At 45.2% G+C, this 53,196-nt stretch overlaps 1 protein-coding gene across 1 annotated transcript; it reads left to right on the forward strand.

Moving 5' to 3' along the window:
* Positions 1-6,735: 6,735 nt before the first annotated feature.
* PPP1R21 (protein phosphatase 1 regulatory subunit 21) lies at positions 6,736-51,740 on the forward strand. Its single transcript, XM_072140320.1, has 22 exons — positions 6,736-7,137; positions 8,917-8,985; positions 9,752-9,898; positions 11,805-11,903; positions 13,434-13,598; positions 15,312-15,370; positions 17,486-17,580; positions 25,745-25,797; positions 27,872-28,021; positions 29,938-30,039; positions 30,117-30,205; positions 32,130-32,266; positions 34,051-34,143; positions 35,229-35,356; positions 36,751-36,903; positions 41,063-41,155; positions 43,222-43,434; positions 44,236-44,271; positions 45,921-46,037; positions 46,972-47,070; positions 50,219-50,347; positions 51,098-51,740. The coding sequence occupies exons 1-22, from the start codon at positions 7,081-7,083 to the stop codon at positions 51,125-51,127; spliced, it is 2,313 nt and encodes a 770-aa protein (XP_071996421.1). The 5' UTR covers positions 6,736-7,080; the 3' UTR covers positions 51,128-51,740.
* The last annotated feature ends 1,456 nt before the right edge of the window (positions 51,741-53,196 follow it).

A 53,196-nucleotide genomic window follows, 5' to 3' on the forward strand; every position in this document is an offset into this window, starting at 1 on the left:
CATTTTCAACGTCTACTCCATGTTTGTATCTGATCCCATGAAATCACAGCGTGTCTCTGTTGAGGATGAGGGAGGCGTGCTGTGATCATGCCATTATAATGCCATGTGATCAGATACATACATGGGGTAGACATAGCAAATGTAACAGGACCTTAGATGACATCACCCTGGTCACATGACCTAAAACACTGACTAGTAGGAGGTGTATAGAATAGATGGCAGGGACCAGTCGAGCAGTACATGTTTCCTCTGATTTTCCTCTTTAGAATGACACCGGAACTCTGTTTTTTGGTTGCCATGTTTCAGAAGATCTAGCGATTTGTAACTAGATGTGATTGAAGTTACTGTAGCGCACTCCATTCACAGGAAAAGCTCAGGGGTCGGACATTGAGTAATCAAAAACCTGGTTTCTGTTCTGGGAGGACAAATATCTTTTATACAACAGGGCAGATTTACTTCTATTGTGAACTTTCTATAACGTCACCGTGCTGAATCGTGGCTCCTCTTCCAGCAGCTCCATTCTGTGTGCAGTGGCCGCCCAATGTAACTGCAGCTTAGCTATGAATCAGGTCTACTAAAGATATATGGATTACCCCTCTATCAGGGGACAGGTCATCAATATAAAAACTCTGAAAATGCCTCTTATTGTCTTATTTTCACCCATTCTCTCACTTACATATTTAACTTCTTCACTGCCGGAGCGCCTTTTTCTGTTGGTCTTCCTCTTGGTGATCTTGATTAAATATTACATCATCTTCCCCTCTGATCAGGAAAAGTCTTCATCCCCTGGACCGGAACCAAGTGATTGGCAGCCGCTTCGCCCTCTGTGCTGCGGTCGCTAAGCAACAAACAGGAGTCATCTCTTTGCAAGTGAATTTAACCCTCCGGATGAACAAATGTTATTTTTATTCATTCTCTCCAAATCGGCGGCTAAAATTAGACATTTTGGTAGCGGATGACACTTGGTTACAAGAAACCCATTATACAGGATGTGACTTCCATCTAAGGAAATCATTGATCTACTGTGTCTTCATGTAAAAAGAAAATCAACTTTGAAGTGGGATGTCAATTTGTTGTTTAAAGTCATGGAGTCTGAGAGCTCAGCACTGAAGTCAAGCTCTCTATTCCCAAAAATGCCCCCTTCACTGTGATTGGTGGTCCTTTATCCAGGAACATCATATTGGCTCTCAATAAGTCTAGTGAATGATGGCGGCCTAATGATATGGAGCTGTCTGATGTAAGGAGAGCTTGACTTCAGCTCTGAACTCTGCGCCTTCATGACTTTATGCAACCAAAATACGTTGCACTTCAAAGTCCATTTTCTGGACGAACCAACCACACTGGGTCAGAAAGAAATAGCATCTGAAAGGTATTCTCTGCTAGACATATTGGAAGTGATTTATTAGGTAATTTTCTGCTGATAGTTTCCTCTTAAAGGAAATCCACCATTAAAACCAAGCATGATAAACCAGGGACACTTACTCATAGATCCAGGCGCCGTGACTGCGGTAATCTTCTTATATGTGTTATCCCTGGCATCCTGCCTTCTAAAATCAACTTTAAAACTGATGGTAAAGTGGGGAAGTGTTACCAGCACCCCACCATGTTGTAGCTGCACAGGCTGTTACACTGTCTCCCCTCCCTCTGTGTGCAGCTATCGTAAGATTACAGCAAAGGGATGGGAAGTGCAGAGGGAGGACAGTTTAATGGTCTGTGAAGACAGAGCACAAAGGGGCTCATTAGCATAATTATAAAAGTTGATTTCTAGAAGGAAGGAGACCATGGATAACAAATAAGAAGACACCGCAGTCACGATTCCTGGATCTATGAGTAATGTCCCTGGTTTATCATGATGGATTTTGGTGGTTAAGTGGATTTGAAGTGGCCAGGTTTTCACCATTCATGGCATTGCAAGCAACAAAACAAATCAAAATGAATAACCAGATGCACCCGGAAGGAAGAATATAATGCAATAAAACTTTATCCCTAAAGAAATTCTTTTGTATATTACAGTTCTAAGCATCGGTCACCTAAATGTAGACATGTAATTCATAACATAAAGAGAAGGACAAAGACATAGGGGGAGATGCATCAGAAGTGTCTGAGAGGCAATTTGTTCATTGCAACCAATCAGAGCTGAGCTTTCAGTTTATAAACGGCTGAGGGAAAATGAAAGCTGAGTTCTGATTGGTTGTCATGGGCAACTAAAACAGTTCTGCTCTCAAACACTTCTCCCCCTATATAAGATTCATCATATTCACATTCCATAACCACTTTTACATATGGTGACGCACATTGATGGGGATAATGTAGTGTGTATCACATCCCTGCACTGTGGACATTTGCTGCTTCCCTAAGCCGCCTACTGAATTACATTTTATATGCGCTCACACCCTTTAGATGATTTATATGGTGCTGTACTCTGTATAGACATTTGAGACTTGTTTCCCACCATAAATATCCCAACCGGAGTCAGATGTGTCATAATGTAATCAGCTCTTTAGCATTTGCATAGTGAAAACAATCTGAGAATATAAAGACGTGATAAACCGGAATTAATATGCGCTGGAGATTTCCATAAAACAAACACACCTGCTACAACAGGTTCATCCAAGCATCTAATTTGATGTAAAACACATAGGGGGTCATTTATTAAGGGCCCGATTCGCGTTTTCCCGACGTGTTACCCGAATATTTCCGTTTTGCGCCGCTTGTACTTAAATTGCCCCGGGATTTTGGCGCACGCGATCGGATTGTGGCGCATCGGCGCTGGCATGCGCGCGACGGAAATCGGGGGGCGTGGCCGAACGAAAACCCGACGTATTCGGAAAAACCGCCGCATTTAAAAACCGAAAATGTGTCGCATAAGGACCGCTTACCTTCACCTGGTCCAGCTCGGTGCATTCCGGCGCGATGAGTTTACTTTCAGCGCAGCAGCGCCACCTGGTGGACGGCGGAAGAACTACCTTATTAAATCCCGGCCGGACCCGAATCCAGAGCGGAGAAGCCGCCGCTGGAACGCGAATGGACCGGGTAAGTAAATTTGCCCCATAGTGAAGGAAATCATGATAACCAGGGACACTTAGGGTGATGCCACACATGGCGTTTTGAACCCGTTTTTGGTCCGTTTTTAAGCAGTCCGTCCGTTTTTTGAAAATGCATCCCTTTTTGACCAGATAATAGGTAAAACCTGTCAAAAACGGATGCGTTTTTTAACAGACTGCTTAAAAAACGGACCAAAAATGGGTTCAAAACGCCACATGTGGCATCACCCTCACACATAGACCCAGGCGCCGTGACTGTGGTAATCCGCTTATACTTGTTATCCATGACCTCTTTCCTTATGCTAATGAGCCAGAAGAGTTAGGGGGGCCTTACCAGAGTCCCTCCGTGCTGTAGCTTTACATGCTGTTACACTGTACATGATAACTCCCCCCTCCCCATCCTATGAAGCTGCAGTATGAAGGGGCTCTTGTCACCCCCCCCCCCCCCCCGAGCCCTTCAGGCTCATTTGCATAATTGTAAAAGTTGATTTTAGAAAGAAGGAGGAAGGAAGGTCCTGAAACTGCAGATTGAAAGCAGCAGGAGGGACACATCCTCCATTCCCCATGAAGCTTTTTCTAGTACCAGATGTAGAATGCATTGGGTGACCATGACTATGTCATACTATGTCCTTACTGGCTAGTCCATAACCATTACATACCGGATGCAATAGATTTGCATCGGTGTCTCATATGTTGTCTATAAGGATTCTCTACACCAATCAGATCTTTATATCTAGTTCATACGTCATAAAGGGAATTCCCTTGAGAAGGAAACAATGTAATCGACGCCTGCGGTTATGGTGGTCTTCTCCCCCCTCTAGTGGCACATCATGATAATAGTGTGGTACAATCCTCCCTCTAGTGGACAGTTTACACTGCAACACATTGGGGAACATTTACTTACAAAGTCACTCGAGTTCACTAAAAGTGCACTGTCCTTCTATAATGCTGTGTGGGGCGATTCACTAAGATTGTGCGCCAGAAATCATGAATGTGTCGCTTCTCTGCACTGGTCCGACAGAGTTCAGCATCTTTTTTGTGGCGCTTGAACGTTAAATACGGCGCGCCCCCTAATTTGTGTCGGAAGCTGGAAGCCAACGCAGTTGCGCCACAAAAGGGTTGCGTGCGCCTCAATACTAGTACACACACTTCTTAAATACATGTGCAAGCCGTTTTAGCCGAAAAGAACGTGAACAATCCCACTAAAGCGGAAAAGTGGCGCAAAGCCCTTAGTAAATGTGCCCCATTATGTGCTCCAAAAAACTTTATGTGGCCTTTTCAGTTTTTTTGCACAATTCCTTTATAAATGCATAAATTTTTGTCTGTGTGAGGCTTATTTTCTACTTCGCAAATTCTACTTCCTATTGTCAGTATTTTATATCCAATGTTCTGGGAATCTGGAAAAAAATTGTACATGTGGTGAAATGAACAAACAGACACAATTGCATTTTTTTATGCCGGGAATATTTATTTTTATATTTTGATAGATCGGGCATTTTGGGCTGTGGAGAACCTAACACGTTTATGTTTTGGTTATCTATGATTCTGTTTTAAAGGAAACCTACCACTTAAAAGTGGTAGGTTTAGACACATATACATGGCACCAGCTCAGGGTGAGCTGGTGCCAGAGCATATTTTTGCTAGGGGAACAAAGCCCCTATCGCCGTTTTATAAGTTATATTAACTTATAACTCGGCGCACCGCACTTGGGCACGGCGCACCATGCGCGTGCCCGTGTGTGCGCCGGATTCTAAAGTGCTGGAGAGCCGGTGATGTCACCGAGCTCTCCGGCACACGCGCGCCTGCGCAACTTAGCACAGCCTGTTTCCCTGTGCTAAGTTGCGCAGGCGCGCGTGTGCCGGGGAGATCGGTGACGTCACCGCCTCTCCAGCACGTTAGAATCCGGCGCACGCACGGGCACGCGCATGGTGCGCCGTGCCCAAGTGCGGTGCGCCGAGTTATAAGTTAATATAACTTATAAAACGGCGATAGGGGCTTTGTTCCCCTAGCAAAAATATGATCTGGCACCAGCTCACCCTGAGCTGGTGCCATGTATATGTGTCTAAACCTACCACTTGTAAGTGGTAGGTTTCCTTTAAGGAAAGGCTGGGGGCAATTGGATTTTTATGGTTCTTTTTAAAGTTTTGTAACTAATAACGTTTTCTTTTTAACTGTATTAAATAGAGAATGTTATTGCGCAACCACTGACTTTAGAGAAATGTTTTTAATTATATTACCATAAAATTTTCCAGAACCATAACAATTTGTCACTGTTCCGCTAGTTCTGCTGTATGTAGTAGAGATGGTAGGTGATGACATCAAGTGGTGTTATCTCTGCCTGCTGGTTTCTATGCTGCATACAGCAGAGGCAGTGGAGAGAGGAGCTGCTGCAGGGGAACGGGGAAAGGTGAGTATCTGTGTTTTTTAATGTGGGGGCGCAAAAGGAGAAGTGGCTCCTATTGGGGACACAATAACAGGGGGAGCTGCTACTGGGGGGCACAATAACAGGGAGAGCTGCTGCTGGGGGAGCACAATAATAGGGAGAGCTGCTGGTGGGTGGGGGGTACAATAACAGTGAGAGCTGCTGCTGGTGGAACAATCACAGGAAGCGCTGTTGTTGGGGGGGGGGCAATAACAGGGAAAGCTGCTGCTGGGGGCACAATAACTGGGAGAGCTGCTGCTGGAGTGGGGGGGGGTGGCAATAACAAGGAGAGCTGCTGCTGGAGGGGGGGGGCAATAACAAGGAGAGCTGCTGCTGGAGGGGGGGGGCAATAACAAGGAGAGCTGCTGCTGGAGGGGGGGGGGGCAATAACAAGGAGAGCTGCTGCTGGGGGGGGGGGGGTCACAATAATATGGAGCTGCTGCTGATGCAGTTGGATACTAGGAAGAGAGTGGCAGGCTTGGTTGCGGCCTAGCACAGTAGCACAGGCCTCTGCCACACCTATCAGAGCCAGCAGGTTGAAACAAAAAGAATGGGTAGCCGTGTTACACTAAGGTTCCCTCTGGGACACTCGCTGTGTAGGGGACAGGTCAAATTAATTTTTGAAGATTTTCCCTGCCCCTTTTCAGGAAGAGGTGAGGACAGGCCATAGACTCCATTTGCGCAAAATGTTTTGCAGAAATGTAGCAAAAAAAGATATAAATAAGTGCCCCCCATGAAGTCAGTCTTTTTAAAAAAGAAGAAAGCCATGCTATATGAATCCTGGACAGCCACTTCAGGACAAGTCAACATTTTAAGGAAAATGACTTGAATGGGGAGACTTTTTTGTGGGATGAGATGCAGTTTTCATTTTGGGGGTACACAGGGCTTATTGCTTTATTATATTTATTTTTACAGCATGATTTATACGACACATGTATCTATTTTTGCTTCGTACCAAGGTAGTAACACAATAAGATTTATTTGGTAATACTTTGAAATATTCAATTTAAAAAAATCATTGTCATGTGTCAGTAATAGACAGGCATCTCTGCGGACATGCCCCTGGCACTCCTGGGGTCCTAGGTTAGGCCCCATGTTGCCGTGACAACCATCGGTAAATTCCGATGGAAAAAAGTTACCGTTTTCCCTGGACGTATAATTACGTCGAGGGGCGCTAATATAAACGTAACGAAAGGCGAGTGAATGAGGCTGCAGGGTAATGCAGAGCGCAGCACCACTATGACAGCAGCCTGTCACTGCCTTCAGCCAATCACGTCCCGTCTTACATACGGCACCGGTTAAGTTAGCCTTGTCAGCTGAGCTGTGATTGGTGATTTTGCATCTGGCTTATCCATTGGTTGCAAGTGACGGCTGTGGGCGTTGCCCGCCGGGCATCAGGGAAGTGTTGTGCTGTGTGACTTCCGGTCCCCTCTGTATGCATCAATCGCACAGCGACCCCCAGCGACGGAGCAGAGCGGGGAGCTATGGTAGAGGCAGGACCCCGGCCCTTTACCGTACGAGGATCCGCCGAGCTGAGCGCTGAGCCCGGGGCCGCATCCCAGTGACACCCGCCCTCCTCTTCCTCCATCATCCATTCACTGCACAGAGCGGAGGATGGCCACAGGGGAGCTCCAGGGCAAGTACCAGAAGCTGGCACAGGAGTACTCCAAGGTGAGGAGGGCACAGTGCCAGGGCATGCAGGGGTTAATGTGGTGTGTGACTGTACAGAGGGGGGATTGCCACCCTCCTGGGCACCTGCCACCCATAACACCCTAATATGCCACCTGCCTGGGCACCTGCCACCTATAACATCCTAATATGTCACCCGCCTGGGCACCTGCCACCTATAACACCCTAATATGCCACCCGCCTGGGCACCTGCCACCCATAACACCCTAATATGCCACCCGCCTGGACACCTGCCACCCATAACACCCTAATATGTCACCCTCCAGACATCCGCTAACCTGATTGCCCACTCTACCCAGTGCTGTGGCACCTGCACCCTGTGCGCCTGCCCAGACCTTGTATACACGCTCTCTACCTAATACCTCACTCACCTGGGCACCATAACATGTTTACCCCTCACCTGTATCCTGTCACTTGTATGCCCACTCTACTTGGCACTGTGCCACCTGTGTCTTGTCTTTTGGGCACCTTCATAAATGCAAGTAGTCAGGATTTACATTGATCACAGATCAGTCCAGGGACGGGATGCAATGAGGGGAAAGAATCACTGCTGCTGCTTGTAGGGCAAGGGGGAGATGACTGCTGATGCTACTAGGGGTAAAGGCAGGATCACAGACTATACTACTTAAAGGGGTGGTGGGTCACTGCAGATGCATGTAGGAGTAAATAGGGAGGTCTCTGCCGATGCTACTAGTGGATGGGGTCGCTGGATATGCTGCTTGGGGGCACGGGATGGGGTCGATGCCGTGGCTGCTTGGGGGCACGGGCTGGGGTAGTTGGATATGCTGCTTGGGGGCATGGGATGTGGTCGCTGGATATGCTGCTTGGGGGCACGGGATGGGGTCGCTGCCGCGGCTGCTTGGGGGCACCGGATGGGGTCGCTGCCGCGGCTGCTTGGGGGCACGGGATGAGGTCGCTGGATATGCTGCTTGGGGGCACGGGATGAGGTCGCTGGATATGCTGCTTGGGGGCACGGGATGAGGTCGCTGGATATGCTGCTTGGGGACAAAGGAAGGTCTTGCTGCCGCGGCTGCTTGGGGGCACGGGATGAGATCGTTGGATATGCTGCTTGGGGGCATGGGATGGGGTCGCTGCCGTGGCTGCTTGGGGGCACGGGATGGGGACGCTGCTGCGGCTGCTTGGGGGCACATCATGGGGTGGCTGCCGCATATGATTTTTTAGGGTGTACCAGGAATGGAACATTCTGTAAGTGTTTTAATGTCACCTCCTCTTTGGAGGCTCCTAGGTGACCTTCTCCAGGACTAGTTTACATCACGTGTGACATGAGGTCAGTCTAGAGTCTTGTACAGGAAGATACAAGCAGCAGAGCAGGGACTTTGGTCTGTAGGAGAAATAGCAAGTTAATGAATTGTTTTCATGTGCAAAATTGTAAGATCCTGCCCCTGCCCCATCTCCTATCAGGCCATGTGAATTCTGTCCAAGAAGCCGTCCGGTCCAGTGCTGATGTTCTGTGGTGGGTTTTATCAGGACCTTTTAATAACATGGTATGTGTCACGCGTGTAACCACCCAGCTTTTCTAGGTTCCTGTAGGGATGACCATAACATGATAGGATGTTTACAGGCTGATAGAACTGCAATGTCCCTCGAGCGGCCCCAATAACAAATCATGGATGTGTCCCCCGTGGTCCTATACTGTCTGGTGGTCTTATTGGAGGAAGGCACAAGAGAAACCCCCGAGTCTCCCTCCTAATTTTCACTACATGATGTTCAATGCAGGATCTTCATTATTGTGTTTTTCAGCTCCGGGCACAGAACCAGGTCCTGAAGAAGGCAGTCGTAGATGAACAAGCAAATTCCGCAGCTTTAAAGGTATCATGTTATTTGTATGTGATTTCCGGTTACCCCCATTCACGACTGCAATGTGGCTACATAGAGCGTAACTGCACATACCCCAAGCTGCCTCAGAGCTAGAGATATACACCGATAAATTTGCAATAAAAAATTAGATTTTTATAGTTACCCGTTCCTGACTGAAGCGTTCATCGTGCAGCAGGCCGGGTAGCGGTGGATGCAGCTGAGAAGACCTCACTACCCCCAGTCCTCTCCTGCAGTGGGCGGGGAGGCGAGGCTGCAGCGTGCGGCGCAGGGAGGAGAGACTAGGCTGCAGCGTGCGGCGCAGGGAGGAGAGGCTAGGCTGCAGCGTGCGGCGCAGGGAGGAGAGGCTAGGCTGCAGCGTGCGGCGCAGGGAGGAGAGGCTAGGCTGCAGCGTGCGGCGCAGGGAGGAGAGGCTAGGCTGCAGCGTGCGGCGCCGGGAGGAGAGGCGAGGCTGCAGCGTGCGGCGCCGGGAGGAGAGGCGAGGCTGCAGCGTGCGGCGCAGGGAGGAGAGGCGAGGCTGCAGCGTGCGGCGCAGGGAGGGGAGGCGAGGCTGCAGTGTGCGGCGCAGGGAGGGGAGGCGAGGCTGCAGCGTGCGGCGCAGGGAGGAGAGGCGAGGCTGCAGTGTGCGGCGCAGGAAGAGGAGTCCTTATAGGAGAGGACTTATTTTTTTCGTCTTCTCTGGGGGTCGGCAGTATTAGTAGTTTTATGCTCTGGGGGTTGCCATAACCAATGTAGTAACGCTTCAAATTCCTTTTACCAGGAGCAGCTGAAGATGAAAGACCAGACCCTGAGGAAGCAGCAGCAGGAGATGGACAGCTTGACCTTCAGGAACCAGCAGTTAGCCAAGAGGGTGGAGCTCCTGCAGGAAGAGCTGTCAGTGATGGAAACCAAAGGCAAGAAGACCAAGGTGCGGAGACCTGACCTGTATCCAATACTTACTGCTCCATCTCCATCATGAGAGAAGAGTTCTTCTTACCCCTTACGCCCCAAAACTGGCATAGAGTAAAATCTCTCCTGAATCCATCTTGCTGGAGCAAGGCAGAAGGCAGCGCACAGACATATCACATGACACAGTAGTCTATGGAGAGGGAAGTGGTTACTTGCAGTGTATTTGGGAGCATAAGCAGAGGAAGGAGCCAGCTCTGAGTTATTTTTAATCTCCTGGGAGCAGAAGGATGAATATAACCCCAGCCATAAGGCACGAAGGTTAAAAGAGTTGTCCACTATCAGCAAATAATTGCTATTGCTTGTGTAATATACTGTAAACTAGAGTATAAGTAAAGGCACCTAATTTTGGCACAAAAAGGGGTAAACCTTATTTACTCAAGTATAAGCCTAGGGTGGGAAATGCATTGCTCACGGCCTCCCCTCACTGATGACCTGCCCCGCAACGGCCTCCCCTCACTGATGACCTGCCCCGCAGCGGCCTCTCCTCACTGATGACCTGCCCCGCAGCGGCCTCTCCTCACTGATGACCTGCCCCGCAGCGGCCTCTCCTCACTGATGACCTGCCCCGCAGCGGCCTCTCCTCACTGATGACCTGCCCCGCAGCGGCCACTCGTTATATATCGTTATCATTAACAAACTTGGTTCTTAACTCTGGTGCTCCCCGCAGTTCCTCTTCCATCTCAGCTTCCTGTGTAACAGCGCAGGATGAGACCCGTCCATGTGCTCTGCCTGCGTTGCTACACAGAAATAGGAGAGGGAAGAGGAACGGCGGGGAGCACAGTACTCGAGTATAAGCCGAGTGGGGATTTTTCAGCACAAAAATTGTGAGTATACTGTTTATACTTGAGTATATGTCGTACTTCCTCACGGGTTTCTAGATCTCTGCTTTCTGCCATTCTATAGGAAGCTTCATTGTTTATTTCCTATGGATACAAATCAGTACCTTGTTATGTGATGTCACACAGGTGCACAGCATGTTATATCCCTAATCATGTGATGTCACACAGGTGCATGGCTCGTAACATCCCTGGTCAGGTGCTGTCACACAGGTGCACGGCTCGTTACATCCCTGGTCAGGTGCTGTCACACAGGTGCACGGCTCGTTACGTCCCTGGTCAGGTGCTGTCACACAGGTGCACGGCTCGTTACGTCCCTGGTCAGGTGCTGTCACACAGGTGCACGGCTCGTTACGTCCCTGGTCAGGTGCTGTCACACAGGTGCACGGCTCGTTACGTCCCTGGTCAGGTGCTGTCACACAGGTGCACGGCTCGTTACGTCCCCGGTCAGGTGCTGTCACACAGGTGCACGGCTCGTTACTTCCCCGGTCAGGTGCTGTCACACAGGTGCACGGCTCGTTACTTCCCCGGTCAGGTGCTGTCACACAGGTGCACGGCTCGTTACTTCCCCGGTCAGGTGCTGTCACACAGGTGCACGGCTCGTTACTACCCCGGTCAGGTGCTGTCACACAGGTGCACGGCTCGTTACTACCCCGGTCAGGTGCTGTCACACAGGTGCACGGCTCGTTACTACCCCGGTCAGGTGCTGTCACACAGGTGCACGGCTCGTTACTTCCCTGGTCAGGTGATGTCACACAGGTGCACGGCTCAATACAGGTGCTCCTGAGTGACATCACGTGACCAGGGACCTGCATTTATCCACTGATTTGTCACTGATTAAATGACAGCAAGCAGAGATCTATAAAACCATGAGGAATTGATACAGAAAGTACATTGGAACATTGTGAGACTTGTCATTACACAAACCGTATCAGTCACTTGTGGAAGCTCCCTGCAGCGTCTGTGTGCAGTCTCTCCGCCTTCTGCTACTTTCACATCTGTTTAATGCTCTGTCTGTTTCCCGGCTAGAAACACGTGGACTCCACTCAGATGAGCCAGGAACAAAAAAGTGTCTTTGACGAGGACCTTCAGAAAAAAATTGAGGAGAACGAGAGGCTCCATATACAGGTGGGTAAATATTGCGCCAGTCATGCCAAGTCGAACAGCAAGCAGACAGCGCCAATCTCTGTGTAGTGGTCAGATCAGGTTACTGCATAGCATGAAGCAGACAGCGCACTTCTCTGTGTAGTGGTCAGATCAGGGTTCCTCATAGCACTAAGCAAATGGCACCATTCTCCATGTAGTGAGCAGATCAGGTTACTGCACAGCATAAAGAGCAGCACCATATTCTGTGTAGTGGGCAGATCAGGATACTGCACAGAATAAAGAGCAGCACCATTCTCTTTGTAGTGGTCAGATCAGGTTACTGCACAGAATAAAGAGCAGCACCATTCTCTTTGTAGTGGTCAGATCAGGTTACTGCACAGCATAAAGAGCAGTGCCATTCTCTTTGTAGTGGTCAGATCAGGGTACTGCACAAAAGAAAGTTGACGGCGCCATTCTCTGTGTAGTGTCTGAACCGAGTCTTAGCTCCATATGGGATTTTTCATGATACTAGATGAAATTCGCACGTTATTTTATTTATTTTTTTTCCCCGCCCTGTAACATAAACTGAGACCCAACTATACAATCTATCAACTGATAATTTTCCATTTCTTTTTAGTGATCCAAAAATGGTCACTATGGTCTCAACTAGGAAATGTCAAAATATGTGTAAACTTTGCCCAAGTTTATACCTTAGACATATTTTTATTAAAAAGTGTTGTGCCACGTTATAAGCATTGGGGATAACTAGTTTATCGGAGAGGGTCCGATTGCTCGATTATGATAACGGGACCCCCAGCTGTCTGGAGACCAGGTCCTATTCTCAGTGATGGAAGGAGCGGCAGGACGAGGATGTGTACTACTGCTCCATTCACAGTCTATGGGAGTGATGGAGGTAACGGAGAGATTTATATACAATTGAATGGAGCAGCAGGGCGCATGCTCCTCCTGCCACTCCACCCGTTCCCTGGAGAGCTGGGGGTCCCATTCTCATGATCAGCTTGTTATCCCCTGTTAATAGGAGATAACTTGTATACAGGCAGTCCCCAGGTTGCATACAAGATAGGTTCCATTGGTTGATTGTTCTTAAGTTGATTTTGTATGTAAGTCGGAGGTGTATATTTTTGCTGTAATGGGACCAAGGATTATCAATAAAGCTTCATTCCAGACACGTTACAGCTGATCATTGCAGCCCGGGACTATAGTAACATCCAGAGAGCTTCACCAGAGGTCACAGTGGGCAGAGGGGTCCGTCTTTAAGTAGGGGTCGTCTGTAAATCGGGTGTCCTTAAGTAGGGGACTGCTTGTCCTTGGGACCGGGGCTTTTAATGTCTTCAACTTGATGCAAAGGTTTTTCTAAAATCTCCTAGACCCCATTGCATAACCTGTAACAAGTGCCCACCACCTCCTATGCCCCATATACTGCTGTCTTTTGATTTAGCACGGGCATTTGCCAGGCCTTGGCACTGGACTCTTCCTGTTATGTGGCCACAGAACCCCGTGTTGGGTACATTTACCCTATTTCTTAGGTCATTTATTGTTTTGTTCTTTTAGTTCTTTGAGGCCAGCGAGAAGCACCGGCAGATAGAGGACGAGCTGCAGAGTCGGCTGCAGACCTTGGAGTCGGCCGCTGCCCAGCACCAGGCTGTTGTGGAAGGCCTCAAGCAGAAATACATGGAGACTATTGAGAAGTTACAGAGTGACAAGGCAAAGCTAGAGGTAAGCGGATGAGGGGGATTCTGCATTGGGGTGGAAGCTTCTATCATTTATCAACCTCCTGTCATCCATTTCCTCTTCTGCTTCCTGCTGCGAGGAGAATATGCTGACCGTGCAGAGGGAGAACAGTGGGAACAGTGGTAGTAATAGTTTATTGCTTTCTTAAAGGAAATCTACCATCATGATAAACCAGGGACACTTACTCATAGATCCAGGAACTGTGACTGTGCTAATCTTCTTGTATTTGTTATCCATGGCCTCCTTCCTACTAAAATCAACTTTTAAAATTCTGCAAACAGGCTAGAAGGGCACTGGGTGGCGTTACCAGAGCCCCTCCATGCTGCAATTTCAAAGGCTGAGATTACAGCAGGATGTGCTCACTGCACAAGTGCTGAGGAAGCAGAGGGGACGGAGTGGAACTGTAAATCCAGATCAGAGGGGTAGGGTAGCCCCTCGGACTCATTAGGATTAATTTTAAAAGTTGATTTTAGAAAGAAGGAGGCCGTGGATAACACATATAAGAAGATTACCACAGTCACGGTGCCTGGATCTATGAGGAAGTGTCCCTGGTTTATCTTGATGGATTTTCATGGTAGATTTCCTTTGACCATTAGACCGTGGTCCTACAAATTCTACCTCCAACACATCTGTTTGTTTCAACAATAAATTGCCGTATCAAAAACGGAGGAACAATGGGGCAGATTTATCAAGCTGTCTGAAAGTCAGAATATTTCTAGTTGCCCATGGCAACCAATCACAGCTCAGCTTTCATTTTACCAGTGCTCATGAATATTTTAAAGGGGAGCTGTGATTGGTTGCCATGGGCAACTAGAAATATTCTGACTTTCAGACAGCTTGATAAATCTTCCCCAATGTGTATTGCATTTTATTGCTCTTCGGGGGAGCGGATCCTGTTCTCAAAAAGTGGTGGTGGAGCAGCTGGTCATGCATGTGACCTGCAGCTCCATTCAGTACTATGGGAGTGTCAGTAATTGCTGATCATGGTGCCCTGGTATCTCTGGCACTCTCATATAGAATGTGGCTGCCAGAGACTCAGCAATTACTGACATTCCCATAGGACTGAATGGAGCTGCAGGACACATCCCTGACCTTCTCCTCCACTCATGATTAAAAACTGGATCCGTGCTCCTGATTGCTGAGGGTAGCTGGACTCTCACTGATCAGCATGTTATTCTCTATCCTGTGGTGGAGGATACAACCCCTTTTAAAGCGAACCAGTTACCAGGAATGTAATTTTTAGCTAGAGACAGTTTCCAATAGCCTTTGCTAAGCTGATTTTAAAAATGTCAGGAGTCTGAATCATTTCATTACTTTAGAATAGTTTATTTCACATTACCTAGCTCCCTGCCGCTCCCCTCCCATGACAGGAAGTGGGTAGGGAGCTGGATGAGTTTAGAGGAGAGAAACTGTAACAGACACAGAGGCTGCAGCAGCAACCCCCCTCCCCAGACTCGCCACAAGCAGCTGGTAGGGAGCCAGTTAATGTGAAATAAACAGTTCTAAAGTACTGAAATGATTCAGAATGCTGACAAAGGCATTTAAAAAAATCAGCATAACAAAGGTTATTGGAACCTGTCATTAGCTAAAAATGAACTTCCTGGTTATGGGTTCACCTGTAGTACAACATCTATTCCCTCGATTCTCTATACGTGCGAGCTGTGATATAAAGCATGATTTGTCTGTGGCTTCACCTAGGTAAAAGCTCAGGGCCTGGAGAAGGAGGCGAAGGAATGCAGGCTACGCTCAGAAGACTGGTAAGTTATAAAGTGATATGATATCCGACTGCGACTGCTCGTTTTTGCTAGCTTGTTTAAAAGGCGAGGTCTGATTTAAAGGGGTGTGCCAGCTCTAGGAAATAGGTAAAGAGGTCATCCCTCCATATCGATCCCCGTTACCTTGTATTGAACCCTGTAATACGACATACGCGCTGTTCAGAAGACGAGTACTGCGAGGAAACCGAGGAAGTACAGGCAGTCCCCAGGTTACATACATGATACATACAGTCTTGGAGGGGACAAGGGCTTTATAATACACAATGTTACCAAAGTGAGAGCAGATGTTATCTGATCATCACTTTCACCGCTGCTCCTATAAATGCAGGCATCCAACCCTTCCTGAGTCCGGAGTCCATATCCATACGTGGCAGGGGGCAAGTGCTCAGCCTTCTCCATACAGCGCTGATGTTTGCTGGCCGATCGTGTTTGTTAACCTGTTAAATGCAAGAGGTATTTAAAAGCGCCGTTTTGGCTCAGATTGTTACAGATCATCTCCCTGATGAGTGACAATGACAGCCTGGAGTCGACATAAGTTCTCAGGATCTTTCATTTATGCAGATCTGTAACAGTGTGCCGGTGGCATAACAAAACTGCCATATACAGGCGGTCCCCTACTTAAGGTCACCCGACTTACCGACGACTCTGGATGCTTTACTATAGTCCCAGGCTACAATGATCAGCTGTAAGGTGTCTGTAATGAAGCTTTATTGATAATTCTTGGTCCCATTACAGCAAAAAATGTTGAAATTAAAATTGTCACTGGGGCAAAATTTTTTGTCTGGAACTAAAATGATAAAATATACAGTTTCGACTTGCATACAAATTCAACTTAAGAACAAACCTCCGGACCCTATCTTGTACGTAACCCGGGACTGCCTGTACTAGCATACAGTGGTATTGCAGTATATGGATAAAATGATCAGACCCCCTAGGGTTAACATGCCTTGGGGTGTCTGAAAAAAGAAAAATAAGCCCCCCTAAATACTGACATAACAATAACATTGATCTGTGTCCTGATCTATAAAAAAACGTTATTTGTGGTGGTGAACCTTGTAACAGAAAATAGCTCCCTATATGTCTGGGTCGACACTTTTTTTTTACATTTTGCAACACAAAAATCTTAAAGTTATCAATCCGTTCAACAATCCCCTAAATGGTGGCATTAAATAAGCAATATCTTCCTGCAAAGCTCCGTACACCGTAGTATGAAAATGTAATTGGCGTCCAAATGGCAAAATGGAGAAATTTGTTTTGTACAAAAAGTTTTACTTTTTTTTTTTAAATCACATTAAACTTAATGAAAGTGGCCATCTGTGTGACCGTACCGACCGAAAGCATATAGGGGCGGAGTCATTTGGGGTGCACAGTGAAAGCTGTTAAAACAGATCCTGCAAGAAAATAGCGCAAATGTGGTTTTTGTCAATTTCACTAAATTTTTTATTTTTTTTAAGCGCTATTTTATGAAGCCTCTGTGAAGACCATTTTTTACGCAACTCAGAACAAGGAAAACATAAAAAAGATGGATTTTTAAGAAGGGAGCAAAAAATGAAAGGGGGAGGGGGAAGCAAAACAAAAAAGGCTTCAGCAGGAAGGGGTTAATGTAATGTATGCGAGTCCCTTATTGATTTTGGAATTAATGGTGCTCTATAAATAGGTAATAATAATGCACACCACAATCCTGACTAGAGACTTGTGTACTGGTTGTCCTGATACTGTATGGCGGGGGGAGGGGGGGTTCTGGTAGTTTTAATGGGGGAAAAGCTGGGGAAAGTTTCCCTTTAAATGGGTTTTTACACAAAGCAAGTTATGTCCTATGCACAGGTCCTGACTTCCACAGGATAGGGCCAAACTTGCTTCCTGGAAAAATCCCTTTAAGAGTAAATCTGTAATAGTACATTGCTTATAGGAAAGCTCCTAAGATAATATCATACAAATGTCCGAAACCTAAGGCAGAACAGTTGTAGATATAAGACCCAGAGTAACACGGAGACCCGCAGCTGGTCCTGACTATAATATATACAATGGTTATGGTTATACGATCCAATAATTCATGATAAACTACAATAAAGGTTTGTGTCTTCTGTGCCTCAATAGTCAGAATCAGCTGAAGACCCTCCATTCAGATCTGAGCAGTCGGCTGGAGGAGTCCCTGGGTGTCATCAATGACAAGGTCCCGTTCAATGATACAAGTAAGTAGGAGTGGAATATGATGGATTGGGTTTCTTCTCCGGTGCGGCGCTTCATTGATATTCAGCTGCTTTTTTTTTCTAGTAATGTGCAACGTGTAAATAATTGTTTAAGCGTGAATAAAGGCAGTGGTCGCATTCACACTGAGCAGTGGTCGCATTCACGCTGAGCGTCCTCCGGTAAGCCTCACCTCAGAATTCTTAACACAGAGGAAATTATGCGGAATTCATCATTCACACGACCAAGCTTACGGCCACCATACATACATCCCCATAGACCGTTAACGGCCGCAAGGAGCGATACAGCGTAGTGCTCCATACATGGGGGGGGGGGGAGTGGGTCTAGGGGGGGAAGATAAGACATGTCCCATCTTTCCCTGTGTTACAGGCCGCACCTAATGCATTGCAATGGAGAGGGGTGGGGTCACTGCTGACGTATGGCCGCCCAGCCGTAGCCTTATGACTAGTGCTGTTATGTGAAAGAGCAACGCTCTGCAGTCCTCCCTGTCTGTGAGGCTGGTGGCAAACGTTCAATTTTTTTTGATTCATGAACAAAATGAGAGATCTAAGACCGGTACTGAGATAGATGCCCCTTGTACCCTCTGCTCTATGAGCTTAATGTGCCACCGCTATGAATGGGCAGCATATAACGGGTACAGGGTGTACTATTGGTAGTCAAAACAGGATTAAAGACATAGTTTATGAGTCTGGTGTATTTTTGAGAGCAGCGTTCCTGCCACCGGTGCATACAGATATACTTTATTTACACCTTATTATATACAGATATACTTTATCCTGTCTGTCACTGCAGGGAAGAGCAGGCAAAACTTGGTAGGCGGCATCACCATCCTTATAAATACACTGGACTCATATACCCCATGTTCATTCTTAAAAGGAAACTTCCATTGTGACTGTGGTCTTCTTATATTTCAATGGTCTCCTTCCTTCTAAAAAAATCAACATTAAAAATGATGCTAATGAACCAGAAGGCTTCTGGGGGAGCGTTACCAGACCTCTCCCTGCTGACATAATGGAATAATCCGGTTAAAGCTAATTTATTGTACGGTGCAGGTCGTGAAGGGAGGAGCAGGACTCCTTTTTATTGTGTTACTAGAACCTTGCTAGATCCTGGAGTCCTGCTCCTCCCTTCAGGCCCTGCACAAGGTATCATTCCACGAATCCGCTGTGACTGGAGTGTTCCTTTTCGAGCTTGCAATCCCCGAAAAAGATGCAAAGTCCGACGAAAGTGAGTAGCGCGGCCCTTGGTAAATGAGCCCCAATATATACACAATGGGGCACATTTGCCAAGAACAGTGCAGTGTGTACAGTTTGCCTGTGTAGTGTGCAGGGGGCGCTAGATTTAGGATTTGTGGCGCACGTTTTTCATGAATCTGTTGCCCCTTGCACTGCTCCAACAGAGTTCACCAATTTTGGTGCATCTTTGACATGGGGCGTGCGACACACTTTTGCATGATAAATTTGGTGCAAGGTCTGGAACGCCCATTTAAATGACAAAATTTGTGTCGTGTGTGGAATCGCAAAGCCGGGGACACTTCTTAAAAAGCTGTGCAAGCAGTTTGCACGTGAAATAACTTGCAAAGTGTGCCAGTTGCTGTTAGCAAATTTGTCTTGTTGTGTTAACGGCATGTTAGCAACCAGTTGACATTGTATTATCAAAGCACACATGTTAACATTGGGTTTTGTAAACTCAAATGTTAACAGCAATGTAATTGGGGAAATCTCCTTTCCTTAGCTTTTTGTATTGTATTGCAGAATGTAATGTAAACGCCACGTTGTGTATCCCAAGTTAGAGCTGATGACAAGGACAACTCACCTGCCAGATAACTCGGTACAGTCAGATGTAGCAGTAAGTCGGAGAGGGCGTGTCCTTCTGGGCCGAATCCAGGGCTCCTCCCCATGCCTCCTCACCATTTAGCACATTGGGTCAGATTTAATTACCCGGTCCATTCGCGATCCAGCGGCACGTTCTCTGCGCCGGATTCGGGTCCGGCCGGGATTCATTAAGGTAGTTCCTCCGCCGTCCACCAGGAGCGCACTGGAGTACACCGAGCCGGGCTGACTGAAGGTAAGCGCGTGCTGAGTGACAATTTATTTTTTTTTTTAAATGCGGCGGTTTTTCCGATTTCCGTCACGTGCATGCCTGCGCCAAAATCCCGGGGCAATTCAGGGGAAATCGGCGCAAATCAGAAATATTCGGGTAACATGTCGGGAAAACGCAAATCGGGCCCTTAGTAAATGACCCCCTTTGTGTTGTGAACAGGGTGTTGTCATCTAAGGTCCTTTAACCCAGATACATTTGCAGTTCTTCCCCATGTATGTATCTGATCACATGAAATCACATCATGGCTGCAAGGAGGCATGGGGAGGAGTACATACAAATACATACATGAGGTAGATTTTGCGAATATTAGTGGGTAAAGGACCTTAGATGACATCAACATGGTCACATGACATGAAGTGCTGAATAGTGAGAAGTAGTAGAAGTTATGGAAGGGCACGCCCCCTCCGACTCGTTGTTGGATCTGGCTGTTTGTTAGGTAAGATATCAAAGTTGATTTTATGGGGATGTGAGCGAAACAATTTTTAGCTAAAAGAAGGGTGTCAGATAGTTACTAGGGCTTAATGGGAACCTGTCGCTAGCTGTATTTGTGAAAAAATATGCTGATGGGTTCCCTTTAAGGGATTTGGGGCAGCACAGTACTAGACCAAAGCAGATTCATCATGTGAACAGATCGCCTGTCTATAATACATAAATATAATCATTTCTGTCCCATCCCCCCCTCCCCCCCTCACCTTAGAAATAAAGAATAATTAATAATGTATAAGGCGAGTCTCGTAAGGTCTGGGCGGACGCACAATGTGGTGAAGTTAGAGAATAACAATCCATTAATCCCGCTCTTGGCTGGAAGGCTCCGTTTCCTTAAAGGGAAAAAAAGAAAAAATCCGGCTGAATAATTTATGGAGCTGTCTCCCCGGCACATCTCCTGTTCGGTATTATATAAGTTGGCTGTGACTCGGGGCTCACATACTGCACTTTTTTTCCCCGTCTCATTATCCGCTTAACCCCTTAACACCCGGCAGGCTTGCATCGGAGATGGAAGAAACCTTCGCAGCTGAAACGGCGCATCAATTATTCAGGAGGCCGCGGAAGCGTCTTTTCTCTCTCTCCATTTCCAGAAATTTTAATATTTATTTATTTTTTTTTTGCTCTTGTGTTTACCTAAACAATGGTATGTCTGCGGAGGTGACGGCGCGCTCATTACCGGTGCTGTGTCTATGAGCGGGATGACAGTCGCACGTAGCGCAGTGGGATAAGTACATCCATGTTTGTCTCTAAGAAAGTCATCGCAAAATCAAAAGTAACATCGGCCTCTTGTAGTCGGTAATGCATGCACGACACGGCGAGCGCTGAATGTAGTGACGCTCACATAGGATGCAATGAATTATGTATTACTACGCTGTATGGATAGCCAGGGTTATGCTGCTCCTGCATTTAGGGTTGGATCCGCTTGGGGCTTGTTCACATGTTGGGATCAGACCTGATGTGCCCTGCAACATCCACACGTTCTCTTGTCAATCTTTGGCATCTGTGCAAATTGGGCACAAATTTTGAACATGTTAAATTCAGGAGGGGCTCTGGTAACACCCCAAGGAGCCATTCTGGCCCTGTTCCCTCAGTGCTCCTACACACTCGGGGGGGATTAACTAATTCTGTCGCAAGCACGACTGTCGGCATCGGAGATCAGTCTCCGGAAAGCACAGCCCGATGTTTTAAAGTGGTGCACGGCTGTAACTAAATAATGGGTAGAAGGTAAAAATCAGTCGGGCGCCATAAAAATGCCGAGATCCATGAGATGTGCGCCAAAATCTTACATGGACTGCGCCTTAATTTTGCTATCTGACCAATTTTTTCCTGGTCTATTGTACGCCAAAAATTGCACCTAAAAATGCAGACAAAATACACATAAATGTGATGGATAATGTGGAAAAGTTAGGCCACGTCCACTTGCGTCCTGGAGTCTGTGCCGAAAGCAATGAATTTAATAGAACAGTTCTCGAAAGTCTCGGGGTAACAAATAAATTGGAAAAAATCTACCGTATGCAAAATTGATGATTTCCCAGGGACGATTGCTGATAAGCTCGCCCCAATAGACAATAGCGGTACCTTTGAATATCTGGGGATTAAAGTCAACACAAAGGTCACGGATTTTCTCGAATTGAATATAGCCCCTTTGGTTAAGAAATTGGGAAAGAGAGTTTGTATATGGAGTAAACTACCTCTGAGCAAAGGAGACAGGATCGGACTGGCCAAAATGGTTATCCTCCCACAAGTCTTGTATGTTATGACGAATTGTCCCTGTTGGATTGAGGACAAATGGTTCAGAGCACTAAGAGCAATCCTAAATAAACTCTTATGAGGGAGGTCAAGAGTGCGTATTAAAGGACACCTGTCATCAGGTCTCTGCCACTAGTCCTGTCACCTCTACCTGTTGGAGCAGCTCACAAGGCTCTACCCCAGCCTTTATCTAGTTATTTCATACATTAATCATTGTAAAATCATCTTTTCTTTATCATGTAAATGAGGCTGGTCACATGGTCAGAGGCAGTGATGTCACCCCTGTTCCCCCTCCCCTCTCCTCCCCCTGCTCATGTCTGTGTGTAATGTATAGTAAAGCATGGCTAGTGTGTGCTGCATCCTCCTAATATACAGGTGAGAGACACAGACATCAGCTACACATGAATCTGACATGTTCTGCTATAACATGGCTGCCTGGAGCTGCTGTATCTCTCCTATACACACACACAGGCTGCAGGGGGCGTGGCCACCAGCACCAGGAAGCACATCATTATACAGCCTCACATCATTATACAGGCTGTCAGTCAAGCACTGGGGGTGTGGCTGTACCTCCCACTCATGAATAGAGTGGACAGCTTGAATATGCTAATGCTTCATTGGACATTTCACAGGTCATTTGCATACAGCTTTAGGACCTCATTGCTTAGGTTTACAGGGATGTAGAGGGACAATGAAGGGATAGAGGCAATGCTTTCTAATGGCAGTTTATGAAAATCTATTTAGTTTAGGGGGGATATTTTGCATGACGGGTTCTCTTTAAGCAAGAGTTCTTATGGAAAAGCATTACGCATGGAGGAGTATCCCTCCCGTCCTTTTTTCATTATTATATTGCCTCTCAAATCTTGTTTATTGGGGAAAACTCGCATATTTTTGAAAGGGTAATAGAACAATTTGGGGGAGCAAATGAGAATATTTTTTCCGCCCTGGAGTCGGGCGCATTGAATACAAAAAGGAAAAAACCTTCACAGTTTAGTCCATTAGTAGTAATGTTGCACCGGGTGTGGCAGAAATATAAGGCGTTATTAGGGGTGGGTGGAGCAATAGAAGGGACCCCGGTATGGGGTAATCTGGATCTGGGAGAATTTTCCAAATTCGAAGGGGCGGATTTTTGGAAGAAAAAAGTGCTTAGGTATGTTGCACAGCTATTTCGGGGAGGACAAATGAAAGCGTTTGGTGAACTGAAACATATATTCACTCTTACCGATTCAGATTTTTTTTTAGGTATTTACAATTAAAACAGGTTGCACATGCAGAAAGTAACAAAAAATTATTCACAATACATTCTAAAATTTCTAAACTACCGTATATTCCGGCGTATAAGACGACTTTTGAAGACAGAAAAATCTTCTGTCTTTTCTGGGGTCGTGTTATACGCCGGTAATCCCGACCGCACGCCGTATATTCACGGCGGCGGTCGGGTCCCGGTGCATGGAGAGGGCTCACGGGCTGAGCCCTCTCCATAGCCGGTAAGTCTTTGCTGCATATTGCAGCAAAGGCTTACCAGTAACACTTGCGATCGGTGCTAGCAGCGATAGCGGTGCATACTCACCCTCGATGTCTACTCACCCTCGATTCTGGCCCCGATGTCCGCACCGCTTGTCTTCAGTCTTCCGCGCCGTCTTCTTTCTTCTGCTGGGCGCCACCCTTGATCTTCCCCGGGGCGGCGCCTAGTATGACGTCAGCAGCGGCGTGTCATACTAGGCGCCTGCGGGGGAAGATCAATGGCGGCGCCCAGCAGAAGGAAGAAGACGGCGCGGACATCGGGGGAGCAGCGCAGCACATCGGGGCCACCGGAGGGTGAGTATATAAGTTTTTTTTTTTTTTTAAGGCTGGGCTGTGCTGTATACTACAGGAAAGTAGGGGGGTCGTCTTATACACCAGGTCGTCTTATACGCCGGAATATACGGTATATGTTATGAATTATGGGGGAAAAAAATCTATCGGGGATATACAAGGGAATTCTGGATGAAATCAATAAGGGGATCATTCACGTAAGTCAAGGGAAATGAGGAAAGTGTATAAGTGGATTAAGTAGTAAACACTGGGAAAAAATATACGAGGAAGTAAAAAGGGTATCAGTTAACGATAATTTGCAGTTTATTCAGCTAAACATTTTGTATAGAGTTTACTATTCACCCCATATGCTATTTAAAGCCGGTTTGAAATCTGATTCTAAATGTCATCGATGCAAGCAGGACTCTGCTGATATTGCACACGTTATGTGGTTCTGTCCACGGATTATAGATTTTTGGCAGGGAATTTTTGATGAAATTCGGAAAATGATGGGCCTGGTTTTGTATTGTGAACCCTTATTGGGTATCCTAGGGTACACCGCTGAGATAGCAACGTCAAAAAGCAGAAAAAGACTAGTGGCCAAATTACTATTCTTGGGTCGACTGATTCTGATTAAGGATTGGAAAGGGGTAAAAAAAAACCCGATATTGGGAACTGGCGGAACCTAGGTGAAAAAGTCAGAAGATATGAGTCCAGCATAAAAATTGACGGTCCGGAAGCAAAAATATGGAAGGAATGGAATATTGGGGAGAACTAGAACTATATGACCGCGTCCTTTCTCTGTGTATTTTTTTTTTTCCTGCAGCATCCCCAGCCGGGGGAGGTGGGGAGGGCTGGGGCAGGGAAGGAGGGGGATAGGGGGGTAAAAGGTGAAAAAAGAAAAAAAAAGACACAAATTATAGAGTTCGAGAGAAAAAATAGACAATATTTGTAATCTAAGCTGTCCTTTGGTGTAGCATAAAATGCCATATATTTGTTTAGAAATTAAAGGGACTGTCCACTTTCAGCAAATAATTGATATGGTTTGTGTCAGGAAAAGTTATACAATTTTCCATTATACTTCCTGTATCAATTCCGCACAGTTTTCTAGATCTTTGCTTGCTGTCCCTCTATAGGAAGCTTCTATGTTTACTGTGTGATAATAACGGCTTGTTCACCTGCCATCACATGTCCATCGATGATTTCTATCCATTTGTAATTAATCACAGAAGCTTTGTATAGCAGTGCAGCAAGCAGAGATCTAGAAAACTGAATGGATACAGAAAGGATATTGGAAAGTTGCATAACATTTTATCAGGCAAACAATATCAATTATTTGCTGAAAGTGGACAACCCCTTTAAGGGGAGTGACACAGTGCCTAAACCTTATTGACCGAACATGTAGGAACAGCCGACCATCCAATACTTCTGGGAATGTTCACACTGACACTTATGTCATAGGAGATAAGTGTCCATCCTTTAAGCAGTTACTTGGGGAGGGGATTTTAAGTGTTCAGTGAAGAGATCTCACACACCAGTGCACCAGAGTTATCAAAGTCCAGCTACAATCCCGGAACACAAAGTATTTTTCACAGTCCTGCTGATACTAACAACAACATACACAAAGCGTACAAAGATCTCTAGGGCCAATACCTAACACTGTCTGCAACATTATCTGGTCCAAACCGATGCTGAGTATCCTTAATTGTAATAGAATCTGCTGCGGGCTCAGTACAAGGGTAAAAACAATTTGAGTTAGTTCAGCCTTGTGTCCAGCCATCGAGCAGGTTTATTATTTGTATAATACCCGGTGTTACACTGTAAATGGCAGATGTATCTCTCGCTCTATTACAGAAGTGTTCTTGAAGGTCACACCGTGCTCTGAGCACTTCCCCAGCGCAGCGCCGGGTTCTCTCTCTTCACATTCCCCTCCGTTGCCATTTTGTCTCTTGTGACTTCATTGATCTGTGTATCTGATCACTAATATCTGTGTAAATGATTTCTCCTATTTACTAGGAATAAGCAATTTCAACGCCCTGAACGTCCCTTTACACAGCAGACGACATCAGGTTTGTTCTTCATCTCCAATTATTTATCAGGATTTTATATTTCAAATTGTGATTTATTATTATGTGTAAAGCTTGCAGATGTATTTACCAATGAGATACTGTTCACCAGGAGTAACACGATTTATAAGCTGTATATAGATGTGTGCTGTATACAGTTTTTGCCAGTTTTCCCCACTGTAGACTGCTTTATCCCTAACCATAACGATTTATGTCTCCTTCCCCCTGTACACTGGGTGAATATGAGGCCCCCCCACCCTATTTATATATATTTTGTAGCACGCCCTCAGGAGCAACAGCATAGAGGACATTATAGAGAAGTGCTGAGCAGTATTGACTTTGTGTATGATGCATATTTTCTGCTAGCCGCAAAAACAGTCTCCGCTTTTCTCTCTCCACACACTTCTAAGGTCCTTAGCTGTCCTTTAGTATCTGCTTTGTGCTGTAGCTTCACAGGCTGTTACACTGTGCAGGTGCACTGTGCCCCCCCCCACCACTCCCTTTGTGAAAGATTACAGCAGGAAGAGTAAGAAGGGGAAGGGAAGCGCTCCTGCACAGTGTAAAAGCCTGTGAAGCCAGGGTATTGAGTGGCTCTAGTAACGACCCCTCCCTTCTGGCTCATTAGCATGATTTTAAAAGTTGATTTTAGATGGAAGGAGCATAGGGACATATGAAGAGTGGATTTGTCAGTTTAATGTGTAAAGGGCAGCATATAAGGGGTATAAGTTGTTAGTAGTCAAAAAAGGAGTAAACGCATAGTTTGAGTCCGGTGTATTTTTCAGGAGAGCGTTCCTGCCACCGGTGCACACAGATATAATTTATATATACTTATATACAGATATACTTTATTTACACCTTATTATAAACATATATACTTTAGTCCGTCAGTCACTGCAGGGAAGAGCAGACAACTTGGTTGGCAGCATCACCGTCCTTATAAATACACTGGACTCATATACCCTATGTTCATCCTTAAAGGAAATCTTCCATCGTGACTGGGGTAATCCTTGTATATTTCAATGGTCTCCTTCCTTCTAAAAAAAAAAAATAAAAATTTACATTTTAAATTGATGCTAATGAACCAGTCGCGCTGTGGGTGGTGTTACCAGACCCCTCCCTGCTGTAGCTTCACAGGTTTGTACATTGTGCCGCAGTGCACCCCCTTATGGGACATTCCCTTGTGCTTTAATGTATAGGAAATTCCTTATTAAAGCTTCCTTACTATACACAATCCCTGGGTGTAATATAAAAGGGGATGAGCCGCCGGTTGCCTGCCCTGCGACATCACTTTACAGTCTCATATTTTATGTGGTCATAAAAACTCTGGGATTTTCATATTCCTGCTGGATTGTATAGAGCATTGCTGGAACAGGAATATACGTGGATCCGTGTGTAATGATCACATTGATATCGGACGTTACTGATCTCCTACATTCTGTGATACTAATCTAATGGGAACAAGAATCAGCCATAACCTTAAAGGGGAGGTCACACATAGTATGACTGTAAAGGCTCAGGATACAGACAGTAAGTTTGTATTGTGAGCCTTTACCACAGTGCTAACGCTTAAAGGGAATCTACCATTGGGATAAAGGATTGTATGCAAATGAGCCTGAGGGGCTCCAGGCTCCATAGGTGTAAATGGAGCCTGGAGCCCCTCAGGCTCATTTGCATACAGCCTTTCATCCTGGTGGTAGATGTCTTCCAGCTCCTAGAGCCTTTTTTATAGCTGACAGGTCCAGGTCTTAAAGGGAAGACAATCCAGTTTTTATCCAACAAAACTACTAGATCCTCAGGTCGGGGATGAAATGTCCTTTCTAGAATTCCCTTGGTTACGTGAAATCTCATCCATTCTAATTAATCTCCTCCAAAGACATATGCAAAGGAGCAGAGAAGAGTCACTTTTTTGTGCCAGACATGAGATTTAGGTGCCATGTCCCCGTTTGGCCCCTAATTATTTGTATTTACCATGTAAATGTAACTCTCTGTATACATAACATTGAGTTCTAGAATGTTCTGCGCTTTTCTCTCGATGATGAACAGAATTGATGACTCGTTTCTTTTTTTTTTTCCCCAGCTCAAAGCCCGGGAATTAGCGGGTCAGGCTCTGGCCTTTGTCCAGGATCTGGTCACTGCCCTCTTGAACTTTCATACATACACAGAACAGAGAGTCCAGATCTTTCCCATAGACTCCGCCATCGATATCATCTCTCCGCTGAATCAGAAGGTAAAGTTAAGGAGAATTAAAAGCGCAGAAGAAAGTCTGGGGATTACTTCCCGTACAAAGCGTGATGAATATTCATTTCTTTGTCTACATATTAGTTACCGAGGTTGTGCCAAGTATGCAAGTTATCCTGTGGATAGGGGAGAATAAGATGATAGTTGAAGGTGTGACTGCCAGGACCCCCCCCCCTACAATGGAGGTGCAGGATCCGTATGTGTCCTGCCGCTCCATTCATTTGTATGGGAGTATTGTAAATTGCAGAGCACACACTCCATTCACTTGTTCATGAGAGTTCGAGAGATAACTGAGCGCAGTGCTCGGCAATTTCTGACACTCCCATAGTATAGAATTGAGCAGCAGGGCGCATGCTCCAAGTGCTTTTTTATCAACTGGTAAGAATGGGACTCCTATTCTCCTGATTGTTGGGACAGGGGGATAACTTACAAACTTGGTACCACCCCTTTATGCTGGCTATACACCGATACGGGCCAAACTTGACGTTGCGCAATAGGACGAGCCCACCATGTAATATGTATGGACACTTCCAACACTTACTTATCACCAGCAGTGGTCAATGTACACTCTCCATAGGGTATTGCTATCAGACTTCATATTAAAGGGGTTTTCTAAGGGTCATAAAAAAACACTGCGTTTTGCAGCTTTTATCTAAAAAAAAGAAAAAATAGAAAAAAGGAGGGTTTATTTCCTATAGTCACCCAGTCTCCAGGCCTTTTAGACCCATTGGACTGGAAGTAGCCATATATCACATACTTTGTGTATGTGGAGGCCAAACCATTCACTGATCACCGCCCTCATCAGCTGTTCATTACCGTTGAGGCCAGTGATTCTCTCAGCTCCCATGTGACATCATCACAAGCTCTGGAGATTAGGAGAGTGTCCTTCGGAGCCAGGAGAGAGATGAGAGCGAGTTATTTTCCTTTTTTACGTCTGGTGTTTTGCCAAGGTTTTTTTTTTTTCCGGATCTCCTTAATAAAGATCAGAGCGTCTGTACAGCTACATCAAGTCTTTCACTATCCACAGAATAGGGAATCGCTTACTGATCAGTGGGGGTCTCAGTGGTGGGACCCCCATGGATCCCGGAAATGGGGGTCCTGTCATTCCCCTGAATAAAAGGAGCAGTTGGTTGTGCACACACATTCTGCATGGCGCTTATGGAGGTAGCAGAGCACAGTGGTCGGGACCCTCGGTGGTCATGTCCGACTGGCTTCTCCTTTTATTCAGAGTGCAACGGACCCCTGTTCTCTTGACCTGTGGCCCCCTATGGTCAGCAAGCTGTCTCCGATCCTCTGTATAGCATGAAACTTGATGTGACTGGACAACCCCTTTTATGTATTTTGGTCCCACGCTTTACTTATACACATTGTATAATACTCGGGAAACACAGTTTTTCTGAATTATTTTTTTTCTATATGGGCAGCTATATATGCAGCTATATATGCAGCTATATGGGCGACCATATTACTCATCGTCCTCCTTTCCCAGAAGCTGAAGACTATTATTTCCCTCTTTTTAACACGTAAAAGTAGAAGGTTGAATATTTGATTTCCCTGCAGTGCATCCTCTGACCAGTAGATGGCAGTGTGTACTCGTCTTTCCGTTACCATTTGTGATCCGTTAGAGATTTTGCGGGTCTTGAGCGTTAATCCCTTTACATACTACGGGGCCTATTTTCTGTAGAAGACAATGCAATTATTACACATGGCTGAAGTGTCTGGGGATGAAACTGTATCTCTTCATTGTGAGCGGAGTTCTTTTTGGAGGATTAGCGCCTTCTGTGATTTCAATTTGCTGCTGGTATCGGGGGCTTGTATAATTGACAGTGATGTATCCAGCATACAGGATGCCGGGTGTAGTTGTCTCCATTACGTGCGCTCACCCCCTGCTCCTGCTCCCTGCAGTTCTCTCACCACCTTCATGAAAATGCCTCGTACGTGCGCCCCCTGGAGGAAGGAATGCTCGGCTTGTCTGAGAGCATCACCGAAGGCACCGTCACAGTCCTGGTAATATGTCAATCCTCGTTATTTGGTCTTCTGGCTTCTTGGCCTATAAGCTAATTAATATCCGGACTCTTTCCTAGGAAACTGCGGTGAAGCTGAGATTTTTTTCGGAGCACTTTACATCCTACGTCTCGTACCTGCAGAAGATCCTGCCGTATCAGTTACAGAGGTAGTGCATGTACTTCATATGTCAATCGTCAGTGTGGATGTGACTTGCAGTATCTGCAGCCCGTAGAGTAGACGGTAATTAAAGGGGTTGTCCACTTTTGGTAAATAATTGATATTGTTTGAGTAATGGAAAGTTATACTATTTTCCAGTATACTGTCTGTATCAATTTCTCACGGTTTTCTAGATCTCTGCTTGCTGTCATTCTACAGGAAGATTCCGGTTGATAAGAACTGGTCTCTGGTCATGTGATGTCACAGGTGCACGGCTCATTATAACACACAGCTCTGATCACTCTGTGATATAACGAGCCGTGCACCTGTGTGAAATAACATGACCAGGGATATAATGAGCCGTGCACCTGTATAACATCACATGACCAGGGATATAACGAGCCGTCCATCTGTGTGCCATCACATGTCTAGGGATATAATGAGCCGTGCACCTGTGTGACATCACATTACCGGCGATATAATGAGCCATGCACCTGTGTGACATCACATGACCAGGGATGGGTTTTTATGCTCAGGAGGTAAACAATGAGGCTTCCTCTAGAATGACAGCAACCAGGGATGTGGAAAACCATGAGGACCTGATACAGTAGGTATATTGGAAAATTTTATAACTTTTGATTACACAAGGAATATCAAATAATTGGTAAAAGTGAACCACAGCTTTAAAAGGGAACCTGAGCAGTGTCCCATGACCCTTGTGAGTGGCCAGTGAGGAGCATCCCCCCCGCCCTCAGAAAACCGCTCTGCACAGAGCTGCACTTTCATCTAACTTTTTATTAGAAAATGTATCAGAAAATTATAAAAACACTTTGGCAATGTCACACTATTCTCTATGGGGACATAGGGAAGACAGAAAAGAGCTCCTGATGACTTTAAAGGGAACCTCTGGTGCTATACAGCCGCTCGATGCCAAGTCATATCAGAGCGATGGAAGTCAGTCATCCTCCCCCCTGTTGGATACCTTCTTTCTATTCACTGACAAGATCTCAATCTGATCAGTCGGCTTAGGGGAAGGCTGACATGGAGCAGATTTCCTGACAGTACAGATCCTCTGACAGCCCCGGCCAACATGGCGACAGCCGATGAGAGGAAAGATTTGATGGTCATGACACATAATAAATGATATAATATAATACATGCTGCATAGAAAACTACCACAGCCCCCACCGCCTATATGGCCATACAAAGCCGCCCCAACCCTGCAATGAATCCAAACATCCCATTATTTAAAAACATATTTTAAAAATATGCGCCGGTATAAGGTATGATAGGGAATAGTATGGACACCATTGAGGGAACCCCACAAGAACGAGACAACCCCCCTTTACTTGGAGATTGAGGGGTCCTTTTCTCACTAATGGGTGGAGAATTGGGCTGATTGTGTATTCGGCATTTCAATTCTGTAGTATGGGAATTTCGGAAATTGTCAAGCACACCGTTCGGGTATCTCTTCATATTGGAATAAAAGTCTTAGAATTTGCTGAGCACAGTGCTCAGTTATCTGTAACACCCCCATACTATTGTATGGAGCGGCCGGACTCTTGCTTGACCTAAAGGTCCATCAGTCCGTGAGAATGGATCGGTTAGGGTTCAGCAGTCATCAATGTTACGGACTTTGCATCCCCGTAAGGTTCTGTTCGCAAATCCCTTTATGGTGGCCATAAACTACCCGCAAAAAAACGCAACTTGCTCACAGCCACCATTCAGGCGCGTTATGCTTGAGTACTGTGTGGTGAGCAAACCGCGTCTCACTGCAACACGTCTGAGATGTGCAGCCGCACCGCAAAAGATTGCACCTAAGTGTTCTGAACAGCAGCTGAACGTTACACACTCTCAATGCTAGGTCTAGCAGTGCTGCAAAGAATTGGATATAATCAATTTAGTCACAGAAACTTTCCTTTTTTCTTTTGAAGCTTGGAGGAAGAATCCGCATCCTCCCTTTGCACGGCAACTTTACGAGAACGCAACGCGGAGCTGCAGCGGGACATGAAGAGGATGACCTCCATGTTTGAGAAACTGAAGACCTACCTTGCACTTCTTGCCTTACCCAGTGAGTAACACCGGCTCCTTCTCTTCTATGTCTTTGAGATCCAAGATTAATATTCCCTGGTTTACATGTATAAGCGTCTGATACATTGTAGCAAACTGCAGCTCTGTGAAAGCGGTTACAGCTTGGGACACAGTGACCGGTTTTGAAGACTGATGTTATTCGTGAGGGTCGGATACGGAAAGTTACTGGAGGTGACGCAGTGTCAGAAGCCTGAACCTGTTCCATCCCAGCGTGGGGCACTAAGGGGTTAATCATGACCACCTATTTGGCCATCTTAATTTAATTTGCTTTTATTTTGCTTTTTACATCCTTCTGCTGTTTTACCTTTTAAAAGAAAAAGCGAAAGCCGTAAGCATGCAAGCGGCTGAATAGACCTGAGACCCCTGCTACAGACCCGGACTGTAACCCTCAGCATCTCCTGTGCCTCCGCTTGACTTTCTAGTGGTTGATGGATGTTTTATTCCTTGTATCCGGGCTTTGTTCTCTTCCCAGCACTTGAAGTAATGGAAATGTATAGTGAAGTATCTATTCCCAGTAATTCAGGGGGATATTGTGGTATGGATCTTGCTTAAAGTTGTACCAAGTTCAATTGTTATCACATTGGTGGGGGTCTGACTACTACACGAGAGCGAATTGATGCAGAGGCAGGTTGGTTATATGTCTTACTGCTCCATTCAATACTATGTGAGGGTCAGAAATTGCCAAGCACAACCTGTGAATAGAAACTAACATTTTAACTCTGTACAACCACTTTAAATCCAGTTCTTTTTACACCTTGCAGTAAAGCAATTCATAGAATTTGTAAAAGAAAATTTACCACCAGGAATAAGGATCGTAAACCATGCACACTGACATTCTGGTGTGGATCTGGCAGGATCTGCTCTTCTTTTAACTTTTTATGTTCTTGTTTTTACAAAAAAGGCTTTATTTAAATTATGAAAATTGGGCCTTAAGCCCCTTACGCTCATTTGCATAATTTTAAAAGCTTATTTTCTCAAAAGAACAACAGATCCTGCCAGAGGGGGCACACACCAGTATGTCAGTGTGCTTTGTTTACAGTCCTTCATCCTGGTGGTAGATTTCCTTTAAATGCTCCTTTGAGTTCAATGCTATCTATATGAATCCATAAGCATTGAGCCGTCCCCTTGTGATGCTGAATTGTATCACTTAACTTCTTCCTGACACACGGCTGTTTTATATTTTGGCTTTTACGTTGTTTTTTTTGGTTTTTTTTTTAAACTACCTGAAAAACATCATTTTTTTCACTCCTATGGAAACCATGTTTGATTCAACACACTGGGAAGCTGAAAAATTATTAGTTGGGTGGAAATGAATAGAAATGAAACCACAAATTGCTGCATCCATTTTTGGAGCAGCTGTTCCACAGCGAAGCCGATGCATTGCAAAGTGAAGTAGATTGGTGTCTCCATAGTAACAGACTACAAACAACACCTGTGTAGTCTGTACCATAACTGTTCCATCCATAATAACTTCTTGCTTACAAGTAGTTAGTGAAATATGGAAGCAATAAGGTTGCTCGATCAGATTGCACAGGCTATGTTTGTATTTTATTGCCGTGGAGATGCTTAGATCTACACCCAATGGTAACAAATTTAAAGGGACTGTTCATTGTTCATAATCACTGTAAGGCATCGCACTTGGTGTCCTTAGTTTGGGAGATAGAGCAGAATTGGTATTTCTTCAGGGCCTCTCTGCAATATTAATGACCTGATTTCACAATTTAATAATCAATATTTTTTTTTTTTTTTTACTAATTACTTCAGGCACAAAACCGGAGGGTCTGCTGAAAGCCAACTACGGATCCATCCTGACCCAGATCTGTGACTCTCTCCGCGGACTTCATGAAATTATGAAAGGTACCGTATTTTCCGGGCCATTAGGCGCACCAGAATATAAGGCGCATCAGTCTGATGTGCCTTATATATGGAATTATTCCATATATAAGGCGCATCGGACTATAAGGCGCAGGGTGGCCGGGGGCGTGGCAGAGCGGAGATGGAGCGACCGGAGAGGTGAGCGGGGAAGGGGGTCCTTTCAGGGGGGAGGAGGGCAGCGGACCATACTTACATGGGTCCCCGCTACCGGAGACAGCAGATTTCCTGCGGGAACTGCAGACCGAAGCGGCAGAAGTTGTTCGTGCCGCGTGGTCTGCAGTTCCCGCTGGAGATCTGCTGTCTCCGGTAGCGGGGACCTATGTAAGTAGGGTCCGCTGCCCTGCGCCATACATAGGGCGCACCGGACTATAAGGCGCACTTTGGATTTCTAAGGAAATCCTAGGCTTTTATGTGCGCCTTATAGTCCGGAAAATACGGTAATGTGCAGTCAGGGACATCTCTGGTCTCTTCACTCGCTGCTCTCTCTCTCTTCGGGGCCGTGTTATCAGCTCCTAATCCCCAAATACATTACCGTCCCCAACACCCCAATTTATTTGTCTGAGAATATTCTGCAGTGACACATGTATAACACTGTAGACTGTATGTACTTATGTTTGAAGAATGGATGTCAGAAAAATCATGCAAATCATAAATAATAAAGCTTTCCCATTTTTAAAGGGAGAAATTCCCAGTCTGAAACATCCTAGGAATAGCACATAGTAATATCCATGTGCCAGCCCCCTTTATACACATAACAGACCCCCTGAGGCAGAGGGGGCAGATGGATCAGCCGGGGCAACAGAGTAAATGATGGATTGGATGGTGGTTAGAGAGTTATCTGGGAGACCACAGAGAAGAATATTGCAGTAGTCCAAGCAGGAGATGATGAGGGGATGGAATATCAAATTTTTGTAGACTCTGGATTGAGGGAGGGTCGGATGCGAGAGATGTTCTTGTAATGGAGGCGGCAGGTTATAGTAAGTCCTGGATGTGAGGCTTAAAGGATAAGGGAAAAATGTCTCCAAGGCAGCGTTTATGTCTATTTCTACTTGTTTGTGTCGTTGCAGATCTTTCCAAACGTTACAGTCATAAAGCTGCGCTGGAGCAGGAGCTGCCGGGAGCCACCGATAAGCTTAAGACCACAAATGACTGCATCTTGTCTTCTCTCGTCGCTCTGACCAGTGCAACAAACAAGGTAAGTGCCGTGGCTGTGGGTGTCCGTGTTTTATAATTAGATATACAGGGTAGGCTACGTTACACTGTATACGGGGGGGGGGGGGGGAGGGCGGAAAGTATGTGGACACCTTTAAATTTCTCACTCTTTTATTGCATTAATCGGTAAGATCAGAAAAGTTATTTTTTTTTTTGCCCCCATCTTGGCAGGAAAAAAAAGACCAAGAAATTTGGTCTTGCAAATTTATTTAAAAACTGAAATATCACATGGTCATAAATATTCAGTATCTTTGAGTAGAAGCAACATTTTAGCTAGTACAGCCATGAGTCTTCTTGGGAGTGATGCAATGGGGCACATTTACTTACCCGGTCCAGTCACGATCCAGCGGCGCATTCTCAGACGAGGATTCAAGTTCTGCTGGGATTCACTAAGGTCGTGCGCCCGATGTCCACTAGGTGTCGCTGCTGCGCCGAGGTCCGCCGGCCTTCACCTTCCTGGTGCATGTGAGTGCTGATCTTGCGACACAAATTCTTTTTTAAATTCTGCAGTTTTTCTGAATCCGTCGGGTTGTCCGACGGCCATGCCCCCGTTTTCTGTCGAGTGAAAGCCGGCGCCGATGCACCAAAATCCCGGGGCAATTTGGCGTAAATCGTTGGGGAACCCTACGAAAGTGCGCGATTCCGACCCTTAGTAAATTAGCCCCATTATGTTTTTCATGTGCAAATTCATGCAGACGAACCCAGTCTCTTTGGAGTGGATTTAAAGGGGTGTTCCCATTTCAGCAAATAAATTGTTACTGTTTGTATAATGAAAAGTTATACAATTTTCCAATATACTTTCTGTATCAATTTTTCAGTTTTCTAGATCTCTGCTTGCTGTCCTTCTATAGAAAGCTTCATTGGTCCCTTCCTGTGCAAGGCTCGTTATATCCCACAACTCTGATTACTCTGTTATATAACGAGCCGTGCACCTGTGTGACCATAGGCATAGAAGCTTTCCATAAGATGACAGCAAGCAGAGATCTAGAAAACTGTGAAATTGATACAGAAAGTACATTGGAAAATTGTAGAACTTTTTATCGTATAAAGAATGACATTTATTTGCTGTAATGGGAATACACCTTTAAGGGTAAGCAGAGAATTGGGATAAGGAAGAAAGTAGTCACGTTTTTCAAACCTGGGACTAACTCCTTTAAAATTTATGGGTGCTACAAAATATAACTGGTGCGGAGTTCACCCACATCAGCTTCATGCAGATATTAGCGATGGGTGTGAGCAAAATGACCAGGGCCCTTCAAAAAAAGTTGGGGTTCACATACTTTTCCATTCTACATTGATTATCGAAAAAATGTAATTTTTCACAACTGGTAAGTTCTAAAAAGTTTTTTTTTTTTCTTCTCTCCTCCTTGTTATTAGATCGCAACCTTTTTCTCCAACAACCTGGACTACTTCATGACATCCCTAAGTTACGGACCAAAAGGGAGGCCGGGCTTCACCAATCCCCTCTCAGCCGAAATGATGCTTCAGTACAAGCAGAAGGCGGCGCAGTACATGAAGGCGCTGAGGACGGTGCGTATACAGCGGCGCTCGTTGTCTTTAACCCCTGCATTACTCCCTGATTAGACGGCAAATATTGTCTCTCCGAGAGCCTGACGTTGCAGCGAGACATCCAGCGCCGGTCATTAAATATTTAGATCTCAAGCAAAGCGGATAGTGCTGACAATTTGTGCTGAACAAGTCCTGGTCTGCAGCATTCATTTGTCCTCACGCCAACGAAATGTCTGCAGCAGGGACCGCTCAGAGCTGCGTGATATTTAAGGTTTTCATTATAATTGGATGGCGGCTTATACCTCGAAACCGTCCAGCCATTAATTGTCGGAATGAATCAATTTTTATTTTTAGGTCCTGGTCTTGGGGTTTTTTTTCTTCATCCTTCCTTATAATGATCGCGTTTCCTTTTGAGCGCAGGTTCTTTTTTTTTTTTTTTTTTTACATTTCGGTTGAGAGGAGACTGGACCTATATTTTGAGATGATGGTAATTGCGCTGGAAGGTGGAGCTGGTTTCGTGAACTTAGTTTAAGGTCAGATGCAGTTTATTTTAGAAGTGTTTTTTAAGTCCTGTTCCTTGCAGTCACATCCGGATGAATACTACAGTCACTTTGATTGCCGTATTTTTCGGACTATAAGGCGCACAAAAAATTCTTTTGATTTTCTCAGAAATCAAAGGTGCGCCTTATAGTCCAGTGCGCCTTATATATGAACTGTACTTACAGTCAACAGCTGCCTTGAGCGGTGCACAGGTCTGCCACCTGCTGGTCATTCATCCTTATAATCAGGTGCGCCTTATATATGAACCTAGACATTTTAGGAGGCATTTATTGATGGTGCGCCTTATAGTCTGAAAAATACGGTAGAAACTGTGTAGCAGCCAAATCCAGAGAGTTAAGAGCACAGCAGTGTGACAGCACCACAATGTCAAGCCACAATGCTGGAATATAAATGCTTTTGTCACATTCCTGCTGCTAGTAATAGCACTTACAAAGGTATGCATGAACATTTCTCCAGGGACTGTTACCCAAAAATGTCAACGGTTATGCACGGTTCCTTCTCCCCCCCCCCCCCCCCCCCAATCATTTTAACAGGGTTTCCCCCTCTAGTGGCACTTAGCCTTGTGCTTGCCCACTCTATCTACCTATATGGGACACTATCTGTGGGAACTGTGTCATTAGTGGCACAACCACTCAAGGGACACAGCTGAAGTTGTGCAGGATGTGACCTTGCAAACTCGTAGACCTTTCTGTGTAGCCATGTGTGTGTTGTTAGTAGCAGCAGGACTGTAAAAAAGAAATTGCATTTAATATTTCAGGATTGTAGCTGGACTTCACTGCACTGCAATTGTGTCCTCAAACTGCTGTGCTCTTAGCTCTCTGGAGCCCCTCGGCCCCTCCCCTCACTGTTGATCTCTGTAGTCAGAATCTCTCATGAATTGGATTTTTACATAGAAATAAACATTTTGGAGCTCGTTGGCTGGCATTGTGCTGTTTCTCTGTTATTCCTCCTAGAAATTTAGAAATAAATGGACAACTGGGTGCAACCACCAACCTTGTCAGTGACCCAACACTGCATGAACGGACTGGATAGTATCAGACTAGTCAGGGACACCCCTCCCCCTCTATGCATTCATAAATTTCCAGGAGGAATAACAGAGGATGATGATGTAACTTTTTACTCGCGTTTCCTCCCGATTTTGGTGTGGGGCTCGCTCTCTTTTCTGCGTTTTAGTTCCTGTCCCCCGATTGGCTGGCTGTATATTCTCAGTAGCGAGCAGATGTACTCCGTTATTTGACTACTAGCGCAGTAATAAGTGATTCATCTTTGAACATGTCCTCCGTCCAACCTTCGCCTTGTCGCACCTTCGTGTCGTACCTGATCCCTTAACTCATTTGCTTTCCATCCTTTAGTTTCCCCCGGCTGCGCCGTTCCGCCATAGTCTGTGTTATTATGTAACATAAGAGCACTAGGAGGGCTCATTACCTCTATATTTCCAATTAACTCGCCAATAAATTCACCGCCTCAAAATCCTGTCGCATCCAGATGCCGCACACCGCCCCCCCCCCTCCCCCTATCCAGACATTAGGTGGGTTTATGCACCCACCTATCTCCACTATGCTCTCCTCTTACCAGGGTGATTAATGGGGCGCTTTAGTGTAATTTCGGGGTCGCTATTGTTCCTATGGATAGGATTTAATTCTAATAGGATTGTGGCCGTACATATTTTCTCTGGAGTATTATATTCCTATAGAGTTAATTCTTACAGGTCTCTTTCTCGGATGACCCTGGTGACAGGAGATTTTGGCTCTTCTATGTGCTGCGGTGGAGTATATAAGGTGCCGTGTTGCATGTATTGCACATGTACTGAAGCTGGAGTTGTGCGGCGGGACGTTGCGGTGAAGCGGTTGTATTGTGTTACTATTTCTCGCATTGCAAATCTTTCTGGGCTGTTCCAACTTCAGAAGTCCCCAATACACAGGTTAGTGGATAATTTCCCAATCGTTGAAGGTTCGACTTCTGGGACCCCCTCAATCATGATTGGGACCCCCAGAAATTAAGAGAATGGGGGTCCCTTTGTTACTAAGACAAGCATGTGACCTCCCTCTCCATACAGTTCTATGGGATCGGCCAGAGATAGAGGAACACTGTGCTCAGCTATCTTCAGCTGCGATAATGGAATTGAATGAAGCGTTAGGATGAGCATTCACCGCGGCATCCCACTTCTAATTATTTAGGGTCCCTTTCTCATGCTAGTGGTGGTCCGATTTGTCGAATACTCAAGATTTAGGAAGTTATCCCCTATGCCTACCCTGTCATTTTGGACAATCCCTTTAATACGTTTTAAAGGGAACCTGTCAAAGTAACCCAAACTAAACATATCTTTGATAACTGCTATTATAAGCGGCACAACTATCCCTATATTGTTCCTCCCCATGCCTGTAAAGTTCCACATTCAGTTTGAAAGTTGACGCATCATCTATGCAAATGACCCCATGTGAGTCCGATTAATGGGGGTAATTTACTAAGGGCCCCGATTCGCGGTTTCCCGACGTGTTACCCGAATATTTCCGATTTGCGCCGATTTTACCTGTATTGCCCTGGGATTTTGGCGCACGCGATCGGATTGTGGCGCATCGGCGCTGGCATGCATGCGACAGAAATCGGGGGGTGTGGCCGAACGAAAACCCGAAGGATTCGGAAAAACCGCCGCATTTATATATATAAAAAAAAAAAAAAATTGTTGCGGAGCTTGCACTTGCCTTCACTAGGAATAGGCCGGTGAACTTGAGTGCGTTCCGATGCTCTTCAGCGCAGCAGCGCCACCTGGTGGACGTCGGAGGAACGCGCCGCTGGATCGCGAATGGACCGGGTAAGTAAATCTGCCCCATTGTCTTTTCTTTGAGCCAATTCCAGCACATTCATGTCCCTCCTGCTCAGCTGCTCCTCCCAACTAATTCAACCCTCCCACAGGAATGAAAGAGACTTCGGCTGTGTGACTCGAGGTAGAGAATTCCTGAGGGAGGGTGGAATGAGGGAGCAGATTTCTTTTCAGGGAGTCGCACACTGGCAGCGTCTCCTTCATTTCTTAGGGAGGGTGAATGATGTAGCAGAACCGAGTTCAATCGACTGAAAAGATAGGACGCCCCTTGTCAATCAGCAAGCTGGAGGCACTGCAGAGCTATAAGAATATGCATAGATGATGAATCAACTTTCTGAATGGACTGTGGAACGTTACAGGCATGGCGGGGAACAATACAGGGATAGTTGCATTGTTGTATAATAGCAGTTTTCAAAGAAATGTTTAGTTATTGTGGGTTAATCCATTTGACCGGTTCCTTACAAGGAATGGTTGCTATACTTACTTTAACCCCTTCCCGACATGTGATGTAATACTATGTCACACGTCGGGTGCATGGAGAGGGCTCACGGGCTGAGCCCTCTCTTTGCCAGTAAGTCTTTGCTGCGTTTCACAGGCTTTCACTCTTAATAAGCCAAAGATTCTGGAGATCATTGTGATTTTTATAGCCCCTTTGTTCTCTCCAGGATTTCTAGGGTACTAGGGTGAGTGGTCGGGCCGTAGTGAGTGACCCCTCCAGCTGTACCTGCCCTCCCCCCCATTCGCTATATATCTATTCCCATCTGCTGAAATAATGAAATGTTGTTGCTTCTCTTGCAGCCCTGTCCAGACTCTGTGCCTTATGAGGAGGCGTTGGTGAATCGGAGGGTGCTCCTGAGCTCTACAGAGAGCAGGGAAGGCCTCGCCCAGCAGGTGCGTCCATGTATACACTGTAGTAAATGTGATTCATAATGGAAACTGAAACATAAAAGGAACCGGTCACCAAAAATTGACCACTACCAATATGTTGTCCAAATCATGTTTCTTTCATGGCCCAGTGTGGTGGCATCATCCAGAAAATCAACTTTGAAGTGAGATATTAATTGGTTGTATAAAGTCAGGGAGGCGGAGAGTTTAACACTAAAGTCAAGCTCTCCCCGCCTCTGTACACCTCCACTGTGATTGACATCACGCACCAGACTTCAGGAGATCTGGTCAATGACTTCCCTGGACGCAGGACCATAATTACAGTGAAGGGGGCGTTCTAAGGCAGGGAGAGCTTGACTTCTGTGTTAAACTCTCCGCTTTCTTGACTTCATGAAACCAATTTACATCTTGATTCAAAGTTGATTTTCTGGATGATGCCACCGCACTGGACCAAGAAAGAAACATCATCAACAAGCTGTTTAGCTGCTTGATTACATACTGGTAGTGGTTTATTAGGTCAATTTCTGATGACAGGTTCCCTTTAAAGGCTCTCCCCACTATATATACACTAATCGCCTATTCCTAGGGTAAGGGTCAGATTTCTGGGAGTCTGATTGATTGTACCTTCAGCTATTGGAACTGATGTCTACAAGTGCCCCCAAGTTTTTATGTGCATGAAGTGCTCGTGCAGGACAGCGCTCTTTCAGGGCTTCCAAAAGAAATGATTGGAGTATTGGCTGAGCATGTACACCAGGGCTGTGGTCATAGAAGAGACTCCAGGGGGTCCTAACGGTCCCTTGTGCACATGATCACTACGGGGTTCCAGCTATTAGACCTTCTACTACTAGACCCTTAAAGAAAACCTTTCACCAGATTTCACCCTATTAAACTCCCAACCCATTCTAGTAGGATATGAAATGTCATTTTTAGAATTCCCACTTTGTGAAATATCACCCTTTTACCTCTGTAAAAAAAAATCTCCTCCAAAGTCCTGTGAAAATGAGCAGAGAGCAGTCATATTTGCCTGAGATGAGTCAAGCTTGAAGGCTGCAAAGGGAGCATCACTTCAGATGTCCCTATCTTTAGTTCTGTAGCACCTAGAAACATGCTGGTGTCATATTAAAGATAACAATCTTATCTTTCAAATCGCATGAGGCTTGTGTTTCTGTGATCTAAGAAGCAGAGATCTGGACAGTTAAAGGGACACTCCAATCATAGCTGATTTGATTGAATTATACTTTGTGCAGGGCCTGAAAGGAGGAGCAGGACTCTAGGGTCTATCTATAGGAGTCCTGCTCCTTCCTTCAGGCCCTGCATCATGTATTATTCAATGGATTAGCTTTAACTGGAGTGTTCCTTTAAATACAAAGTTGGGAATGTGAGCTGCAGATAAAGATCCAATTCCCTCCTATTTTCTTTGCTGTCTGTATCTCCGGTTCTGCAGATTAAAGAACCACAAGCCCGATGCAATCTGAGAGATGAGATTCTTATTTTTAATCTGACCTGCTTGTAGGTGCCGTAGAACCTAAGATAGAGGTCATCCTAATGACCCTCCCCTGCAGCCTCGAAATTTGACTCTTCTCAGTTGGAATATGACTCTTCTCTGCACATTTTCACATTACTTTGGAGGAGTTTATTTTTTGTAGGTAAACTGGGGAGATTTCATATAAATAAGGGGATTCTAGAAAGTTTATTTCTTACCTGAGGGGGGCGTTGATTTAATCAGATAAAATCGGTTGACCATGTCCCTTAATCCTGTGGATGGGGTGTAAGTGTACGTAGAATATCCCTTTATATTCAGCGCTCCAGCTGCAGGGTATGTATATACACATCTTGCTTGTTAATGTCCAATAATCTTAGTGCAGGTCATAGAGCATGCCCACAACACTTTCCCATAGAGATGCATATAGATGAATGCTGGGAGTGCTGCTGGACTTCTAAACACAGCTTCATCTTCAGTCATGACCCTTCCTTAGCGCGTTGCCTTTCCTATATGGCAGTGAGTTGGGTTCCCTGGGGTCCATCTGAGAATGGTACCGGAAGATGGCCGTATGACCACAATGTCTCCACAGGTGCAGCACAGCCTCGAGAAGATCAGCAAACTAGAGCAAGAGAAGGAGCACTGGATGCTGGAGGCGCAGCTGTCCAAGATCAAGCTGGAGAAGGAGACGCAACGCATATCCGAAATAATGAAGAATACGGACAAGGGGCAGCCGCACGACCCCGCACACGAAAACGCCTTATCGCATGTGACTGACAATGCCCTGGAAACAAGAACAAGTCTGGTGAGTAATAACTTTTCCTTAGGAATCTAAACCCTACTATAGCCTAAGGGGCCACTGTATTATCACGATTTGTTAAATGGACTCTGTGACCATATTTGACCCCATTCAACTAGCAGCCCCCTAAGGTCAGGTTTGAAATGTCCTTTATAGAATTCACTCTTTTATATGAAGACTCGCCCATTTACCAATAAAAAATGGCCTACAAAGTCGTGTAAAAATGAGCTAAGACGAGTCATATTTGGCCTCCGATGAGTCAAGTTTAGAGGCTGCAGGGGTAATGTCATTTCAGACTCCCCTATCTTTGGCACTATAGCATCTAGAATGCTTTTTGTATCGTCATATTAAAGATACAAATCATCTTTTAGATGGCATCAGGTTTGTGGCTTTGTGATCTACAGAGATGGATATAAAGGCAATTTAAGACCCAGTTGGGAATAATGAGAAGAAGAGATTTTTATGTTTAATATAACACCAGCAGCGTGTTTCTAGATAACATAGAACTGGAGATAGGGGCAGTCTCTAAACTTTACTCATCTGAGGCAAATGTGACTCTTCTCTGCTCATTTTCTCATGGCTTTTGGGGTGATTTTTTTTTTCATTGTAGGAAAAATTTTTGAGATTTTTTTTTCTTAAAAGGGGGTATTTATAGATCGGACATTTCATAACCTCCCCCCGCACCTGAGGGGGTGGTAATTTCATCTGGTCACAGAGTCCCTTTATGCAGTAAGTCTTGATGGAGCTTTTTTGATACACAATGAGACATTATCCCTCACTAAATCATCTGTTCATCCTTTTCCCTAGATCGGCATGCTGGCCGTCAGTAGCGATAATCTGCAGGTATGTACATCTCTCCAAACACATGTACTGTTTATTAGATCAATGCAGTTGTTGCCCCCCCTCCACCCCCTCGGTTTATTGTGTTAAAGGGGTTGTCCAGGACAATAGGATAAGTCATCATAGATCTGTGGATGTTTGTCCCAAGGAGCCGCAACGCACTGATTTGCCACATCTTCATACTGTAGTGGTCTGGGAAGTGTATTGATGACCTACCGTAGCCTTTTAAATCCCTCATGATAAACCAGGGACACTTCCTCAAAGATCCAGGCACTGTGACTGCGGCAATCTTCTTATATTTGTGGCCCCCTTCCTTCTAAAATCAACTTTTACAATTATGCAAATGAGAAAGGCTTTACCAGAGCTCTTCCTTTCTGAAGCTTTACAGGCTATTACACTGTCTCCCGCTCTGCTACCTCAGCACTTCCTTCACGGCTTTCATGTAATCCCACTGCAGCAGAGGAAGTTTCATCACACGGTGGGAGGGGCAAGTGCTTGTTGCACACTGTAACAGTTTGTGAATCTGCAGCATGGAGGAGCAATGGTGACCTTCATTAGCATAATTTGAAAAGTTGATTTAAGAGGAATTGACTCAAGAATAATAAATATTAGAAGATACCACAGTCACGGTACCTGGATCTATGAGTAAGTGTCCCTGGTTATCAGGATGGATTTTACTGGGAGTTTACACAGTGATTTACCAGATTCTCATCCAAAACATTGCCCACGAAGCATAAATGTAAGGTCTTTATCCCTGATGCACAGGATAGGAAATAAACGTTTGATCAAAAGATAATGGGGACTGTATGACCGGGCCAATACTACACAGATCTTCCAGGGTCGACCGTCCTATAAGAATCCTACAGGTCCCAACGAAATTACTAGAGAGCAGGACAAGTGTCTGCAGTCTGTTCATTCTATGTAATCTCTAATGAACAATCGCCCTGCCAGAACTTTATGATGGTAATAATGAATATAAGATCAAGGTCCTGGCAGGGCGATTGCTCATGGACAGTTAGAGATCACATGACCCTCCATCTGCGGCCATTTTATGGACAGGAATGTCTGGGCTGATGGGTAAAAGACAGAAGGCTTCACTTTACACATCAAGAAAGCGGCGCAGTACGTATGATAATAATTCTTTATTTATATAGCACCTACAGATTACGCAGCGCTTCACAAAGCATGTCAAATTGTTCCCTGTCCCCATGGGGCTCACAATCTAAACAACCTAACAGTATGTTTTGCAGTGTGCGAGGAAACTGGAGGACCCAGAGGAAAAACACGCAAACACGGAGAAAACATACAAATATAATAGATATATATTGGTAAATTACCCAATATCCTGCCCCCCCCCCCCCCCCCCCCCCCACACACACACACACACTCGCACTACCTCATGTGTTTTGTAATGTGGCCAACCCCTTTAATGGGATGAGAAACCCTTTAACCCAGTTCTGCTCTGACAAGGTGGGATATTTACCCAGATACTTTCCTAAATACTTCCGCACGTGTTGTCTCTCCGCGCAGCGCAGCTCGGGGATTCAGAACGCCAGCGGATAGTTTGACTGACGCTTCAGATTCGGATCAGCTCCACTAGACCCGACGGGTCATACTAAAATGTGTAACCCCCCCTGTCTTGTCATGAACAGGTTCCCGATCAGGACTCCAGGGAAGGACTGATAAAGAATCATTACATGACGAGAATAGCAGAGCTCACCACACAGCTGCAGCTGGCAGACAGCAAGTCCGTCCACTTCCACGCAGAGGTAAGTCTGGACGCAAGCGATTTTATACAGGATTCCGGCAGGAGGTTGGGAGCAGATGGAGAAGCATCTGGTCCCCAGATTTTCCCCAATTAAACCTCCAGCCACCCCTCAGCATGTGTATGAAATATCCCTTTATAGAATTCCTTCTTTTATGGGAATACTCAACCTATAAAAAAAAAAATCATCCAAATGAGCAGAGAAGAGTCATATTTTGCACGAGACGAGCCAAGTTTAAGATCACTTCACGTGCCGCTTTCTTCTGTTCTACAGTACCTAGAAACAATCTTCTGGTGCTGTATCAAAGATAAGAATCTCATCTTTCCAATCACATCTTTCAGAGAAAAGTCATATTTACCTTGGATGTATATTTTGGTGGTCACTTCATTTTATGTTATCTAGAAATATTTTGGTGTCATATTAAAGATGGGATGCTCATCTGTCAGGTCATATCAGACTTGTAGTTCTGGAATCTACAGAATATTACATACAGGAAATGTGAGCTGCAGGTAAATATCCAGTTCCTATTTCTGTAACTTCCTGTATCTTTTGGTTCGGTAGATCCCAGACCCAAAAATGACCAAAAAGAGAGTCATATTTTGCTTGAGATGAGTCAAGGTTTGAGGCTACCAGAGGGAAAGGCACTTCGTGAATATCATGTTCTGTAGAAGTTAAAGAGAAAGATCCTTGGATCTTTATGTGCAGCTCACGTTTCCAGTTGTGTCTTTAGCTGTCTTTATCTCAGATTCCGTGGATCACAGAACCACAATCCTGGTGCCATCTTAAAGACCAGAGTCTTATCTTTAATATGATACCAGCATGTTTCAAGGAATCCCCCCCCCCCCTCTCCTGCCTAGAAATACTATGAGAGTCTATTTTGGGTAAGCATGGCATTATTTATCACCTTGCTATCAGTCATGTGTCTGGATCTTTGCAGTGTCGGGCTCTCGCCAAGAGATTAGCGTTGGCAGAGAAATCCAATCACAGCTTAGCAGAAGAAACCAAGTCGGCCAGCCTGGGCATCAGCAGATTGCAGGTAAGAGCGGCCAGCTGGCGAGTCTGCGCTCACACTCCTCCATTCATCTCTCACCATCGGGATCCGGAGGGAAGACTATCGCTAAATACTGAGGCCACCGGCGCCCCCCCCCCCCATGTGCCAGGCAATGGCATGCCACTCCTAGTAACAAGGAAAGTGACTGGTCATGAGCCGGGCTGCAGAGCCGCTCCCTGTACCGCAGGATTTTCCAGGATTTCTCCAGTGGTCCGCTGGACACAGGGGGGTTTTATACACAGGTGGCCCAGTGCAAAGGTAACAGGGTGGGCACCCATGCCACGCTATAGGCAACCTTCATACATGGGGTAAAGGGTAGTACTAATACTCAACATAGGAGACGGAGAACTCTACAGGATAGGAGTAGTAGTACTGTGCTGTGCCCATATATAAAGGATAGGAGTAGTAGTACTGTGCCCATATATACAGGATAGGAGTAGTAGAACTGTGCCCATATATACAGGATAGGAGTAGTAGTACTGTGCCCATATATACAGGATAGGAGTAGTAGTACTGTGCCCATATATACAGGATAGGAGTAGTAGTACTCTGCTGTGCCCATATATACAGGATAGGAGTAGTATTACTGTGCTGTGCCCATATATACAGAATAGGGGTAGTAGTACTGTGCTGTGCCCATATATAAAGGATAGGAGTAGTAGTACTGTGCCCATATATACAGGTTAGAAGTAGTAGTGCTGTGCCCATATATACAGGTTAGAAGTAATAGTGCTGTGTCCATATATACAGGATAGGAGTAGTAGTACTGTGCTGTGCTCCTATATACAGGATAGGAGTAGGAGTACTGTGCTGTGCTCATATATGCAGGATAGGAGTAGTAGTACTGTGCTCATATATACAGGATAGGAGTAGTAATACTGTGCCCATATATACAGGATAGGAGTAGTAGTACTGTGCTGTGCTCTTATATACAGGATAGGAGTAGTAGTACTGTGCTGTGCCCATATATACAGGATAGGAGTAGTAGTGCTGTGCCCATATATACAGGATAGGAGTAGTAGTACTGTGCTGTGCCCATATATACAGGATAGGAGTAGTAGTACTGTGCCCATATATACAGGATAGGAGTAGTAGTAGTAAAACTGTGCCCATATATACAGGATAGGAGTAGTAGTAGTAAAACTGTGCCCATATATACAGGATAGGAGTAGTAGTAGTAAAACTGTGCCCATATATACAGGATAGAAGTAGTAGAACTGTGCTCTACCCATATATACTGGATAGGAGTAGTAGTGCTGTGCCCATATATACAGGATAGGAGTAGTAGTACTGTGCTGTGCCCATATATACAGGATAGGAGTAGTAGTACTGTGCCCATATATACAGGATAGGAGTAGTAGTAGTAAAACTGTGCCCATATATACAGGATAGGAGTAGTAGTAGTAAAACTGTGCCCATATATACAGGATAGGAGTAGTAGTAGTAAAACTGTGCCCATATATACAGGATAGGAGTAGTAGTAGTAAAACTGTGCCCATATATACAGGATAGAAGTAGTAGAACTGTTATATACAATAAAGGAGGAGAAATGCTCTATCCAAAAAGCAAGGTAAGAGGTGGAAGACATACACAGAACACATACACAGGGGTGTTCCATTTCTGGGTATAAGGTGCCCTTTCAAATGGGTCAGTCACAAGGTGTCACACTTATTGGGACCATCAGCAATGACCTGGCAGAAAGTGTTCAGGTCCACCACAGGGAACAGGGTTTTTTTTTTTTTTCCGGAAATGGCGCCTCTCCTGCTCACAGGATGTGTGTGGTATTGCGGCTAATTTCAATTTAAGTAAATTTCAGAGGACCCATCTGCACATGGCGGATATTTAGGTGCTTTAAGTAAGTCTTCTGCTTTTTTTTTTTTCCGCGCTGACTGCGAGTGACACTTTCCCACCAGGGCAGATAAGTAGAAGCTCTTTGTAGCCGGACACTTTTGATCTCATGCTAATTCCGTCAGCTTGTAGAGAAGAATATTAGACGTGCCCGCTGGGTCCTCCTTTGGTTCTTACAGCGGATCGGGTCTGATGGCTTTATAGAAATGTCTTCTAAATAGCATTTCATTTTCCCTGTGTGTATTATCCCTTTCATCCCATTCTCTCCTCCTCTTATCCGCTCGCGTCCCCTGCGCTCTATTCCTTCATGACCTTTATGTTGGAGAATACAGATTGCCATCAGCGCCGCTCCAGTCTCGTGTTTTGGACATGAATAATGTAGTCTGCCATTTGTGCATTGTCAGGAAGATGCATGGACATTTTAATAACGTCTAAGAAGAATATACGCCGTTATGGGTTTTGTTTTAGTTTTCATTGCTTTTTGGTTTTTTTATTTAATTTTTGGGGATTATTTTAAAAATCGTATTTAATGTAAATCCCCCCCCCTTTTTTTTGGGGGGGGGGGGGGGGAGGTATATGAAAAATATCTCTAACATTCCTAAATGAGGGGGACCCTCCTGGCCAATCATAGCCATGGCTAGTCGCTAGATGGGCGTTAATTTGCTGGATTGGCTGTTCGGACGCCAATATGTCCGGGTCAGGTGGCTGAAACCGAACACCAAACCCGACTGCTGGTCCCGGATATATATATATATTAATTTTTTTTAATGTATTTTACAGGAATGATGTTGGATAACAGCAGGTGGCGCTATTCTATTCATGGCCCATAGGAATTCTCTTCGGCAAGAATACAGAACCAGCGTCTCTAAGGGAGGAGTTAATGAGGGGGTTGAGACGCTGGCTGTGTGACTCGCTGAAGAGAAATCTGTTTCCTCCCTCAGGAGTTCTCTTCAGCGGGTCACACACACGCAGCTATTGTCGCTCTGACTCGCGTGGTAATTTGCATTGATGTGAGTGGATTAGTTTAAGTGACGGGTTCCCTTATTTAATGCAGTCGGCCGTCATCTGCTCTGAACATGTATATTGAATCGGAATTTAAAAAAATAAATAACCCAAATAACCTAAAGTGATTGAAAAACCTGTCAGCTTTTTGGAGACCTAAAATCTAAGCCCCAATTGTGTATTTTTTTTTCTAAATTTTATTTGGAGATAGCTTTGGCCTTTCCCCTGGTGTGGTACGTGTACGCTGTAGGGATCTCCAGTATCTTCTCTTCTCCTTTGGTAGGATGAGTTAATTACAACAAAGAGGAGTTATGAGGATCAGCTGAGTATGATGAGCGATCACCTGTGCGTAATGAACGAAACGCTAACCAAGCAACGGGAGGAAATCGATACGTTGAAGATGGCCAGTAAGGTAAGTGACGGAACGGCAGGGACCGGATGGTTGGTTGATCTGTTGCATTCTACAATATAATTCTGTGCATGTGTTGGGCTTGGATCAGCCAGCGCATGTGCTAAACTTAAAGGAAACCTACCACTACGGACCTACTGGTGATAGGTGCATCTAACGACCTTTTGAACCGTTCATCTCAAACCACTATGCTTTATCGCCTCTGCGGCTTCTTCACCCCTTTCCTATCATAGCGCTGTATATTATATAGTGGCGGAGCCTGGTATTGCAATTCAGTTTCATTAACTTAAAGGGGACATGGGCCTATAACCTGTTTTAACGATCGTGTCAGGTTTTGCACCCCCACCAGTCTGATATCAATCGCCTACCTCAATTTTTAAAAATGGAATATACCTTTAATGTTAAAGGGGAGGTTGAATTACATGGCCCTTTTCTTCCAAAAACAGCACCACACCTGACCACCGTTTGTGCCGATATTGCAACATGGTTGCGTTGAGATGAATGGAGCTGAGCTGCAATACCAGCTCAAACCATGGTCAAATGTGGCGCTGTATTTGGAAGAAAGCAACTAGATTATTTTAACCTCCGGACAACCCCTTTAATTAAGTAAAAATTAATTAAATTACAAGCTACAAGGAAAAAAAATTACTCCCAACAGCCGGTTTTCTTCCATTCTCTTCCGCCCTCTCTCATTCCTTGATTGGCGTAGTATACAGTTTAATGAATTTCCTTGTATTTCCTTTGTCACCGCAGGGAAATTCTAAAAAGAACAAGAATCGATAGTTGCTGCAGAGGAGGGCATATAACGCCGCTGCTATACACACTCCGCAGAACGGTCTATTCCAGACCAGGAATTCTGCCGTCACCTTATCCCTGTGATATATGTGAATGGAATCCCTTCTCTCCGCGAAAGGATCTCGCCAAACACAAAGTCTGTCAGTCCCCCCTCCCCCCACGTCCTGACTACACCTGCGTCCGGAAAATCTTGGAACACCATCCAGAAAGAATATATTTCCACTTTATCATTTTACCTCCTTCGAAAGTTTTTACAATGCACTTTTTTTTGTTAATTTTTTTTTTTTTAATTGAGTTTTATTTTGTTAAACTCGACAGCTTTAAAGTGGATTCTTTTTTTTGTACGTTTTTTTTTTTTTCTTCTTCAGGCTTTATTTCTAAAAACACATAAAACGTCTGTGATTGTACGTTCTGTTTTGTAAGAGACTTGTACATTTGTTTTCTGCTCAGTGACCTCATACGACAAGAGACATAAAGGGAGAATTTTGTTCCATTCAAGGTCTGTTTACGTACAAAATAAAGAATAAGAATACGCCTCCAATTGTCAGACCCTTATGTCTGTACATTGAACAAAAAAAAAAAAAGAGGGAGAAAGAAATGAGTGGGTTCATCAATAAAATCTTAAAAATAATTTTACGTAATGACTTAATTTATGACGAGGTTTAGAAGATTGGCTTCACTTAAAGGGGTCACGGAAGTGCAAAAAAACAGGATATGCATTGACTTTGTGAGTGGTTTGTGTGGGAGGAGTCGGGATCAGACTTTTGGGATACTTAAAGGGGTTATCCGAGACTTCTTTAAAAAACAAAAGCTGGCCAGGAAGTGGCTGCTTAAAAAAATAAAGATGTAATCACCTTCCGGCGCCCGCCAGGTAGCCCACGCTGCTGTCAATCCGGTCCACGTGCCATGTAAACAAACATGGCCGCGGGAGCTGTGCTGGAATCAGCTTCTGGCCAGGCCCAACAACCATCCTTCCCGCATATACAATGCTGTCAATAGGGACGGGTCATATAAGACATATGACTCCCAGAAGAGAATTCCTGATGGAGGGGTGAGGAGCAAGGTTTATTTCTCTCCACCAGTGTCTCTCTCAATCCCCACCTTCCTCAGGAGTGGTTAATGATGTAGCAGTCCTGAGTCACACATACATACTGTCTCTCACCTGCTCACCCACCCCCTCAGGAATTCTCTTCAGCAAGTCAGATCTCCATCTCTCTTTTTCAGGGTTCCAGTAAGGCAGGGTGTAGCATTTCCCACCTCTGATAATAAGTAAACAGAGCTGTACATGCCTGTAGTTGAATATTCCTAATTATTAGTTCCATACCAGCGGCATGTCCTAGCAGTGAGACCTGCCAGTCAGGAACAGGGAGGCAGGGAACAATGAATATACAGGACTCATTTACTGTGATTGGTAGGTGAGTAGCATATAAGTATACAATCTTGATTTTTTTTTTTAAATTTTTTAAACATTGCAGCCATATCAAGAAACCATTTACTAATAAGGGTGATGCTTTTTAATCATAGTTTTTAATGAACTATTACTTTTGGGTGCGTTACTATGAATGGCAGGTTCCCTTTATAGGAAATCTACAGTTTGATTAATATCTTATAAAGCAGAGTCACTTACCAAATCCCCTTTACCCCCTTATGCAGGATCTGGCATTATCGTTTTTTATGGTCTCCTTTTCCTAAAAAAAATGATCTTTGTAAATATGACTCAAAGTGCTCCTGGGGGTGTGTTATTGCCATAGCAGCCAGAGTCTGTAGGGGCTTTAGTGACGCCCCCTGGAGCACTTGCAGTATATTAGCATTTAGAACCTTCAGCAGTCCTGAGTAGAGATGAGAGGAGCCGATGGTTGGGTTTAGACACCTGGCTAGTAGATTATGCCGGACCTGTCCAGCCACCAATCCAACAAAATGTCCAGGTTAGGTGTCTGAACCCGAACCCAATCATTAGGTTTGATCATCTCTAGTCCTGAGGCTATGGTATCCGTACAATACTGAATAAGCCGTTGTGCAAACTTGTTCCGACAAACTCAATCTATTTGCGTCTGTTG

This window comes from Engystomops pustulosus, chromosome 3 (assembly GCF_040894005.1).
Source record: "Engystomops pustulosus chromosome 3, aEngPut4.maternal, whole genome shotgun sequence".
Taxonomy (NCBI): Eukaryota; Metazoa; Chordata; class Amphibia; order Anura; family Leptodactylidae; genus Engystomops; species Engystomops pustulosus.

What these genes read in the sequence shown, in the direction of transcription:
- PPP1R21 (XM_072140320.1), top strand. Translation starts at nt 7,081, where the DNA reads ATGGCCACAGGGGAGCTCCAGGGCAAGTACCAGAAGCTGGCACAGGAG. An exon ending in CCAAAGGCAAGAAGACCAAG is followed by an intron (nt 9,899 to 11,804) that starts GTGCGGAGACCT and finishes TTTCCCGGCTAG; the next exon opens with AAACACGTGGACTCCACTCA. An exon ending in CTGCCGTATCAGTTACAGAG is followed by an intron (nt 30,206 to 32,129) that starts GTAGTGCATGTA and finishes TTTCTTTTGAAG; the next exon opens with CTTGGAGGAAGAATCCGCAT.